This window comes from Nothoprocta perdicaria, unplaced genomic scaffold, assembly GCF_003342845.1.
Source record: "Nothoprocta perdicaria isolate Ctin4 unplaced genomic scaffold, notPer1 scaffold_9, whole genome shotgun sequence".
NCBI classification, from domain to species: Eukaryota; Metazoa; Chordata; class Aves; order Tinamiformes; family Tinamidae; genus Nothoprocta; species Nothoprocta perdicaria.
Genome location: NW_020456198.1, coordinates 8,997,642 through 9,049,777, shown reverse-complemented (window position 1 = coordinate 9,049,777; position 52,136 = coordinate 8,997,642). Strand labels below are relative to the sequence as shown.

Here is a 52,136-nt window from a genome sequence, read left to right as displayed (position 1 = left end):
CGGGCGCTCCCGGGGCTCCGTGCCTCGGCCCCGGGCGCTCCCGGGGCTCCGTGCCTCGGCCCCGGGCGCTCCCGGGGCTCCGTGCCTCGGCCCCGCGCGCTCCCGGGGCTCCGTGCCTCGGCCCCGGGCGCTCCCGGGGCTCCGTGCCTCGGCCCCGGGCGCTCCCGGGGCTCCGTGCCTCGGCCCCGTGCTCGCACTGCGGGCGGAGGACGAAGCACCCGTGCACTCGTGTGCGCTGCCGCTCGCTCCCCGCTCGCCGCGCTGCCTCTGCCTTCTACATGGCTCTGCCAGACATCTCCGCTGGAAAATCCTGAGTGATGTCGGTTGAAATGGCAATTMAGGGTGAGGAAGGACCTTCCTCCAAAAGGGAAGGAAGTTATTCTAGTTGTATAATTAACAGTGCTGACCTCCATTTTAAGGTGTCATGTGGTGAACTTTTCCATTCTCTTCCTGAAATCTTTGGCTGAGGACAGTAGGGAGGATGCTGAAGAGACGCTTTTTATGTTGGAGAYAAATTCATACAGATTTCAAGTGCTCCACGGCTGAAATTGGGTCTCTCAGAAATGGATCTGCAGTCGATCGTGAGCCCGAAGTTCTGCTCCCGGCCCCGGCTGCGGATCTGGCGCAGTCTGGGTGTGCTGAGGAGGCCTCCGAGCCGAGGACCCTTCTGCCTCCCTTAGTARCCTCCTTAAATGAGAGCCGAGGCTCACGAGTAGCCCCAGGAAACCGCAGACCTCATTTCCATGGATGGAAACGAAATGTCAGAACACATCCATGTTTTTGGTAATCCCAGCGTAAGCACTCGTGTTTACGAGTGGAAGAGCAGGGATCCCAGCTGGCCTCCCTTCCACGTGGGGCAGGCCTGGGTGGAAAAGCGCTGGTTTGGGGCCTTGACGTGTGGCTAGTGTTCAGGTGTTTCGGATAGTGATTGTTCAGGTGTTTTGGATAATGATTGATGAGGGGGTGAATCAATCCAGGTGTGTGAGGAGGGCTCTGCTCCTCTTGGGGSCTGGCTGGCAGGAGGATGCTGTGAGGTGCTTTGCTCCCGAGCACCACGGACACCGGTGGCACCCAGTGCCCTCCATCCAGGCCCTCGTCCCCAGGGCCTCCCCCGGGRGAGATGGATCCGGCTGCGCGGGCGCTCGCCCTCACCTCGGGCCTCCCTGCGCGGTGCGCTCGCTTCCCGTGGAAGCATTCCCTATCTCCGCAGAGCACAGATGTGTAAGTTATTGGAAGAGAGAATATTAAATGACTAAATCCTGCTTTGTTTTTCCCTTCTTAGCTAAGAAAGCTGAACATCTTGCCAAGTTCTTTAGAAAACAGTGCAGTCGTCAGCGGCCGGGATTCATCAGGCTCTGCGCTGGGGCGCTCCGCGTCCGGGAGCTGCTGACGCCCCGTGGAAGAATTTGCAGATTTGGCTTTTGTGACTAGCTGCATAGTTTTTCATCAATTCTTGAAATTGTTTTTCTTATTAAGAAAATGTATTTGGGCTCTGGACTTCAGAATTGTGGGGGACTGATTTTTTTTTTTTTTTCAATTATTTCCTTTTGTTACTTTTTAGTCCCTTACTCCCACCCCAGCCTCCTGCAACACGGCCAGATTTCCTGCCCTGTTCGGAGCAGTAATCCCCAGGCAGAAGTGAGATTCCTCTCCTAAAGCTGGTTTGTTCCCCTTGGTTTTGGGAAGGCGGAATGGCAGAAGGCCCCATGGTGACGTGCCGGATCCCTGCGGAGCCGGGGGGATGTGGGATGCGTCCTGCCGGGCCCTGTTCCCTCCAGATCCTCCACTGGTCTCCTCGGCGGCGGGTTTGGCCTTTCCATCTGGCACGAGTGTGTGCGTGGTTTGAAATGCTGTTTCTGCTGTTAAATTTAGCATCATTGCGGCACACCATTATGTTTGTTGTCAGACAGCCTCTATCCGTGGAAAGTTCGGTCTCGAGATGAGACCAAAGTTAAGAATAAACCCTGTTTTTTAYTGCCTTTGCTGGCTGAGGAGAGCGGGGCTGAGGCCAGGAGCACTGGCATGGATCAGGGAGCACTGGGTGCTCTGCTCCGTTGGATGAGTGTCCGTGTCCAGCGCGCGATGCTGCCGGCATCGGGGACAGGGGTTGCTGCAGGCGGGGAGATTGCAAAGAGYGCCTGGAGAACAGGATTGTCTCCCACCCGCCCGTGCTGCCGGAGGATGCAGCACGAGCTCYGCTGAAGTTAGTGGGACTTCTGCTGGGGCCAGGATCGCAACGTGGCTTTTGTGAATGTGGGAAACGCAGAGCTTCTCCTGCCCACGATCCCGCACGCGAGGGCACGCGTGGTCGCTGCTGTCCCTGGTGACACGTCCCTTTGCAGAAGCGGCCCTGATCTGGTGCCAAGAGGGTTTCCTTGCTGTGTTTCAGGATGAGGCCATATGGAAGGTGTCCTAAAGCGGCTGTGGGTGGGAGCACCGCCTTGCTGGCGATGGACTGCAGCCTGCGCTGCGCTCGCCTTGACCTYGCGTTGCAGCGCGTTGCTTCCAGTGCAGCGTCCCACGTGGCCATGGCTCGTCCGGAGCACTTTGCTCCTTCCAAAGCACGGYGTGCTCCAGAGCCAGAGCCTGCAACTGGAAGCAGGATGGTGCTCCCCAGGGCACAAGTGTGGGGCACAAGCGGCTGCTGAGTTRCACCAGCCCCGAGCTCGCAGACGCCGCGGTGTGAGCGGCTGCCCCAGCTTCGGTTCACTAGCGTGCCTGGGAATACGAGTGTCCAGCCAAACACAGACCTGCCTCCAGATCAGAGTGTGGCTGCTCGCGCTGCCAGTGCTGTGAATTGCAGCAATTCTGGAGCGTGGTTTTACAGGTCGCGTGCAGCGCTTCGCTCAGGTCGCTGCTGGGTAACRTCCAAACGGCCCTTGCAGCCTCTCCCGCGGCGCCGGGGCCACGGAACCACCCCCAGCTCCCCCAAAACCCTTCTGGGATGAGCAGGGGCAGGGCAGGGAGCTCTGCGGTGCCCGACCCGGGAGGCCTCGGTGCCGGTGGGAGGACCGAAGGAGCAGCGGGAAGGAGCCCAGCTCCTGCAGGGACTGGGCAGAGACAGGGAGCYGAAGGCACTCGGAAGATTATCAATGTTCCCTGTGTTTCGGAGCCTTGTGCCTCTTGCCAAGGACTGTTCTAGAAAGCTCCTTGCTGTAATCTGCTGTGAGGAGAGAGCTGGAGATCAAATTCGTGTTAAAAAATCTATTTCCAGCTTGCTCAGCAAAGCAGAGAGCTGTAGAACAGGTCCCGTGTTGGCACTAGCAGCAGCGGGAATGTGAAATCCATATGGGATGTAATGAAATTTCCACTGACCTTGTGTGGGAAGGAAGCGGCTGTCAGCGGGAAGGGGAAGGCTTGGAAATGGCCTGTCAGGAAGGCAGCCCTGCACCCACTGTGAGGGCAGGAGGCGCAGCCCGAGGGCTGCCCGTGCCGACCCCGCTGTGCCGCCAGAACCGGCCCTGCTGCGGGGCCGGCCCCGCTTCGGAACCGGCCCCACTGCAGTGCCAGCCCTGCTCTGGTGCCGGCCCTACGCTGGTACAGACCCTGCTGCAACGGGAGAGAAACACAGGGTGGCTGCGAGGAGGGCACCGGTGGGAGGCGAGCGCCAGYGCGGGTCGCTGCCGGGGCAGGAGAGCCCCGGGACGGCAGATGGATTTAGGGAACTCCTGCATGATCCCTGTTGTTATCACGGGTGCCGTCCTGGCGCTCGGGGCGATGCTGCTCCCTCTGYGCGTGCAGGCTGTCCCTCCCAGCCAGGCCCCGCTTGGTTCGGGGCTTGGGTGACGCTCTTGTGTTTGTCACAACCTTTGAAGATCCTATCAGAAAGCAAAATAACGTGAAACACATTGGGGACATCTTAGGAGCTCAAATTTAGGAGGTCTGAAAAGTCCTCCAGACACCCCAGTGAAAGGGAGGCTCGATCTGCCACTTGACCCAAGGGTGGTTGGGGACATCAGTGGGACAGAAGTGGCATTTGTCGTTGTCTGGGCTCCACTGCCAGCTTTTTTAGCAGGGCTTAAAGTGGTTGTTTATGAACRGCTGACATGGGCTTGTATGCGTAGAATGGGGATTCCAAGAAATACTAGATAAATGGACGTAGTATTTTTTAGCTTCAGCAAAGCAACTGAAGAGCCCTAAGGGTTAGTTTCTAAGCACTTATGCAACTGTTTGTTTTGACAAGGACCAAGTATTTAATGCACGAGCAGTGAATGGAATTCTTCAGCGCTCACTTGGAAAAACGCTTCCRTTGAGTGGAGGCCCTGGCACGGGCCGCTCACGCTCTGTCCCCTCTCTCCTGTGTGCACGCAGAGATCCGCAGCCAGCTTGTGGAGCAGTTCAAATGCCTGGAGCAGCAGTCGGAGTCGCGGCTGCAGCTGCTGCAGGACCTGCAGGAATTCTTCCGCCGCAAAGCCGAGATCGAGCTGGAGTACTCGCGGAGCCTGGAGAAGCTGGCCGAGCGCTTCTCCTCCAAGATCCGCAGCTCGAGGGAGCACCAGTTCAAGTAAGCGGCCGTTCCCAGAGAGGGACGGGACCTTTCCACCTCCTTGTTTGTTAAAAGCTGTTTTTTCCCTTTTTCTGTCGGGGATTGGGGTRGGGGAGTAGCTGCACAGTTGAAAACCTGATTAAACACAGAGCATCAYTGGTGGCCTTCCCGTGTTATCACTGTGCAGCAGGAGCTGGAAACCTGCTCTTCAGAGATAGGTTTTCTCCCCGGCACGATGCAGTTGTGCTGCCGCAGTTAGGCTGCCTCGAGCAGYGCAGTGAAAATGTGAGTTAGGGACCGGGGAGAAATCCAGCCTCTTGATTATTTTTTATTTATTTCATTTGTTTTAAGGGATTTGAATTCAGGCACTGCTTTGGTAATGTAAATAATGGTAAGCCTGTTCTTATAAACCTGGATTCCTGTGCCTGCYCCAATCTCTAGTACTTCACGTTGCACAGAGCTGTGTACTGGCTCGGTCCTGGAGGCAGCTTCYGGAAATCTAATTTATGAAAGTCTTTTTAATAAAACACATATGTTTGCTCTGCACACACCGGTACAGTTTTGGAGATGGGCACATTCACAGTGGCGATATATCCTTAAACCAGCCCGCAGGGCCCCTGGYGCTCTTGTGCCCGTGGGACGGGCGCTGTTCCCATCCGTTGTGGCAGCAGCCGTGCCCCRCTCCTCCCCGCCGCCTCCTCCAGCCCTCGGGCCTCTCTTTCCATTGCAGCGGCAGCGATTGCTGCTGCTCCATTACTAAATCCTATTTATTCCATATTACTAAATCCTGTTTAATCTGTTTATTTGGWCTCTCTCGCAAGTCAAGGTTTGCCGTTGCCTTACGCACAAGTGCCTGGAAGCGCCTCGCTGCTCAGAGGCTGTTTACCCTTCCTGCAGCGAGCACTGCTTTCCACTTGCTGGTGCTTGAGCTTGCTCCCTTGGCTCGGCACCCGTGGCGCCGCTGCTCGCTGAAGCTTCCCCCCAAGGGCCCTTTCCCGAGTGCTCGGGGTGCTGCATGCGACGTGGGTGCACGTGGCCGTGGKTGGCCCTCCTGCTCTGCTGACACGGTGACTGCGCGGACGTGCACTGCGCTCTGGGCTCGCTGCTGCCGGCAGCGCACGCTGTGGGAAGAGCAGAGTGAATATTCAGCGTACCTGAATACGTTTGTGTTGTGTGCACATCGCGTGTTGACATGGGAAAGAGCTGAAACGTTTCAGCAAGCAGATTTCCTCCTCCAGTGCAGTTCAGTGGGCAAAGTGCAGCACGGCAGCTTGCATGGCAAACGGGCTCTCTTCCAAAAGCCAAGCGCAGCCACAATAATAGCCCAGAGTGAGGAGAGAAGGGGRGAAAAAGCCAGTGCTGAGCTGCAGGAACCTGCAGCAACTGGAAAATGTTCCCTGGCCATAACCTAGGGGACCTTCCTGACCTTTTAGCCATTTCTGRTCACTTTTTTTACACATTTGCCATTTTTATGTGCAAAAACTCGTGGCCGAGCGCTGAGCCCCGGCACTCGCTGCTGCGTCGCCTCCCGTGGTGTTTCRTTCCCTTCAGTTGGGAACCTGCACAGGCTTCGTTCCTTGCAGTGTTTGGGCTCAGGCAGCCAGGTCAGCTCTGAGGCTTCCAAGCATGTTCATCAATTTTTAAATGGACGTAATATATTATTATGTTACATTAATTGCAATAATATATTATTAAATATGAGGAATCCACAGAGAGACTGGAAAATGAACATAACCAAATCAAGCTGCTTATTTTCTTTACGTGCTATTTGTCTAGTTTGCTGTTTCTTCTTCGTGTGGCTCCTGAGTCTCCGTCTTACCCCGGGGAAGGGCCCGTTCCCTGCTCGCCCTGCGCCGGGCTCGGTGCAGAGCGCGGCGTGCACGAGCTGCTGGGCTCTGCCTGCTCTTCTGACAGCCCTAGCTCTCCCAGCGGCCGCTGCAAATTGCTGCCTGTTCTGTCTCCCAAGCACGAGACAGATGCCAGCACCACGAGTAATTTACTGCTGAGCTCGTTCTGTTTTTCTGTGTTTGTCTTTCACGTTACATCCTAAAACTCTAACTTCTAGGGCTATAAATCTGCTTTAAGTGAGCAAGTCCAAAAAAGCATCTGAAGCCCTAGAGGCCAGAAGCTCCTAGGAACACGTGCTGTAAGGATTGGGCAAACATGCCCTCTTTTTCTCCAGCAGAACGTGCTCGTGTCTCTTTGCCCTACAGGGATGGAGATGAGATATTTTTGTTTCCTAAAAGCTGGTTCTCGGTGTGACACGTGTGAGGAGAGGGAGCTTAAGGAAAAGCAGCAGTTGTTCCCCCATAGCAGGGCTGGAGCGTGGGGCTCGAAGGCTGCTGACACAGCTGGGATGCGCTAGCGATGCTGCCGTGTTTGGGATGGATCAATTCGGATCTGGGTAAACACAGTGAGACTTTCTCCTTGCCCACTGCGTGTTTATGGCGCCGTGGCTGGTATGTTAAACCCCTGGACCCTGCTGAAGACCCCACGTGGGTACCAAGGAATTGATGGGCGGTGGGCTCAGCGCTCTGAAACCTCTGTGTCTGGTGCAAGCTGCTGTGCAAACCTTCCCCGCGAGTCCGGGCGGCTGCCTGAAGGGTTTGCATCGTGGCACGCCCGGAGACGCGCTGGAACGGGGAGACCGATGAAATACCCCGTTCCACCTTCTGAATGGTTCACGTGGCCTCTTGGACTTTTGTTCCCTGTTTCTGCAGGAAAGACCAGCACCTGCTTTCCCCCGTGAACTGTTGGTACCTGGTCCTGACGCAGACGCGGCGGGAGAGCAGGGATCACGCCACGCTCAACGACATCTTCATGAACAATGTCATCGTGCGGCTCTCACAGATCAGTGAGGATGTCATCAGGCTCTTTAAAAAGGTAATGAAGCCGCGAATGTTTCTGCACAGCCAGGACTCGTCCTTGTGTTTGCCTCAAAAAACAGGAATTTCCTGTGGCTTTCTGCACAAAGCAGAGGCTGTTTGAGGATGGAAGTGCCTCTTGGGCACTTAGAGCTTTGGGGTTCAACTTAGCCATCTTTCTGTTATGGGAGTGTTTAGAGTTATAGAACAATTTGAAGTGTCTTGGTGAAAATGCAGACTTCAGAACCAGTGGAGAGCAGCAGGGCTTTGTGATCCCGGCGCAGCTGGCAGGGAGCAGTTGGGCGATGGAAGCGGAGCCCGAGCTGTGCCCGAAGCCGCAGCGGGGAGTCTGGGCACCCCCAGTGCCCAGAGCCACGAGTGCGACGGGTAGAAGAGCAGCAGAGAGGTATCTGCATTCCGAGGAGTTGCTTGCTGCATCCGAGCGAGCAGCACAGAGAACAGCTCAAACTCGGAAAAGTGACAATGTCAAAAACACTAAATCTTTGACCCAGTGAGATTTTTCAGAGACAACTTGCTAAAAGCATGAAAGCTAACAAAAACTGCCCCAAAATGCCAAGAAAGAAAATGGACATTGAATGAGGGAGCTGAGAGGCAAAAAAGAATAAGATGTAATGGCAAATATCTGAATTCTTTATCCCAGCATTTGTTATGGAAAAGCTTATASTGGAGATTTGCTTTGGGGGATAGCCAGACTGGAGAATCTTTTTCAGCTGAGTTGTCAGTAGCTGTTTTAAAGCAAATCCGTACATAGATTGCCATTTATCCTGCCTTCCAGATAATCCTTACACAGCAGTGTGTAAGAAACTGAGATATAAAATGGTCAAATGACTGGCCATGATGCGTAACATAGTGCTTAAATTGCCGTGGGTGCCTGGGGAATGGAAGGTGGAAAGTGTGGTGACTTTTTTTAGAGACTCCTGAAGGGCTTTTCAGAGCACTGATCAGCACATCTGACTTTAAAAACAGGCTGTAGTAAGAGCAGAATTAGCAGACAATGAGGCAGATAAAGGGAGGAATCAGTGCAGCTTTCTGAAGAGAAAAACCCTGCCTGGGAAATCYAGTGGCCTTTTCAAAGGAGTCAGTGATCATGGGGGTAAAGCGGGTATGATATCTTCAGYGACTTAAAGACCTTGGAAAAGGGCCTTCCCTGAAGTTCTTAAGCAAAGAAACTATTGAGGAATAGTAGTAATATTGAGGAATAATTATGGGGATTAATGAGTGGCTGAAAGACAGGGAGCAAAGCAAAGGGAGTATCAGAGGAGGGCTTAATAGATCATTTGGAAAAGAGGTGAGTGGTGGTCTGACAAAGCCCTTAGATGGTGCAGAGTTATGAGTGATTCCTGAGGCCAGATGGAGCATGAGGGGCACACAGGGATCCTGGGATGCGGGTCTCGCAGCCTGTTCCTCTGCAGAGCGTCTCACACGGCACAGAATGCTCTAAAAAGTCGTAAGCAGTTTGTAGAAAGAGAATAGAAGCCAGGACTTCATTTTTGCKGATACAGTGTAAGTTGTGGATGGTCAGCAGGCACTGGACAGAAAGGTGAAAAGGAAAGTACTTTTTTTGCATCATTGGTATTATATGCACACTGTATTGTACCAGAGTATTGTGGCTGGTTGTTTTTTGTCCTAGGACCATTTTGAATGTCAAATGTGCAACTTGGGCTCTGGAGCAGTTGCACAAACGTCCTGTGTGGGAAGGAGCCGCCTTCCCACAGGCACTGGCGTGATGCGGCTGCAGGTTGAGGCTGGGAATCCCTGGCAGCCCGGCCGTGCTCGGGGACAGGTCCCTTGTCCTGGCCCCTCGCTGCTCTCCTGGGCGCCTGCTCGCGGCTGCCCTGGTGCTGCTGCCCGCGCTGGGCACACCTTTGCTCTGCCTCTGGCCTCCTTGTATTCATGGCCATTGCTATGGCTTGTTTTCCACAGGGGTGGCTGGGAAATTGTAGTTGAGGGAGCAGGACAAGTTAGGTGGCGTGTCAGAATTTCTGAATAGTGGAAATGTGCTAAAAACAGTTAATATCTTCAAGTTTTAGTTAATTAGAGAGCAAATTTAATGTGATAGTTTCATGGGCAGAGTCTCTACGGATTTGACCTAGAAATTAAACCACAAGAGAAGATTTGGTTTGCTGATCTGATGTAGGATAGTGTCCCTTTCCCCTTTCCTCTGGCCTCCAGAAATTGGGCAGATTTGGGAATTATTGGTTAAGTCCGTGCTAATTCAGTCTCAACATCTCCCTGCTATTTTACAGTGAAAYATGTGTTGAGTTGCACAGTTAGACTCTCTGCGTACCCCTCCAGAATCCGTGTGTGGAATATCTCATTTTAAACTCCAGTAGGATGCATCCAATTCAGGACATTCAGGCAAGGGCATAAACACAACATTTCGGGCCTCTTCCCCGTAAGTCAGTGCACCAGGACAAGAGGATGAAACATTTCATGCGTTTAGTGGGCTTATTTCTTTGTGCTTGCCTCCTCCCCCTTCCTGCCCCTTCCTTTCTGAATTTATATGTTAGCTTTAAGACAAAATGCTTTYATTTTATGGAAATTATCTTGCTTGTTCCTCCCTTCCCCCATGCGCAAAGGTGAAGCGGCGCGGACTCCATCTGCAGCCTGCCAAGGCCAGCACCTGCTTTTAATCGAAGGGAGGCTGCACAAATGAGCTGTGGAGATCTGCGATTTCACTTGCGTGCCTCCCCGGAGGGTTGTGTTGTAGAAGGACTCACTGTGTGCTCAGAAATAATGATCAGCTAAATCACTGAAAAGGCTTGTTTTGTGCCATCATTTGCCCTTAATGTGGCTGGGGAGGCTGAGCTTCTGGGGACAGGCAGGTTCTTCTTTAACCTCTTGTGTTCTGTGCCCAGAAGAGGATCTGCAGCTGCGTTTCCCATTTCCCTGCAGGATTTTGGCGAGAAGATCTGGCCACGTGTGCGGGGACAGGAGCACGATGGTGAAGGGCTCTTACCTTGCTCAGACATCCAGCCTGRTCCTGTGGCTGGCAGCTCCTTGCGCAGAGGACACGTCTTGCAGCATTAATCTGGTTTGCAGCAGAGCGAGTGGAGAGCTGCAGGGCGAGCAGAGCGGCCCCGCAAGGGTTAAGGGCTTCTGCAGTTGTGGTTCAGCTGTTTGGTTTTGTTGTAGATTGCTCTTTGATGGTAAATTAGAGTAGCATTTTTTTCCAGAGATGTCACTTTTAATTCCTCCCTTCCCRAATTTATTAATGGGCTGTGACATGCTGTGGGCACACAGAGGAACGGGGAGGTTTTGTGCTTTGCACTTTCATTATGTAAATGCAAACAATTGCAGCAAAGGAAAGGCCGTGCAGGATCCGGGGTACCGGGACGTGCATAATTGAGAATCGATTGATCCGAAGGGTGGTAATTTGCCAACAAAGATGCCGGGGCCGAGCCGCTTCTCCCCTCGCCTTCCCCGGCGGCGCCCGGCACCGCGATGGGTCATTCATCAGCAAATTGGGGCTCTGCATTTTGTTCATCTCCACTGAAGTGTTTTGCCCTGCCCGTGACCTGCGGCATATGGGCTGCTCCGCTGCCCGTGCCGAGCCGGCTGCGTCGGGGCCGGCTGCGAGGCCTCTGGCCGTGCCCCAAACCTGCGCAAGATGGAAAAAAAATCCCTCTCTGAATGGCTGGGATTAGATTTTTAGTGATCTGTGGTGCAGAGATTTAACGGAGCCAACTGCAGGCAAGATCCTGCTGCAGGGAGGCCAGCGTGACGGCTTACACTATGACCGAGGTATGGCCGAGGCACAGCCAAGGTACAGCACAGTGCAGCCGAGGCACAGCGGGCCATCGAGTGGGGCTGGGCAGGGGCTGTTACGTTTCCCAAATCCCTGGCAAACTTGCCGGCTGTAACGACGGYGCTCGAGCTGGGTGGCCGCTTGCACCGTGTCTGCCTCGAGACTGCTCCCTCCGCGCTCCTGCCTTGCTGCGGGGTGCACAGGAAGCCCCTTCCCCTTCCCTGGCGGGGCTGCGGGCTGGTGTTTGCTGCAGGCTCTCCCCAAACGGCCAGTGGGTCGACCCACCCTTCGGCTCTGCATGTTCCAAAACGGAGACTGTTTCTTAGAGAAACAGCAGGAGAGAATAAAAAATATCTTCAAATACATATGTTTTTAAGGGAGAAAAGAAGTGTTGTTAGTGAGGTGGTCCTGGTAAGTGGAAACAGCTGGGAGCCCCAGGAGGGGGAAGCCAGAAGATGCAGGAAAAAGGCTATTGAAAATAAAAGTGAAACTCTAGGCCTGAAATCTCCCTCGAAGAAAAGCAGCAAAGCCAAGAAAGGAAATGTGTGAAGCTTACAGTGAAAGCTGCAGAACTGATGAGATTGGACTGCTAAAACTGGCAGGTGGAAGAATTGGAGACAGAGACAACAAACTTTAAATAGGAGGGATGGATGTGTGCAGAACATGTGCACATGGGAGCCGCGCTTACTTCACACATCGCTGCGTGGCGGCGTGCTGGACGGGCTTCCTTGTGCCTGTGCTGTTAACTGGCTGCGGGTGGAGGAAAACACAGCGGAGGGCAAGTGCATGCCAAGTGCTGCACGTGAGGAAAAATACTCCCTGGCCTGGGAGCGCAGGGCTGGGCTCTGCGGGAGCTTTGCACCGGCCTCCAGGAGGGGAAACAGGAGCTGTGTGCGCAGGTCAGCTCCGTGCTCTCCAGCAGGACAACGAGAGAGCGAAAAYTGGGAATTGCTGAGAACAGAGCAGAAAGCAGTTAATCCCCTGCAGAGCTGGGGCTTGCCTGCCTTGCAAATCCCGTTTGATTTTCTTTCCTGATTRGGTTGCACAGAGTCAGGGAGACCTAGAAAAGGGGCATGTGCTCCTCAAGGACTGAAACTTTTTGCTTGAAAAGTCCCCTGACAGATAAAAGGTTCAAAAATGCAGAAAATAACCCGTTTGTGGCCGCTGCGAGACGCGGCATGGTGGGGTGGACGGCCCTTTGGACTCAGCCGGTGGCTGCCTCCTACACAGCACTAGAGCTGCTGCATCTCGTCTCTGCTGTGGTGACCCTGGCGTTGGCGATGAGTGTGGGAGGCCGCTCGGGGCCGGGGCCGCTCGGGGCTGGGCGCTGCTGCGCGGGCTCCGCAGCCACGCGATGGAGAGCGGCCGCGCGCCGCGAAATCCCAGTTATAACCGAAAGCTTTTTCCTTCTGGAATACCTGACAGCAGAGTTTAGTGAATGAAGCAATTCATCCAGGCGTGGTCCCAGGGCAGAGCTTGGAGGTGCCTGTAGCTGATGCTGGAAAATGCGAGTCTGCGCTTGGGCCCTGGTTGCCAGGGGGCGAACGGGGGATTCATGTCCCCACACCAAGGTGGACGGTACATCTTTTCCCAGAAATGCTTCCAAATTCAGTATTGAACGTGTTGCTGCAAGCAGGGGCACCAGCCATGGAGTGACAGGAGGCAGAAACAAGGATGTGTATAGGGTGTTCTCCTGACTCCGGGCCTGCTCCCGGGGCCCGTGATCTGCAGCCAGATTTCATAGGGGTTGTTGGGTTGCGGAGACCTGACAGTAACATCCCTTGTTGGTTACGGCAGGCCTGGACTGTGCTCTGCTGGTCACTGTTCTGGTGCAGGAAAGCCGTGCGGGATGTTCAGTKTGTGGCAGCACTTGGTGAGAAGCCCTGGTAACGACAGCCCGTGGTGCCGGTGCCCCGAGCCGCTGTCCGTGAGCGCCCGGCTCTCCTCTGCTSTGCCAAGCAGGACAGCAGCTTTCCTCGGAGAGGGACCTGCCCCAGCGCGATGGCACCTGCCCATCGTCTGGGCTCCAAGCGGAACGCRCTGCCGGCTTGCAGGGCTCCCAAGACACGGGAGGCCGGGCACGGCCGGGAGCCGCTTCCGCACAGGGAYGCGGCGGCTCCTCCCGGCAGCGCCCGCTGCTTCCTGCCTCCGGTGGAGGCCGGGACAGATCCTTGGTGCTTTTCCAAGTGCGGAACCGCCGCTTCGAGGCAGAGCATCGCCGCCTGCAGTAACTGTGCTGCGTTATTCCCTGCCTGGGATTTAATTACGTGTCATGGCCGTGAATTTAACTATGTCCCATACCGCAGTGCCCAGGGTAGAGGCGTAATGAAGAAGTGGCATCGGTCTAGGAGGAAGGGTTTTTCTTGAGCAAAAAAAGCCACCTTTGTCAGGAGCCCGTGCTGCTGCTTTCCCTGGCTGTCTGCAGCAGCAGGAACTGTGGTGAAAGCTGCCGAGCTGGGAATGAGGCTTTCCTGCCGGGGCAGCATTCCCGRAGCCACCCGGGACATCTGGGGCAGGTGGCTCTGTTAGAGCCTGGGGCTCACCCGCTGCATGTGGCCTTTGGGCCGAGTTCCCCAGGTGCTCCTAGGATTTCTGGTGTGAGAGGGGAGGGTGGAAAGGGCCGGAGCGAGGCGGGAGMCCCTGCAGCCGTGCTGGGAGGAGGCACCGTGCCGGGATTCGGGAGCTGTCGCTGTGGGTGCTGGCTCCCTGCTCCGACCCAGGGAGTCGCTGCGGTTGTTGGGTGCTGGTTGTCCCAGGGCCCACAGGGTGGCAGGGGCACAATGCCTATGGGGAGCCATGGGGAGGACACGGAAGAGCAGATCCCTGTTATATCCCTGTCGGGAGGCTCTTGGCACAGGAGCAGCCCTTGGTGCTCCAGGCAGTGTCCGGGCGCTTGGGTGCCAGGCTGCCCACGAGCCGGGCTCTGAGCGCGGCGCTCGCCCGCGGTCCCCACGAGCCGTGCGGCTCCTGAGCAGGAAACGCTGTTGACAGCGGGTCACCTTTTGTCGCTCCATTTARGAGCCTAATTTTAGGCTGGAAAATTATGACTTTGTTGTGCTCCCTTTGGTGGCAACAGGAAGGGGGGCAGATTCCGGCCCCCCTGTTCCCTTTGGGAAGGGCTGGGTGCTGGGGCCGGTGTGAAATGGAGGCCAGCCGGGAGCTTTGGGGACGCAGGGAGGGCTTGGGGTGGGACGGCATCATTTCTGGTGCAGATGCGGATCTCTAAGGTGGGATGTCCCCCTGCCTCGGAGCACGGTGCCGGCAGCCACACCGAGAGCTGCATCCGGAGAGCCATATCCCACTGGCACCGTGCACTTCCACGTGCCCTTCCAGATGCAGAGCTCGGAGCAGAGCCCACGTCCCGCAGGCTGCCCGGCCGAGCGGGACAYGTGCCCAGGTGGGCAGGTGTGGAAAGGGGAGCCACGCAGGGCGGCTGGGCACTGAAATGGGCTGTTGCCAGTGGGGAGCAGAACAGCATTGTCTGGGGACAAACAGAGCTCAGAACTGCAGGAATTCTGACACTGTGCTTGCATTTGCTTTGCCATATGTACTCATGCATAGGAATATACATTTTATTTGATAGGGGTTTATGGAAAATAGATGGAAAAGAAAATGGTTTACTTTTAAACTTCCAAGCGCTGCTGTCCTAGGCCGATGGGAAGAGGAGACCGTCTGTGTTTTGATTTCAATGTTTATAACAGAAGAAGCAGAGGGTGGATGTGGCCGGGCAGCGCCAGGGATGCCGCCTGCCCGCTCCGACGCCGGGAGRGCTCGGGCAGGATGCGGGCAGGGTAAATGAGGTCCCTGGCGCCCCTCGGGCTCAGGGCAGCCTCACCRTGCAGCCGTGTCCCTGCCCAGGGTGCGGAGCGAAGCCGGGAAGCGCCGTGCGCAGCAGGCGCCGGGGAGGGCAGGGGGGCAGCCCCGGGATGCTCGCCCTGCTGGTGCCAAGCGGAGCTTTCCCAGGGTCCGCACGCACGTGGGAGAGGTGACGTTCCCCTAGTTTAACTGCCCTCCTTCCCAACGTGTTCCCCTGCTATCACTGTATGTTGTGAGCGTGRGGGGTCTCACCCTGTTCTTTGCCTTGCAGAGCAAGGAGATCGGGCTGCAGATGCACGAGGAGCTCCTGAAGGTCACCAACGAGCTGTACACGGTGAGTAGCGACGCTGCTGGCCCGCGGTTATCGCAGCCYGTCCTTGCCTTGGTGCTCGGGGGCGTCTCCGCTGAGGCGGAGGATCCCCGGCTCTCCCGCCACGACGGACTGCACGTTCTCAGCGGGCAGCGGATCGGGGTGCGTGGTGGTTTTGCTCARGCAGGAAGGGGAACATTTGGGCGCGATGTCGCACGGATCTGGTGTCRCTGATGTCCAAACTGCCGCTCCCGCACTGCTGCTGCGGGCCCAGTTTCCCCCCGGGTGGCACTTCCACCCCGTGCCTCTTCTGCACCCGCGCTGCCGATCCGGGCCTGGCCCTGGGCCTCCTCCATGGGGCTGCCGGGGCCCCCGCACGGGACCCCTGGAGCGCGAGTTCCTGCCGCCGAGCCCCGTGCAGGGCTCRTGCAGCTGCAGGACTGGCACAGCCGCAGCTCCGCGCATCGGCTCGCAGGAAAGCGCCTCGCGTTCCTGCTGCCCCTGYCCCTCAGGGATTGTTCTGTTCTATTCATGGGGGTTTGGGATGCGTGAGGCAGCCTGAGGGCTGTCTTGGGTAGGAAGAGTCAGATGCTGCGTTTGCTGTCCTCAGTTGTGTCTGTTGCCTGTACATAAATTGTACTGCGGTAGGTTTATTCCCAAGCACTCCTTTTATTCCATCATCTTGGAAAAGCAGGCCTAAATAACAGGCCGTGAATGGCATCATTTATATCTGCCATAAATCTTCCCGTGCCAGGCTTGTTTCTGTGCCGGCTGCTGGACGGGCTCAGCCTGGCTGAGCYGCTTGGTCCGGCGGGGCTCAGAAGCCCACAGAGATCCAGGATTGCATTGAGGAGCATTGGGTTTCACCCGCGACTTTGGTGGTAGTGACTGGGTGAGGTTAGTTACAGCAACACAGTACACACCACAAACAGGGATTAACGAGAGCTGAACTGTTCCTGAATCCCTGCGGATCCATATGCTCAAACTCAAACCCAGGACAGAAAGGTTGGGTGAAGGCCCATTTCAGTCCTGAGGCTGAGAAGCACAACGAGGTCTGAAACTCTTGCAGCTCCTCGAGGAGATCATGGAGGGTGGTTCTGGTCCCAYGGAGTGTGCGGCAGAGCTGGGCTTTGCTGGATCCGACCATTTGTTCCTTGGCTGCCGTGTGCAGCGCAGGTTTGACCGGATAAACAGACGGGAGCTCTTGGAGCAGCTTTGATTCCCTTGGAGCTGCCCTAGCAGTTAACATAATGAACATAACAAACTGGTTATGCCAACTTGCTGGCAATGGATGTCTAAAAGGGACGGGCTTATTGCAGAAATTGCAGTAAAATGTGACAAAAAGGCAAGGCTTGCTGGGCAAGCAAGGGTATGTAAATGTGTGCAGTCCCAGGCAGCCCTGCTGCAGCAAGCAGCTTTCTGTTCTTGCGCTGTCAGGAGCGTGCTGGGCTGGTAGGCGACCGGCTGCTCCTGGCCCTTGGGGCCGCGGTGCTTGCACGCCCGCTGCAGCCCTTTGGGCACCTCGGGCTCGCAGCAGCCTTGGGTACTTGGGTGAACTTTCTGCCTGGTGGCAAAACCTCGTGCAGAGACCCAGCCTGTCCCTGCAGTGACATCCGTCTTCAGCAGCCCTGGGGCCTCATTTACCCAAACCACATGTCCCTGTTCCTTGGAGCCCCGCTCAGTTTGGAGAGGGGAATGAATCCCATATAGCATGCAGGGAAAAACAGATGTTTTTACAGACTTCTCAGGCATTTGCTGTCTCAAGCTTAAGCCAAAGTAACTGAGYGGGTTTTAATTCAGCCTTGTTGCTGTTTTGACGCATGTTCCTCTGTGGACTCAGTCGATGTGGTAAGAAACAAACCTACAGAAACCTGCCTGGGTTTTCATTAAAAGAAGCAATAGATGACTTGCTTTGTAAAGTAAGAGCTCTCATGGAACGTTTTGCACAGAAATAATTAAGTTGTGAATTAAAATCAGTTTCATTATTTTGATTCCCGCTTGCAGATTCCGGCAGACRCGGTAGCGATCCAGGTTCTCTCAGGCCGTTGCTCGCAGGCCGTTTCTGCRCTGCACGCACTCGTGTTTGCTGAAGGCAGGCTGAAGGGGACTGAGGAAAAGCAGYGCAGAGCTCTGTGACGGGAGCTGCGCGGTGTGTGGAGCTAGCGAGGCGCTGCGCGATGCAGCGCGGCGGTGCAGACCGTAGCATTAACCTGGGCGAGCTGCCGCCACRAGCCATCGTGGAAGAGCATTATGAAGCGTGAAGGGAATCAAATTAATTAGGATAATTTCTGATGATCTGTCACCCAGGTTAAAGAYGGTAACAGCAACGGGCCCTGGCTCGGCAGGAGAGCAGCCCAGCCGGGCCTCCCCGCTCCGGGGCTTCGTGCCGGTGCCAGGCTGCAGGAATGACCCCTCTTTCGGCACAGGGCRCTTCCCTCGCGCCCCCTGAGAAGGGACGAGTGCCGCTGTGGGGACGGGGCCGCGCTGGCCGGGCCGGACCTCGCAGACCACGCTGGGTCCCGGCCGCACGGTGCTGAGCGCCTCCCCTGCCAGGCCTCCGCTTCGCCCTCCTGCGCCTCGGTTGAGGCTGGCCCTGCTAAGGCCTGAGCCAGCCCTGAGTGACGGACCCTTCAGAGCTGTAGAGCTCTGTAGCTGAAGGCAGCAAACASTGTCGCTAATGGCTGGTTCTTTGGAGGCCGCCTTTATCCAAAACATGTTATTAATATTGGAAAACACAACTTGTGTTTTTAAATAGCGAGCATTGGAACACATTCCTTTCCCTGCTGCAGCTAATGAGCTTGTTTGCAGGCGAGCTGGGGCCACAGCCGTGGCGCTGCTCCCCACGGCGCCCGGCGGGCAGGGCTGCAGCTCAGGCTGCCTGTCGTGGTCCCGCGGGGCTGCACAGAGCCTCCCGCGCCGCTGGCACAGCCTCCCGCACCGGCGCTGGCCTCCGCGGCGCTGGGCTCGGTGCTGCCTCCTGAGCGGGTCCTCCCGGAGGCAGCTTGGAGGCTGCTTCCCCTGTTCTCCTTGGTGATGAAATACGGAGGCGGCGAAGGGCGTTAGTTCAGGCAAGCCCCTCTCATCGCTAGCGAGCAAGTGGGTAACATCTGTGCAGAGCTACCAGACTGCCAGGGCTCGGGCAGCTCCCGGGYGCTCCGCGCTGTGGGGTCCTGCGGTTTCTCCGGACTCTTCCCAGGGCGGCGCTCTCGGTGAGGGAACTGTCGCGGTTAGCAGCGAGGGCGCCCGCGCAGCTCGCTCTGCCACGGCCCCCGCGTGTCGGGGCGATGTGCAGCAAGGCATCCGCGTCCCCAGGGCACCTAATGAGAGGGGACAGCGTGACTAAAGGCATAGAGCGAGCAGAGCAGATGTGTGCTCCTCGCCAGCTCCGTTCCAGTGATCACAGCATGCCCTTGGGGCTCTATTTTTAAAAGTGGCTGCCGTGGTTGGATTCGTGCCGTGAGGAGCCGTCCTTGCAGCAGAGCAGCRTCCCCTGGGCTGCCGCCCTCCTCTGCAGCGGGGCTGTCCTCGCTGCCTCGCGCAGAGCCAGAGTCCGGTGCTCGCGGAACCAGCTCCCTTTGTGCRGGACGCCTGCAGCTCTTCCACCCTCGGGACGCCTCCAATGTCAGAAACTCATCCCGCTGATGGACCTGCTCAGCAAGCTCGAGTGCAGGCAGAGCACGGTTGGGTCAGAAGTGGCTTAGGACAGACATGGGGCTCTGGTCTGGCTGTGGAGCAGCCGGCGTGCGCCGGTCACTGCCTGTTTCCCCTGGCCAAGGAGCGCTGCGTGTCCCGAGCGGGAAGAGTTGCTCCATGCCCGCTCCGCGCAGTTGGGAGAAGGGGCTAGAATTACGCTTAGTTTTAAGGGCTTTTCCTTCCCGTCATGTTGGTCCTTATGGAGCCATGGTGTCCTCCAAGGCGGAGGTGTCCACGGCTCGAGCCACCCTGCGCCGAGGCCGCTGTCTGCAGGGCCTCATGAGCTGCTGCTCCCCAGGTGATGAAGACCTACCATATGTACCACGCGGAGAGCATCAGTGCCGAGAGCAAGCTCAAGGAGGCGGAGAAGCAGGAGGAGAAGCAGTTCAACAAGGCGGGGGACATGAGCGTGAACCTGCTGCGGCACGAGGACAGGCCTCAGCGGCGCAGCTCCATCAAGAAGATCGAGAAGATGAAGGAGAAGGTGGGTGAGCGGGGAGGGACGCGGCCTGGAGGCCGGGCCAAGGCTGCCCTGGGTGTCCACCGACTCGGGGGGTCGGCCCCGGGCCCCCTCGGCTGCCGTGGGCACCCTGAGCACCCCGCGCTCGCAGCCCAAACAGCTACTGCACCAGTCCTGCTTTCGCCACTTGTGCCACAGGTTGTTARGATGATGTCCTGCTCCCGCGTTCTCCAGGCCCTGCAGCAGGAGCGGCTGCGTGCGGGGCGTCCGTGTGTGCTCTGACACCCGTTCTGCTTTTCCAGAGACAGGCCAAGTACTCGGAAAACAAGCTGAAGTGTACCAAGGCCAGGAACGACTACCTGCTCAACCTGGCAGCCACCAACGCCGCTGTCAGCAAGTACTACATCCACGACGTCTCCGACCTCATCGATGTGAGTGCTGCGCCATGCTGCACCCAGGCGATGCTCACATGGGCTTTGGTCCCTTGAAGCTCACCTGTGCATGTGTAGGGRCATCGTGGGGTCGTGCAGGGGGGTTGCAGGGGCTTGAAAATACTGGCCCAGGCTTGAGAGTGAGAGTAGCTGCATGTGAGGAGCCAGCCCGCAGCAGCGGCCCCATAAGGACCCGTGCAGAAGGGTCTGCATCTGCCTTCAGCCTCCAGGACATCTCATATAAATTTACAAAAGAGAAATTACTTGAATGTCTTCTGCTTCTTTCATGTCATTTCATAAGCACATTTGTATTTTGTTGCCAGTGCATATTGGTTTTGGCTTCAGAGTCCCGTAGAAATGACATTTTCCTTCATCTTAAAGTGCTGGYTTCATCTTACCACAGCTGCAACATGATTTCCTGCAGCTGGAGCTTTTCAAAGTCCAAAGCACTTTGCACAGAGTTTGCAAGCAAAGTGATCCTAGCCTTGCCTCCYGTCCTATTGATTATTCTTTATTTGACAGAGATAAACTCTCTGGAGGATCAGGTGCATCCTCGTTCTTGTGCCTGAAAGCTGGAAATGTTGGAGTGTGCAGTTCCCATCCCTGCAGGCAGTGCTTCGCTGCCCTTCGCTTTGCTGGCTGCGCACTGTGCAAGTGCTTTCCTGGCTCTTGCTGCTTTCCACCCTAAGTGTTCGCTGCACTAAGTGGCCTGGGGCAGTCGCTGCTGGCAGCAGGTTTTGCAGCGATGGCAGGAATTGAGCCCGGCAGGTGTTAGTGACTGCAACGAGCCGCTTTTAAATGAGGCTGGAGGTGGGATTTACCTCCCTCTGTTACAAAGCATCTCCGCAGTGTTATGGATTGCACTGTGCAGAATTTCTTTCTGCTCAAGTTGCTTCAGTGATCACATAAATAACTAATCTATAAGTGACAAGGTTTTGTTCTGGCTTCATCATTACTTGAATGTCTAATTCTAAAATGTGCTTTGATGTTTATCTCTATTAACCTACTAACGTATATTTATTGATCCAAGTTCTAATGAAAGTAAGTCGGATGGAAAACCCTTAAGGATGTCAGGGTTTTAAGATCAGATAAAATAAATATTTAGCATGTCCTTTCTGTTCTCTTATGCTTGTCCATGTTTAATCTGAATACAAAATAGCTTCAAAATGGACCTGCTTGAGCAGAAAGGTACAGTAGCATCTTCCCGGTTTGCCCCTGGGGCTTCTGCTTTCATTTGTGTTTTCTGGAGGGTTTTTTGGTTGCTTTTTGTTTGTTTTAAGAGGAGTGACCTTTGTTTTCTCGGGATGCTTGAGAGAGATTTCCTGGAGAGCTCCGACCGCTCGTGCTGTTCCTCCCAGCTCTCTCCACGCTGACCCTCACGCTGGAGTCAGCAGATGGCTTTCCTTGCTCGCTCCTGAAATCCCTCCAGGGGACTTGAGCTAAAGCATCTTCAGCACTGTGCAGCTGCATTTCCCTAATTATATGTCCCGTGTGCCTAGGAACACGAGGTGTTGCTGTGAGGTGCTCTGTGCGAGCTGTGCTGGGCGTCCCAGCTGCCCCCGGACAGGGGAGCCCAGTGGAACGGCCCTTTCCTTCGGGAACACAGGGCTCCCCAGTGCCTTCTGCTGCTTTCCCGGGAGCCGGGAAGAGCGGCCTCCAGGGCCTCTAGAAGATGCATTTCCCACTTGATCATCTTAAAAAGAGAAAACAAGGGAAAAAAAAACCCCAAACACATCTGCCCTCCAAGTACCCCAACGCACACGGCAGCCCTGCGAAAACACGCATAGTTAGGGAGAGACTCTAGAGCAAAATAAAATGTAGGCTAAAAATCCTCCAGGAAAAGCCTACTCCAGGGACCAGAGAGTTAATTAACTGGAGCTGGATTTTGAAAAGGATGAGGCAATTTTAGGCTTGGCAATATTTGTAGTTAAGCGGCCTTTGATGAGACGTAATCAAATCCCCTCCTGCAGGGCGAGCTGACTGCTGCAAGGTCAGGCAAGATCCTTCCCCTCCCTGCTGTTCACGCACGCCGCTCTGTGTTGGGCTAAAAATAAGTCATTTTGGGTTTTCCCCCCTAGCTTTGTTCTCCTCCACGGTTTGTGTCCCGGTGTGCCCCATGCAGCAGCAGGGATGGCGCCGGTGCCACCACGCTTGGGTGCTCGTTGCGCTCATCGGTGCGGGCGTCCCGGGGCGGTGCCGGTCGCGGTGCCCACCGGCTGCTCCCGCGCGCCGTCCCCGGCCGCTCGCGGTGCCCGCCGGCTGCCCGTGCGCTGGTGCCCGCGGCAGCGCCTTGCCGGGCGCCAGGGGCTCCGTGCACACGCTCACACCCAGGCGCCGAGCGGCTGGGGTTGGGAGGTGCCTCTGGAGACYCCCGTGTCCAGCCGGACGCGCGCCCTGTGTAACCGCGGCCGCGCCAGGCTCTGCCTCRACAGAGGGGCTGTATCCCTGCGCTTCCAACATGCTGCTGCTTTGGTTTTCTGCGTTTCTAATACGTGGTGAATAAATGCTCGCCATAAAAAACAACCAGCGTGAACAGCAGCAGTTCCTCTTCTGTCTCAACATCCCTCCAGTGATCTGAAAACAGTGTCAGGTCTGAGCTGAGGCACGTAGGTTGTGCCCAGCATTGCAGGGGCCAAGCACAGATACTGTCTTGATTAAGCATTACTTTATGGTCTGCAAGGGGCAAGTTAAATATTTGTAATTATTTAGCAGATGAAAGAATTGTGACGGATGAATTTGTAATTTAGAAAGCGTTTCATTTTCTCCCAAGGGTTTAATGCACGCAGGAGCGTGCGGGTGACGAGGGGCGCTAATGTTGCGCGATCCACACAGCTAACGCTGGCCCTTCTCTGGTGTTGCAGTGCTGCGATCTGGGCTTCCACGCCAGCCTCGCKCGGACCTTCAGGACGTACCTGTCTGCTGAGTACAACCTGGAGACGTCGCGCCACGAGGGCCTGGACATCATCGAGAACGCTGTGGACAACCTGGACGCGCGCAGCGACAAGCACACCGTCATGGACATGTGCAACCAGGTCTTCTGCCCCCCTCTGAAGTTTGAGTTCCAGCCGCACATGGGGGACGAGGTACTGCGCCCGCGTCCCCGCTGCGCGCCTAGCTCAGGGCCAGGCCTCGCCCAGCTGCCCCTGCTCCGCACCACTGTCCCTGTGCTGTTCTGGCTCCTCATGCCTGTGCTCTCTCTTCACATGCTGCTGCTCATTTCCTTTCTTAACGAGAGGCTTGGCTCATTGAGGCTCCTCCTTTGAGTCTGCCTCTTACTCAGTAGCTCTCTCAATTAAAAAAGCCCTGATTTGATCCTAGCTGGACTGCCTTACAGATTTGTAGAGGTGAAACTTTGATTTGATGGAGGAGCTCCAGCTTTAAAATGCCGTGTGGGMGGTGCTTTGTGTCCCGAGGCAGCGAAAGGCTGGCCAGAAGGGGCCACCCAGCCTCCCCAGAGCCCGCGGGATCCTGGGGTGCTGGAAGGAGTCATCAGGGCTTGGTCAGTGACTGATGGGCTGCATCCCCTCCCGGCTCTCCCCGCTGCCCAGGTGTGCCAAGTGAGTGCCCAGCAGCCCGTGCAGACCGAACTGCTGATGCGGTACCACCAGCTGCAGTCGCGACTCGCCACGCTCAAGATAGAGAACGAGGAGGTAGGAGAGCRGTGGGCGCAGGCTGGGCCGGGCGCCCGCGTCCCCGGCGCACCGGCTCGCTCGGCCCTGCCGCTGGCCCCGCTGCCCCTTGGGCTGCTCCCCACCCTTCTGAGCTGCCCTCTGCTTCTGATAGGTACGGAAAACCCTGGACGCGACCATGCAGACGCTGCAGGACATGCTGACAGTGGAAGATTTTGATGTTTCAGATGCCTTCCAGCACAGTCGCTCCACTGAGTCGGTCAAATCTGCTGCTTCGGAGACCTACATGAGTAAAATCAACATTGCCAAGAGGAGAGCCAACCAACAGGAAACTGAAATGTTCTACTTCACAGTGAGTCTCATCTTGCGTGGTATGGGACACAGGGCATTAATTGCTGCGGCTGTGTCCCAATTTCCCCGCTCATTAGTGAAGAGCAAAAGTCAACTCAGTTTCTTATGTGTTTGTCTCCTGTTTGCTTTGGATTTGGAGTGTGTTTCTCAGTGGCATGGCACTGCACGGGGAACGGCAAGCTTTTTTGCTCTTATTTTAGAAGGAATAGCTGTAGAACCCAGTTGTGACCCCAAACTTGCAGAAATTAGTTATGAGTAGGTCACAAATGGGCTTGGAGGGGGTCGCCATTTGGTGGCAGTTCCTGGACTGCAGCGAGTCCCTGCAGTTGGTGTTTGACCTCTGTGGTAGAGCACTTGTACCGAACTGGTAGAGTACCTGTAGTACGAGCCACCTCTCTGGTGAAGTACTTGTAGTACAAGCCAGAAGACATGAGGTCAGCAGCAGAACCCCTTGTTTTGTCATGGTTGATTGGGTAAACAGGCTGAAGTTAGTAGTATGTTGTGGTATTTATATTGGCATAGAAATGTTTCTAATTTCTTTATAAGAGTATTGTTATTYCAATTCAGGAAGAAGAAAAAARGGGGTGAAAAAACAGCAGTTTTGGATTTGTATTGTGTTGGATTTTTTAGATGMTTTTTGCAAGTACTTGTGATCTTTCTCAATGTTTGGCTTTCATTTTCCATCTCCGTGTTCATTGCTCCTGCTGCCTGAGCAGTTCTTTGCTCCTGGGTGTTAGGGGTCGGTGCCAGGACGAAGGGGCGCGTTCGGCCGCGCGGTGCCCGTGGCTCGGCGCGTGCCGCAGCCCGTGCCCTGCACTGGGAGGGGTCGGGCTCTGGCGCTGCTGCCCCTCGCTTTGCACGAGGGCCGCGTGCAGGGAGCTGCCCCGGCCCCTGCTGCAGCCCCCGCCGCGTGGGCAGCAGTTACCACTTGCTTTGCCGAGGGTCCTCACTTTGGTTCTGTTTTTAATTGCAGAAATTTAAGGAGTATCTGAACGGCAGCAACCTTATCACCAAGCTGCAGGCCAAGCATGACTTACTGAAGCAGACCCTGGGAGAAGGTGAGTTGCAGGGCTGGCTCCGGAGAGGAACTGGAGAGACTTAGAATCCTGATTCTGTGACAGGAGAGAGTATATTTAAGTTTAAGTACMTTTGTCTGCATTTTAAAGACAAACAGCCTGTGGTCTTGTTGTGCGAGAGCAGCCAYGAACATCTTCATGTGGAAACTTGCAGCGTTTTCCTGCAGGTCACGGATCAACCTGCTGCGCAGACATTCAGCGGTGTTTAGCCCAGAAATGGCTGTTTCAGCAGGAGCTGATTCTCATTAGAGTGAAGTCTGGGTTTGCAAAACCCTTGCTGAGGAATTCTTTGCTTTTTTAGTGAGGAGTTGGCTGCAAACTTGATTTCTGTAGGTGCCAAGGGAGAACAGGAAGGAGGAATGTGTGGCCAAGTGGTTCTTTTTTATGTGCCTTGGAAAAAGGAAGAATAAATCAGCTTTCCTGGCCTTGGGAGAAAGGCACAAACAGCATGCACAATTAGTTCACTTCTTTTTTTTTTCCAGTGGATTGACAAGTACTTTAAAAAATGAAGAGATCTTATCATTGGTGACTTCCTGCCTTTTATATAGATCCAGCAGTAAAAATACACCAAGGGAGTGAGATCGCTGACAGGCAGAGGAGAGCCCGCGCGGTGCGACGGGCTGGGCTGCGTCTCGTGGAGGCGCCGAGGGAGCCCCGCTGCGTTCGGGGCTGCTGGGTGCTCTGCAGGCTGGGGGTGATGTCGGGTCCCCGGGGTTGTCTCCTTACTGTCCGCCCTGTCCCCGTCGGTGCTTGGCCCGGGCGCAGGGCTGTGGTGAGCGCTGCCGCGGTGCTGCCGCGGTCCCTGCTCCGGTGGCCGCGCCGCGCACACAGCCCTGGGGGCACCGCCGGGCAGAGGCATCTGCCTCTGCACCGCAGCCCAGGGCCCCTCCTGGGGACGGGCTCGCTCCCAGCCGCCGGTGGCCGCAGAGGCCTGCGGGAGCCTCGCGCTCTTTCGCTTTGTCTTTCGCCTCAAACAACTTGCCGGTTAAAGAATCCAAAGTGCGAGTGCAGGGCAGGGCGGGGGGATGTTCTATAAGCCATTTTCTGGTAGGGAGAAGTGATGGAATCCTGGGTGTTTTTCCTTTCTAGGTGAAAGAGCTGAATGCGGAACAACCAGGTGAGAGTTCTTCAGTTCGTTCTGCTTGGCGGGGGTGTCTTTGTGTCTTTGGTGCCTTTGGCAAGGCGGGCGGCTGTGGGAAGGGCCCTTGCTCTGGCATCGGGGGAGGATTTCTGGTGCTGGGAGGCGAAGCCGAGCTCTGCTCCTTGCCCCGCTGATGTACGTGGGTTAATGGGCATTAGCGACACCGCTGTGCTCAGCACCCCCTCCTGCTCCCTGCCGCCCGGCTCGCTTGGGGACCGCGATGCGCAGCCTAAAAACATCTCGCGGGGCTCTGCCTGAGCACGGAGGCTGCTGGCAGCCCGATGCAGTGGGAGAGTTTGATCCGCTGCAAGGAGCATCTGCACGAGCACTGGAGACTTGCTGCGGTTGTGGTGGTTTCAGAAAATGGGACACGGGCCGGCAAGGCCTCTGAACGCCCCCAGAACTCGCAGCAGCTCTGCATTAGCTTTTCCCAGCCCTGTTTTAGCTCTTGGCAGGTTTGTAGTCTCAGCAAGCGGCCTCCATCTTGTGCTGGAGGCGCTGAGCAGATGGCGATGCCCGGGCTGCCTTTCTGGGCAGGAAGGGAGGCCGCGGGGAGCCCGGGGTGCCGGGGCTGCCGCCTTCTGCCTCCCCCGGCCCGAGGGGGTGGGAGGCGACGCGGGGCCGTAGGGTCCGGTCCCTGCACGGGGCGSCTCCTGTGCCCGGATCAGCCCCTTTCCCAGCCCCCTGGAGCTTCCAGGGCAGCCCTGGTGCTTCTGCCCTCTGCCAGGCCCAGGAACCATTGCGGGCTGTAAGAGCATGGAGTTGAATCGAAATTGTTGTCTCTAATTAAAGACACTTGATTGAGGTACSCCCGCATCACAGTTGCCACCTTTGCATTGTTGCCTTTTGGAARGTGTCTAACCATTCAGCTCCCGGGGGAGGACTTGTGCGTGAAGTGGCCTTCATGGCCTCTGGTTGCCCCAGGGAAGGTTCAGGTTAGACACGAGGAAGAATTTCTACAGGGAGAGAGGAGTCAAGTGTTAGAACAGGCTGCCCAGGGAAGCGGTGGAGTCCCCRTCCCCGGCAGTGTTCAAGAAAGGTGCAGATGAGGCACTTARGGACCTGGGTTAGCAGGGGATGGTGTGGAAGAGTTTACGGTTGGACTTAACGATCTTAAAGATCTTCTCCAACCATAATGATTCTGTGATTCTCTGAGGGCTCCCGATGGTGGTTTCACCTGTGCTGTGATCCCTCCTCTGCCATTGGCACCGCTGGAGGCCGAGGGCAGAGCAGAGCTTGCCTATGGAGCCCGCTCTTTCTGCTAGTTTTGTCTCTTGTAGACCAGGGTACTTTATCWTGCATCTCTAACTGTCAGCAGCAGAAGCCAAGGCGTGAGCAAAGTTAGTGATAAGTGGCCTGGCAGACTCCCAGYCGCTGCACTAGGAGCAGCCGCCCGTTTCCATGGCCTGGCTGGCAGGAGCAAGGGGCGCCTGCAGCCCTTGCTGAGCCCCGGGGGGGCTTCAGGATCCGCTGGCCCCTGGCGAGGCGCTGGGTCCCTGGCCAGCCGGCGGATGCAGCTCGGGGGAACCGCTTGAAGGTTCTGGCTGGTGGTAGCAGCAGTGCAGGGGGACAGGGCGCTCAGGTGGTGCCAGCGAACGGCCGCCCCCCGCCAGGCTCCAGTGTCGCCGTCCCGCTTCCGAGAGGCCATCGCCGCCGTGTCGCGGCGCGGCCGGGGGACCTGCCGGCCATGGGCACTGCCGGGCCCGGCGGCTCTGCCGCTGCGGCGGGCTCGGAGGAGGCGAGTCCCGCGCAGGACGCGGCGCTGGCGCCCGCCCTGGTGACGCGGGGCAGGGGCTGGCGGGCRGCGTGGGGCAGGGGCCGCACGGGGCGCAGCGGCTCCGCTCGGCCACGCGCTGCCCGTCTGCTCGCTTGGATTTGGATTTCCAGCCGTCACCGCTAAGCTCTCGCCCTGTCGGTGCATTTACGTTGGTGTCCTGTTGATTTCTTTTGTTCCATTTTCTCCCAGGCCCCCATGTCTTCCCCCTAAGCCACAGAAAATGCGGAGACCTAGGCCTCTCTCAGTCTATAATCATAAACTCTTTAACGGCAATATGGAAACGTTCATTAAGGTACTTGCTGACTAACAGTAGGAGCTGATGGACGCTACAAACGTGGTGGCAGCTGGTGTGCCCGCGCGCCACCTCCTTGCTCGTGCCCGCGGCTGCGCGGGGCCGCCGGCCCCGGGCCTCAGTGAAGCCGCTGCCCGCGGCGCCGGGCTCCGYGCGGAGCCGCCCCGCGGCCGGGCCCACGGTGCCAGTGCCCGCGCTTCGTCCCGGCTCGCTGCTGCAGACCCAGCTGTCCCCGTTCAAGTGTCCTCGTGGTCACCAGCATCCGCCGGCCCTCGAGGAGCTCCAGAGAGGCCTCTCCCAGTGTTTGAGGAGTGGAGCCGCTGGGGGAAGCGTCAGAAACGCTTGATTGCTGCTGCTCCGGTCTGCAGGGATGAAGCTGGCAGTGATCCCAGGCGGATGCCCTCGGATCCGCAGTGGTGCTCCCCAGAAGTTTGGCCTCCCAGCAGTTCCTCGCAGGACGAGGTGCATTCTGTCCCCTCCATGGCCACAGGGCGATGCAGTGACTGTGGCTGCCAGGAGTTGCAGCCACAGGTCAGACCCCCTTGCAGCGCCCTTGGCAGGGGAACCTCCTCGTCTGCGCCCTAAAACTTAGCAAAATAAAATCCACCCAGTCAGTTCACCTTGGGGCCCACCACAACAGTGGTCTGATGYCCTCTAACACAACGGAGTGTTTACTGGCAGTGGGGACAGCCGCCTTCCCGCGCCACCCCGGGCAGCTGCCGTGCAGGGCACGCGAGGACAGCGCGGCGTGGCCGTCGGGGAGCCCCGCTCCCAAGGTCCTCCTGGTGCTCTGGAAACGAGGTGCTGGCAGGAGGCAGCTTGCACCCTGGCCGAGGCAGCAGTGTGTCCTCCCTCCATAAACACGTCATCTCCTGCTGAGCTCCGCTCCTGTGCTTAAGTATTTGCCTGCACTGAAGAAACCTACAGTGAAAATGCTGCAAGAAAAAGCCGTGAGAAGGCGCTGGATTTTCTAGGGCATTAGGCAGTGCCCAGCCTGGATTTATTCCCTTTTGTTCTTTTAGTGCAGCTGTGAGTCTGGAAGTGGTGTTTGCCACCGGGCRCCATCACAAGTATCAAACAAGTTGATGGACGATGCTGCTAATCTCTTGAATGCTTGTAACTACTCCTTAGTTAAAGTGGTTTTACAAAAGAGAATGTTCATTGAAGTCCAGCCTGATGCCAGCGCCGAGGAGGAGGGAGCCGCGCTGGAAGCCCCGGCAGCCGAGCGGCCTCCGCGGGGCCCGGGGCCGGGAGGGAGGGATGTGGGGACAGGGATGCAGGACGGAGGGCGGCCGCCTYGCCAAGCTGCCACCGCGTTTGGGCGTCCATGGCCTCCCAAAGACAGACGCGTCTCTAACTGAACTCACCCCTGCTTTACTCTTCTTTCTCTCCTGCTCTGCCGCTTTCCTTGCTCTCAGAGGAAGGAGGAATGCGCGAATGAGAAACCAGGTATTTACTGGAGCCCGTCCTGGGACGGAGAAAGGAGCTGGGAGACGTTCTGGCCCCGTGCGAGGCCCTCGGGAGCAGGGGGCCGCGCAGGGAGCCCAGGCGGCCCGCGGGTCTTTCCCAGCTCCCTCCGTGGGGCCTGCAGCGATGGGCACGAGCCCCGGCAGCGCCGGCTCCGGGCAGCCGCGCTCGGGCCCAGCTCCTCGTGCACAGGGCGCAGGCAACCCTGCAGCGGTGCCTAGTGCCTCCTGTCCGTGCCTTCCTCTCGCTCCACTCAAAGCTCTGCCTTTCCCATCCGAGATTTTGTAGCCCTTTGTATATTGCCAGTGTGTTGCTAGCAGCAACCGGGAAGATCTGACTGTCTTTTCCCTTTCCTGAAGGACTCGGGACAGGCCATCCCGCTTGTGGTGGAGAGCTGCATTCGCTACATCAATCTGTACGGTGAGTTTGGGCCGCCAGCAGCGGAAGACGTGGAGCGCCGGGTGCACGGGAGCCGCACGTATGGGAGCTGTGCGTGCGGGAGCTGGGTGCGCAGGAGCTGCTCGGCCCAGCTGGTAGTTACCATAACGTGGCCTCCCGGGTAGCGTGGGACGAGGGACAAACGCTCAGGCCCTGTTGGTGCTTTCTGGGGTTCATTGTTTTGCCGCAGCTGCAGGCCAAGGGAAGCTCTTCCAGCGCTCTGATCTGGGGGCCCTGGCTGCAGATCACGGGTAGAAGTGATTTGTGTCCTTCCTTTTCCCTCACGTGCATGGGGAAGGATGCGCCCCATCTGCAGAGGACCTTCCAGAGCCTGCAGGCAGCCGCTGCCCCGAGCCCCGCAGCTTGTGGCACCCCATCTAGTGCCCTCTAGATGCCTGGGGTGCGTTGCTCYGCTCCTGCACTGGGCAGTATGGAAAGTCGGGATAGGACTTTGATCCATAACTGACTGCTGTTTGAGGACCCAAGTGCTCGTGAAACACTAGCACTGGGCAGCACGAGCAGCTGCTTCCTGAGCCTTTTTGCTGAGGTGCAGCTACTGATCCTTCCCGCTGCACTCTGCCAAAAAGTAGAATATTGGATGTCGAGCACAGAATCTCTTCAGATTTCAGTAGGACTCAACTGTTGACTTATTAAGGTTTGAAGTTATTTTCATCACTGTTTCAAATCTTTTTAAAAAACTAAATAAATGAAACATGTGCTCTTTTCCAGGCCTTCAGCAGCAGGGTATCTTTAGAGTTCCGGGCTCCCAGGTGGAAGTCAATGACATCAAGAACTCGTTTGAGAGAGGTAGGTGGCCGTGTGCGTGGGGAGCGGCGGCGGTTCCTGACCCCGGAGCAGAGGTTCTTGATGGGACTTCTAGTGTGTACAGGCAGCTGGTCTGGTTCGCTAGGTTTTGTGTCCCCCATGCTAGGCATGTCTGTTAGGAGGAACTGGGAAGTTTTCTCCACTCCTGGGATCCTAGTATTGTGCCCTCAGCAATAATGAAGAACAGTCACTTAAGGAAAGAATATCCTAACATTTATAGATACAGAGATCTTTTCTGCAATCATTGATTAAGAACATGAAAACCTCAGCTATAAGAGCCATCAATTAGTCTGAGGACCCATTCTCAAGGAGCTTTTATCAATTCCCAAGACAGTAAGTGAGTAGTAGGAAAGGTTGGAAGGATATTTCTGTTAAGAGCAGATTAATGACATCTTTGTCTTCAGGACAGGTTTAAAATCTCCATAATAAGCTATGTGCCCATGGTGTCAGCATGATGCTGTGTAGCAGAGCACCTTACTGAATTGCTGTCCTGCTCAGAAAATGCCTTGCTGCATGTGGGAAGCTTTCTGAGTTGTGGGAGATGCTGATTTTACACCATGAGGTTGGGGARGGACTCACTGTGTTCATCTGTCTTGGCAGTGATGCTTGAAACAAACTTCTTTCTGGACAGGTGAAGATCCCCTTGCTGATGATCAAAACGAACGTGACATTAACTCAGTGGCTGGAGTCTTGAAGCTGTATTTCCGAGGACTGGAAAACCCGCTCTTTCCCAAGGAAAGGTTTCAAGATTTGATATCTACTATAAGTAAGTACAAGTGATGGGTCTTGTTGGAGGAAAGGGTGGGACAAGCAAAGCATTAAATAGGGTGCAAATAAACCCAGGCTTTGCAGACAGTGGCYTGGGCTGTAGGGGATGTTGGGCTGCGATGGAAGCTGTTGCACGAGCATGTGAAGAGTCAGGGTAAGAGGCTGGAGCTGGAGGCAGAGCCGGGGGCTCTTTATCCATGCGAAGTCTGGGGCTGCCCCCAGGGAAGGCTCTGGCTGCTGCCTGCCCTCTCCTGAATTCTCCTTCCAGCTCTGCTCAGCCCTCTGCCAGGGAAGAGCAGCTCTCCTGGCTGGGGCTTATTCCTCCCGCCGCCTTGTGATGCCCTGCTGCGAGGGAGGGTTTATTGGWGGAGAGAGGCGCCCAGCGTGTGTTGCCTTGGGGTCCCGGGGCTGTCTGTGTGTGAGAGCAGTTTCTGCGCTTTGGGGATCTTCCCATTGCAAACATCATCTGCCAGTTTGCCGGGAGCCGCCTGTGCCCTGTGCTGACGCTGGGTAAACGTTTATTGTGTCCTGGTGTTGCAGAAATCGAGAGCCCCACGGAGAGAGTGCACCAGATCCAGCAAATCATCGTCACGCTGCCCCGCGCCGTCATCGTGGTCATGAGATATCTCTTTGCGTTCCTGAATCAGTGAGTCCCTTCCCCTCACCGCGTTCCTCGCGCTGCCTCTCGGGGCTCGCCGTGGCCGGGGCGCTGCGGTGCTGCCGCGGCGAGGGGCACCCGCTGTCCCACAGCAACGGTGCCGTCGCAGCGCGCGGGGTCTGCGCGCGCCGGGGGCTGCCCGGGCCGCGCTCACTGACACCTCTGCTCGCAGCTTGTCGCAGTACAGCGATGAGAACATGATGGATCCYTACAACCTGGCCATCTGCTTCGGCCCCACGCTGATGCACATCCCCGACGGGCAGGACCCCGTGTCCTGCCAAGCCCACGTCAATGAGGTCATCAAGACCATCATCGTCCATCACGAGGGCATCTTCCCCAGCCACAGGGAGCTGGAAGGACCCGTCTATGAGAAGTGCATGACGGGCGGCGAGGAGTACTGGTAAGGGCCGGCCGCAGCCCCATGTTCCCCTGCTTGCTTCTGGCCTGTCCTTCCCCCTTGTAGCCACAGGGTATCAAAACTCTCTGGAAAGAAAAAGTTGAAACAAAACAAAAAACAGCCTCAAATTAGCACTAAATGCCGGTACATATTTATCTTGAGAATGCTGGAATCTACCTGGCATTCACATCTGGGCTTTAGCAAGCCAGGATTTATAACAGGCTTGACCTGATTTATGTGGAAGCTTTGCACATCTCTGGGACCTGAGATTTCCTGATATGGGTCACACGTCACCACTGTTACTGGGGCAAACAGAAGAGAAAATGTCAAAATTCATTGTGAATGAGTGGAAAATTTTTATTTGGTATCTTTTTATAGTGGTTTTGCCAAATCTGAGTAAGACACGCGAGCACCGGAACGTACAGTTCTGGGCCTGAAGATCCAGGGTGTTTCAGAGTGTTTCCAGCTCTCAAAGCAAGGGCTGTGATTGAGAAAGGAGCAAAGGGTCCCATCCCATTCCTGTGGAGATGGAACACGTAGCTCCTTCCAGCACCATGGAGCCAGATTTCCCCCCGCAAATTGTTTTTCCCTGGTAGCCAGGGATCAGAACCTGGTTTCTGGGTTTCCCTAAGGCAGTTGTGCTCCCTTGCAGCGACAGCCCGCACAGTGAGCCGGGCACCATTGACGAGGTGGACCATGACAATGGCACGGAGCCGCACACCAGCGATGACGGTGAGCAGAGGCACAATGGGAACGGGGACGCGTGTGACACTTGTGTGTGCAGGGAGGCCAAGTGCACGTTGCTCCCAGCAGAATGGGGCTGGGCTGCTGCACTGGGGCTTCATGGGGCGGGATGTCACTGTGTTGGATGTGTGTGTGCATATAACCATTCCCTAGAGGTTTCCATCATGGGATGTGTATAGGTCTCACTGCAGTCTCCTCCCATGCAAGATCCATAGGGATTTTGTGTTAGGAATTGCTCTCCCAGGTTCCGTTTTCCTTCCCTTTGTTCTCCCTGTCACCTGTGCCTAAGTGCAGCCCGGCCTGGGAGCTGCCGTGCAGAGCATCTTCCTCCTGCGCCTCTATTTCCATTTCCCCCGCAGCCGGCTCTGCAGGAACGCCAGGGCTGCCCGGCTCCCGCAGGGCCGTCGTGGAGGGCCAGGCGCCGCGTTCCGCGTGAGACGTGGTCGCCATTCGCCAGTGCCAGCAGCCAGCGAGGCCGGGCAGCCGAGGAGAGCGGGTGCCATTTAGCCACTTGTATGCCCATCACACTGATAGCTCTAATCACAGAATTCTGTGATTCTGTGAGTTCCCGGGTGATGAGCAGCAGTGGGCAGTGGGGCAGAGCAGCGGCTCTCCACGACCGTGCGCGTCCCCATCCCCTCGCCCTGCGCCCTCCCTGCTGGGAGGCTCCGTGTGGGGAGTCCTCCTCGCCTCTCCTGCCAGGTTTGCTCCCAAGCAGTGTGCTGAGCCTGCGGCAGCAGCCCTACGCTGTACCCAAAGAGTCACATTAAAATAAAGGTGTAGCTGCCCGCGGGTGCCGGTAGCTCATGCGGGTGCCCAGCTCCGGGAGGATGGGCGCATGCAGCCCCCGCTCCATGCTGCAGGCAGCCGGGGCGGCTCGACGAGAGCTGTGCCGGGCTGAGCCCCCGCTGCCTGTGCCCTCTCCTTGCAGAAGTGGAGCAGATCGAGGCCATAGCCAAGTTTGACTATGCGGGACGCTCCCCACGAGAGCTCTCCTTCAAGAAAGGGGCCTCGCTGCTCCTCTACCACCGCGCCTCGGAGGACTGGTGGGAGGGCAGACACAACGGCGTGGACGGCCTCATACCGCACCAGTACATTGTGGTGCAGGACATGTGAGTATCGGCAGGGCCCGTGCCAGGGTTGTCACCTGTCCCTGCGGCTGGAGGACTCATTGCCTGGCTTTAATGACTGCCAGTAAATCCTGTCCCAGTCCCGTGTGCCTCCCTGCTTCTTGGAGCAGGTTGTTTCCTGCTCGGGCTTTCAAAGCCAAAGACTAAAGACTAAGGATTCATTGGGATGGCAGTGTTAGCCCAGGGGATGCGTGGCCCACCTGAGTGTTCCCCCCGCTCCAGGTGGTGTCCAGAGCTTGTTCTGGCCCTGGAGTGGAGCACTTGGGGTGGGCTCTGGTTGGATCTTAGGCTCCCTCTGTCCCCACTTCCTCCCAGCCTCACGCGGGGTCTCATTTTCCGCAGGGACGACGCATTCTCCGACAGCTTGAGTCAGAAGGCGGACAGCGAGGCGAGCAGCGGGCCGCTGCTGGACGACAAAGCCTCCTCCAAGAACGACATCCAGTCCCCGACGGATCACATCCCAGACTACGGATTTGGGGGTGTGATGGGCCGGTAGGGAAAGCCCCTCGTTTTCCTGTGAACACAGAGGCGGTTGCTGCTGGGCTCTGGGAAGGTCTGCATGTCGCGTCGGGCGAGGTGGACACAGACTGCTAGGAAGTGCTGCAGAGGGGTGTGAAACATGGACCGCTTAACGCAGATCCTAACACCTACGGAATGCAATTTGCTTTCTCGGTCCTCCCTAAAATGTGCATCTCCTCTCTAGCTTAGCCTTGGGGAGCCCYGCGGCTTGCGTGGGGTTCGGTGAGCGCTTTCAGGGCTGACGGATTGTCTTGCAGCATGCAGCCCGGTGCTTGCGATGTGTTGGACCGTGACCCAGTCTTGTGATGGATTCTTTGCAGAGTGAGATTGAGGTCTGACGGTGCAGCTATCCCCCGGCGCCGGAGCGGGGGGGACACGCACAGCCCGCCCCGGGGGCTGGCCCCGGCCATGGACACTCCTCCGCGAGCGGCYGCCTGTCCTAGCAGCCCCCACAAAATGCCACTTAACAGAGGCAGGATTGAGAGCCCCGAAAAGCGCAGGATGGCGACATTCGGCAGTGCAGGCAGCATCAATTACCCAGACAGGAAGGCCTTGTCTGATGGCCACCCGCTGAGATCGACCTGTGGATCGACTAGACACAGTAGTCTTGGAGATCAGAAATCCCTAGAAGCAGAAGCGCTTGCTGAGGTAAGAGGGTTGTGAAGTGAGTCCTGGTGCCAGGGATGGAGAGGCTAAAATAAAACGCGCTCGGATAACAGTACAGAGCCTCCTTCATCTCCGAGCATGTCAGAATCGTAGTACTGCTGTTGTAGCTGCGATGGTCTAAGGAGAAAGATGAAAAGTCAAAGGCTTGCCTGSTTCTCCAGCTATAGTGTTGGTCTAAGGAAAGGAGCTGCCTCTTTCTGCAAGCCTTTTTTCCTCAAAATAATAGGCAGAAATGTTTGATCCACCACTGAAACGCAGCTGGCAGTTCTTAGCTCTCGCAGGAAAAGAAGTACATTATTTTTGTTTCAAACTCTGCATGAAACTTAGGAGAAAACAGCTTTTGCCAAATTCAGATTTGCTTGACTAGTGTTTGGAGAAAAGGGCTCAGGTTTGTTACTGCCTGTTTGTATCTAGGACCTCAAAATGTAAGTGCAAGCAGCATATCGTGTCAGCAGTTGTGCCACGCCAGCAGCATCACCTTGGCTGCCACTTCCACGGTTCTCTCTGCATTCCCGTTAGCTGCAGCACAGCCCTGCTCCTCGCTGGAGACAGCGACTGTGCTGGGCACAATGTGCGGAAATCCGGCTCCGGGATCCTGTTGTGGCACAGGCTGCAAAACTGCCCCGTGCCCCGGGGGCCCTTGGGTTCCGTGAGAGCTGGGGGCGACCTGGGGACGATGAGGGCGGCGCAGAGCCCCTGTGAGCACCTCGGCCTGGCCCTGCCTGCCCCGGGCTCCTTTAGGTGACGCTGGAGGAGTGGCGCTGCCTGGGGCGGTTTAGCTGCCCTCAAGGTGACGTTTTGGCTGAACTGGACTCGCTTTGCGGGGGACCCAYGGGGGGTCCCGCAGCAGCGCAGCCCTGGGGCGCGAGGAGGCAGCTCTGCGGCAGCAGAGCCCGTGCTGGTGGAGACCGAGGCTTGTTCGGCGCGTTCCTCTCTGTGCTGGCCCTCTGCGTGCCTCTGCGTGCATGCTCTCTGCGTGCACGAGAGGAGCCTCACACGTGGTGCAGGGCGAACAACGCGGCCGCTCCAGGGACACGTGCTGCGGAGCGAGGGCTGGGGACGGGCGCGGGGCCGCGGCGCCGGGCGGGTGCCCTGCAGCGAGGGCAGCTGGGCTGGCGGCTCTGGCGGCCGAGCCGGGAAGTCAGGGACAGCCTGGCGCTGCGCTGGGGCGCGGAGCAGCCCCGGCCTCCCGCGCTCTTTGAGGCCGCTGTTTGCCTGGAGACCCAGGCCTGGAGAGCATCGTGTGGGGAGAGACATGTGTGCGCACACACACGTATGTGCACATGCACACACGTGCACACCTATGCGTGCACATGTATGCATGCACACATGTACACCTATGCGTGCACACGTATGCATGCGCACACACACGTTGCGGCTCAGAGCAGGGGCCAGGAGCAGGTTCTTGGTGTCATGGCACCGGGGCATTGCTGCGGGGATGCTGCAGCGGGCGTTGCTGTCGGCACGGCAGGGACATTGCAGCAGGGCAGTGCTGCTGGCATAGCCAGGCATTGCAGCGAGGACACTGCTGCCAGCAAGGTGTGGATATCGCAGCGCAGGCATCGCAGCTTGTGTGGCAGGTGCCTTTAACAGGTTTAACATGGGGCGTTGTGGCGGGCAATGCTGCTGGTGAAACAGGACGTTGCTGCGGGGCTGATGGGGGTGCTGCTGCGGGTACTGCTGCAGGTGTAACGGGGACGCTGCTGCAGACATTGCTGCAGGTGTAGCAGGGCACTGCTGCAGGTTTAACGGGGTGCTGCTGCGGGCACTGCTGCAGGTGTAACAGGGCACTGCTGCAGGTATAATGGGGTGCTGCTGCGGGCACTGCTGCAGGTGTAACGGGGCACTGCTGCAGGTGTAATGGGGCACTGCTGCAGGTGTAATGGGGTGCTGCTGCGGGCACTGCTGCAGGTGTAACGGGGCGTTGCAGCGGGCATTGCTGCCAGCACAGGGTGGGAGCAGGCTGGGGCAGCGCGGGGGCCTTTGCTGATCCTCTTGTCGGTGGCGTTGGCAGGACATCGAGAAAACCATGAGCACGGCGCTGAACGAGCTGCGCGAGCTGGAGCGGCAGAACACGGCCAAGCAGGCGCCCGACGTGGTGCTGGACACGCTGGAGCCCATGAAGAACCCGCCGGCGGGCTCGGTGAGCTCGGAGCCGGCCAGCCCGCTGCACACCATCCTCATCCGCGACCCYGACGCCGCCATGCGCCGCAGCAGCAGCTCCACCGCCGAGATGCTGACGACGTTCAAGCCGGCGCTGTCGGCGCGGCTGGCCGGGGCGCAGCTGCGCCCGCCACCCATGCGCGCGGCGCGCCCGGCCATGCAGCACCGCTCCAGCAGCAGCTCCAGCTCCGGAGTGGGCAGCCCCGCTGTCACCCCCACCGAGAAGCTCTTCCCTGGCGGTGCCGACAAGTCGGGCACCATGTAGGCGCCGCGGCGCCCTCCTGTACATATCTCTAGGTAGCCACGTGCCCCGGGAACGCGCCGGGGCGGCCGCGGGCGCAGGGAGGCGGCCGCTCTGCGTCTTGTCACTGGAGAACACGCGTTACATGTAGGAGTCTATAAAACATAGTGTACAGAGTTCAGTAACTTTTTTTTTTCCAAGTAGATTTACCTCAGAAACTGGCTCTGAAACATCCTCTCTAGCGAAGTCTGGGTCTGGTGCTTGTGTTTCCCAGGGTCCCGTGTGTGTGTGGAGGTGCAAGGAGCAGCTGTGCGGGACAGGCCTGGGCCTGGCGCTCTGGTCCGCACCGCGACCGTGGAGGTGCCGAGGGCAGGGAGGGCGCGCGGGCCCCGCTCCAGGTGCCGCTGCCGCCTGCTTCCAGAGCGAGCCCTGCGTGTGTGTGGCCCGGGCGGGCGGACGGGTAAATACCCCCTCCCATCCCTCCCTTCCCACGCGGGGCAGTCCGGTGCCCGCCGCCACTCGTGGCTCCTGTGCCAGGGCTGCCGAAGCCCTGGGTCCCTTTGAGCTGMAGTGTCCCCTGCCCCGCTCCTCAGCTCGCCCGGCACCACAGGACCTGGGAGGGGCTTCCGCACGCAGCAGGGCGGGAGGGTCTCGGGTCGGGTCGTGTCTTCTTGCATGAAAAGCATGAGCCATATTTGACCATATCAGATGCATACCCGTTCTGATGGGGCGATACTTTGCACTTTCTGTACTGTACTATATACTGCAGCAGTTTGAGTTTATGCAAACGAAAAAAMCTTTTGTTTTTCCTCTGAAAATTTCACCCCAAGATGGAAACGCGCAGGCGGAGCAGGGCGCCRCGCAGAGCATGGGGGAGTGGGCCCCGCCGCGGCCGCTCCTGCCTCTCCCTCTGCCCCTCGCGTGGCCGGGGCCAGGCCCGCAGTCGGAGCCGTGGTGGGACGGCCCCGAGCAGCCCCATGCGTCCCGGCCCCGCGCGGCCTCCCCGCGCTCCCCTTCCCGCCCTGCTGTCGGGCGCCCTGCTGGCCCTGGCGCTGGACCCGCTCACTGCGTAGGCCTGGGCAGAGGAAGGCCCAGAGCATGCACCAACCCTTGCACTTAGTAGATAGCTCAGTGTTAAAGAAAGAAAAGACAAAAAAAGACAAAAAAAAAAAGACAAAAATCCCAGCGCGCTGCCCGCGCGGGGCCCTGCCCTGCCCGTCGGCAGCCGGCCCGTGCGCGCGCTGCTGGCTGCCCGTGTCCCCCCTTGCCGGGGCAGCCCCGTCGCGGGCCGGGGCAGCCCTGCCCTGCGCACCCGCGGGGGCTCCCGACGCCCGTGCTCACTAGCTGCTTTTTATTTTTCTCCCTACRTTCAAAGATACGGTACAAAATCCAGTGTCTTTCTGTTAAATTATTGCCTTTCGTTTTTCTTTGTTTTGTTCCGTTGGGGTTTTAATGCAGTTGTTTTCTTATCTTTAAGTGCCTTTTTGAGCACCAGAACAAAYGCTTGGAGGAACGTGCTAGGAGTGGCGCGTGCTACGGTGCCGTGCAAAGCTCTGCTCTGCCACGGGCCTTTGCTCTTAAAGTACCTTTTAGTTTTTTTTWAAATGAAATAAAACCTGGACGTTTTGTTGAAGAATAAACTAGCCCTTTCTAATATGGAACTCCAATTGTAGTTTTAACTACTGTAAATTTAAGGGGAAAAATGTATTTTTCTGTAATTTAACTTGACACAGAATTTAACCACTTACGTTGTAGGAGTACTAGAACTGGAAGCTGCTCATGCTCTGTGAGTAACGTTACCCTGATCGCTGACGCCTCTCGAGCCCTGGACTGTAGCTCCAGGGGCTTCACAGGGGCTGTCACTTAGACTGTGAAAATCTAGCAGTTGTTTTAGGAAAGCGCTGGGAGCACCTGTCCTGCCGGGCCATTCTCCTGCGTCCCACCCGACCCCTGGGAGCAGCTCTGTCCTCATGGACGTGTCCTGGTGGTGGAGGAGGTGGCCATGTGGCTCTCCCGTCACGGACGTGTCCATGGAGGAGGTGGCCGTGTGGCTCTCCCCTCGTGTCCATGTCCATGGAGGAGGCGGCCATGTGGCTCTCCTGTAACGAGCATCCCCATAGAGGAGGTGGCTGCCTGGCTCTCCCCTCGTGTCCGTGGAGGCGCTGGGCGGTGCGGCCCGCAGGGTCGGTTCTCTGCTGTGCAGAGTGAGCGCAGACCTCCCGGGGGGGCTCCCGCAGGAGCCCCCGGCCCGCGACCCGGCTGGGGCTGCTCCCGGCGCTGCCGCTGCCCAGGGACCCTCGTGCTCCGCCTGCTCTCACGGTGACCCGAGGAGCCGCTCGCACCCAGCCAGCAGTGTTGGATGGTGCTGACTTCAAAGCGGTGGCGCCCGCTGCCCTGTGCCGTGCAGGCTGGTGCACCCGCACACGTCCCCCGCGGGCCCCGAGAGCTGCTTTCTGTACCTGCCGGCCTGTGCTGTTTAACTGGCAGTGTCGGGGCGTGCGGGGTGGCAGCGTGCGCAGGCACCCGCGTGCGGAGCCGCCTCCGCCYGCCCTCCCTGTGATTGTCGTCCTCCCTGGGTGTCGTCTCTGTCCCCTCCGTTAACTGCCGCTCGGCCGGCGCGTCCGAGCGCGCTTTCATGTTTGCTGGTGAGGCCGTGTACATGAACCACCGGTCGGATGTGGACTCATCCCCTTGAATAAAACAGCTTAACTTTTCTCAAAAATGCCTGTCTGGTTGGTCTTGTTTCAGTGCGGGGCTGGGGGAGCGCCCGGCTCCCTCCCTGTGCRTTTGCACCGTTCCGTGCCAGTGGTGACGCAGGGGGGATCGGGACAAGGGGGGACACCGGGAGTATGGGGAGGAAGGGGCCCGGCACAAGGGCGCCCTGGGGACGGCTGCGGAGGGGTCTGGGTCATGTCGGGGAGCGGGGCAGCCGAGAGGCTGGTCCCTGCACGCTGCAGGGCCACGCAGAGCCCTGCCCAGCTCGTGGCACCTCCTCGCGCTGGCCTGGGTTGCAYGGATGCTCCGCGTGGTCCTGTTCCTCCTGAATGCGGCCTGTGCCGCCGTGGTGCCCCCGCGAGTGTCCCGGCTTCCTGGGCAGCCCCTGCGCGGGGATCCCAGGAGCTGCGCTCCCCATGCCGGGCCGGCCCGCGCAGGCTGCGGGAGCCGCCGGAGCCGCCGTGGCCACGCAAGGCGCTGCCCCCGGCGCCCTGCGCGCTCGGGCGGCGCTCGCGGCGCTGGGGCCCGACCTGCAGCGCGAGGCGCCGTGCAGCCCAGCGCTGCCCGCGGTGCCCTGCGCGACCGGCTGCGCGCTGGGCTCGGGGGCAGCCGCCAGGGTGCCGTGGCCKCCTGGGCCCTTCGCACTACGGCCCCGAGGGGGCAACAGACCCGCACGGCACCCGCGTCCTGCKGGGAAGGGGAGCCTGGGCAGCCCCTCGGAGCAATCCCTGCGGATCGCAGCAGGATGGCGCGGCCCGGCACAGTGATCCCTGCGGATTGCAGCGGGATGGCGCGGCCCGGCGCAGTGATCCCTGCACGCAGCGCCCCGCACAGCTGCGCCGCCCCGTGGGCGCCCGCTCACGGGACGTGATTCAGGGAACAAGGGAAYTGGGACAAGGGCTACGCAGACACCGGCCCTGCTGCACTGCCACTCACGCATTTGCACTGATTTCATTTGCATTTGCTTTCTTTAAATTAAAAGCACTGAGCAGGTGTTTTACAGCAGTGCAGGCGCATCGTCACTGTGCACTGCTATTTATTACATGCTCTTTATTACAGGCTGTCTCCACGAAAACGTGCACTGGCTACATGGAACACAAGCTGGCGGGTGAGCGCTTTGCTGCAAGCCAAAGGCTGCGGCCACGTACGTGTCGTGAGAGCCCTCGGACCCTGGCGGGCCTCCCTGCGGAGCCGCATCCCGCCAGGATATTCCCACTGGTGCATCCTGCCTCTGCAGCGATGTCCTCGGAGCAGCAGCGAGAAACCTGCCCAGCACTGCTGCTCCCTGCAAGGCGCGGGAGGGGAAACAGGTTGGCGAGTGTTCACTGGCTGCGCCTGTGATTTGCAATGAACCATTTCAGGTTGCCACTCAAAGTAAAAGGCAGCAAAGCAGAAAGGATGTTTCACTTTCCTGCTGCTGCTAACTCTTTCTGCTCAGGAAAAAAAAAAGAGAAATTTGGCACAAGTTGTAGACACTTCTTCAGAATTAGACAGTGAGGCTAGAAATAGGCCAGCCTTCCTGTGCAGCAGTGGGAAAAGCTGCCTGCGGAGCAGTGCTGCGAGAGGCCGCCGCGCAGAGGGGCGCTTGCCGAGGGGCTGACGTGCGGCTCCGTCTCCAGGGCCGCTGCTCTGCGGCGGGACTTGCTTTTTTCCCATAATGGTCAACATCAGGCCAAACTCTGTCATTCGGAAATCAATAAATCACTGCCAACTTTAGCATGAGGGCAGAGCTAGGTCAATGCTAAATGTTTCTGAGAATCTAACTCCTGGTATTCGGACTCTTATCCTCTCTAGTTGGGACTGACATGAGGAGAAACTTTCCACGGCTTTAAATGTTAAGGAATCTCTGAGAGTACTTAGGAACAGACAATGCAAAATGTTCTATGCTTTGGGGGATTTCTTTTTTAAGTACAGTCTGTTCTTCTACAGATTTCCATCCAATCTCTGTGCTCTTGCCCCCAAAATTTATTTCCATGGCGCATTTGTATTTCTAATACGAAGTATGTCAAGTGACACATCTGTACAGCAGGCAAGGCCTATTGGAATATTGCATTTTAAGAACTATCTATTAAAGGCAGCTGAGCACAAGCTCTTGGCTCATCCGAGTACCAAGAGAAACTAGTTCAGCAAGAAGCACTGAAGCTGGAATGTGATGGAAACAAGTGCTTCGTAAATAACTGTTGTGCCTGTGCAGCCTGGAGCTCTACAGAACTACACTTACATATTGCCTTTGTCTCAAAGGGTTCATAACAGTAAGTAGTTTTTGAAGATTTGCTTTGTGTCAACCTCCCCGGTTCGTTACAAACCGCCTCCGAAAATCCCTCTCTGCTAACGGCACAGGGCGGCGAGCTTACAGAAGCGCCCAGCTGGGAACCTGCTGGTGTTTTAATTTAAGTCACAGTTTTGGAGGGCTGGAAAGCGGGCTTCTCTCACAGGGTATGTGGAACCGCAATGAGAGCGCCTGAGGGCAGGCGAGGAACAGAAAATGGGAGCAGGATATAGGAAACTGATCTATGGCACTCGCACAGCTCAGGGAAGGCAGAAATGGATTCCCAAAGATGTTAGGAATGGGCACCTAAACTATAATGAAATTATCCTGTAAACCCAATGTATTTTTAGCAGTTCTCAGGGAGTACTTAGTTCTATTCAGAGATATAAATTCAGAGATTCAAAATGCCTAAGGCCAGCAGAGACGATTATGATAATTTGTTCTGACCACCCCCGTCATGCACACAATAATAAATAGAATTATTGAGTGCCAGTTGATGGAGCGTGACTTCATGCTACCAGATCAGACTAGAGTCAATCAGGAGCGAGTCCACTGAAACTGCAGGCACAATGAGAAGCTGCATTTCATCTTCTGCACTCTGCCCAGCTTTGCAAATGTTTGTTAGAAACAGCAAGGAGAGGGCAGCCCTTCCATGGCCCTTTCTAAAAGACTGTAAATACTCGAGTGTGACTGTTTCCAAGATAAAGTCATTCCTTTCATCAAGCCATATTTAGTGTAACCTGCTACTGAAATGCCAGTGTGTTTCCATGCTAACTTAAAGGAGATGATAAACACTAATGATTAGGCACGGCAGGAAGACAGCAGGACGGTGGCACAGGCCCAAGGAAGTGTGTTGAGGCAGAAGTTTTCTGTGCAGAAAAACATGTTGACATAATTGCTATGTACAGGAGAAATGCAGACTCTGGCAACAAATGCACACATTTTCCAACACAGCTATTAATCACACCAGCAACAGCATCACATTGAGATACGTAGCAAAATTCCAGTAAAATCACATTTTAAGTTCAAAAGGAAGTAGAGTTGAGAAAGTGCAGATACCGCTGTGCTGTGTTGTTAAATTTATCACATTTTTAATTTGCTACTCTATGGAGAGCATTTTCCAGAGCTCAAAACGCCCGAGGAATTTGAGACCTAGACACACTCAGGTGTTTTRTCCCATGTTGCTTAGGGCAATGCCTGAAGTTCCCCAAACTTGCGGACCGGTCTGACTGTGCGCAAGCGCATCAGCAGGCGCAGCCACGGCCGCCGCTCCGGCCCCTTGCTGTTGTTCTCGCCCACGCGCTGCTTTCCGTACTTACAGGCAGGGTTTTGCGATGCCGCTGTGTGGCCGCCGCTCCTGGCCTCGTGGTGACAGGCGTGACGGGGATGGTGCACGTTGTCATGGCAACCCGTCACTGCGGGCTGTTGCCAGGGCAGACGCTGCCGTTCACGGGGACACGGAGCACGCAGCGAGGTGACACCCTGCACCAGGGGACACGGCGCCTTGGCGGCTCTCTAAATGACCCTGTTCTGGCGGTCGAGCTGCAGAACCGCTGCGCGACTCCAAYGACTGGCACAGGCACTTGCTTCTCAGCAGTGCGGGACGGGGACGCTGCGATGGGGGGACGCAGGGACAGTTTCCCTGCTGAAGGGTGTTTCTGAACGCGCTATGTTTTCTAACACGCCCGTCGGGCTCCGCAGCCTGCTGTCCGCACACCCGCTGCACAGGGCGCCGCGCGCAGGGCACTCATCTCRTGACCATTGTGCCCAGCCTTCATTTCCAGCCAGAACACCTCGCCTCTGGCCACAGTGCGGCTGCAAACGTTATTCTTGGTCCCTTCCCGATGACAGCCAGCACAGTGGCGGTGGCCAAGCAGACCCCACGGAGCCTCTGCCCCAGCGGCTCTGTGGAGCAAAGGCAATGGTGATGGGTTTGGCCGTGCCAGGGCGGGAAGGACACTGAAACCATCAGGAAATGGGAAAGGAACRAGAGCTGCGGCACTGAACACGGCTCCCATGCACGGGGCGCTGAGCGCGGCGCTCTCCGCAGGCCGGCGGCCGTTAACGGTCCGCAACGGCCGCGCCCGCGCGCTACTGCGCCTGCGCGGAGCGGCGGCGGACTACAGCTCCCAGCGTCCCGCGCGCGGCCGGCCGTGCCGCGGGCCGCCCCGCCCCCGCGGACTACAGCTCCCAGCGTCCCGCGCGGCGGCGGAAGCGCGCGGACGCCCCGGGGCGCGGAGCGGCGCGCGGGGGATTCGGAGTGACCGGCGGCCGCGCCGCCCTCGACACCGGGTTGGGCCGGGCCGCGTCCTGCCGCCATGGCCGCCGCGGCGCTGCTGCCGTCCGAGCCGCCGTGGCCGCCCGCCCTGGCTCCTCTGAAGGTGCGTGCGGGCGGGCGGGCGGCGGCGGCGGCGGCGGGAGGGTGACATGGCGGCGGCGGCGGGGCCCGCCAAAATGCCGTGGGGCGCGCAGGGGAGCCCGGGGCGCGCGGTCCCGCGCAGCGCCGCTCAGCCGCTCTGTGCCCCCCAGCAGGCCGTGGAGGACCTGCTGCGCTGCGGCATCTGCTTCGACTACTTCCACATCGCCATGATGATCCCGCAGTGCTCGCACAACTGTGAGTAGCGGCTCGCGGCGGCGCCGGGTGCGGCCGGGCCGCGCTCGCCGCTCCGCGGGGCCCTGCCCTGCCCTGCCCTGCCCTGCCCTGCCCGGCCCGGCCCGGCCCGGCCCGGCCGCGCTCGCGGCGCCCGGCCGCTGCTGCCCTCCCTTCGTGAAGCGCTGCCTGCTGTCCCGCGCTTAATGCTAGGCTTGATCCGTGAGCCCATAAAACATCTGCGCTGGCTCAGCTGCTTGCAAGCAAGTCTTAAGGAAAATAAGACTTTTGAATGTCTTAATAAAGATAATAAGACTTCTGAATTGCCCTAGACTAGGAGTCCGGGCAGTCATTTGTGACAAGTCGCTAAAGGATAATGAATTCATTTTTCACGCTATGCTGTGGCTTTGTGGAGTTTGTAATTAAGGTTGTACTTCATTAAGTTTCTCCCATCCCATTTACTCCAAGGAGAATGSGGATGCCTGGGCTAGTAGAGAATCCTGCCCTTATGGCTCATTCAGTTAACAGATGAGGGCAGGGGGAAGGCTGCAGGCGTGTGCGGTGTTGTGAACACTCAGATCTGCCTCGTGTGCCTTTTCCAGAAGACACAGGGCTGGAGAACGGCCCCTTGCACCTCATCTGTGTGACAGAGAGCCCCTGGAGGATGACTTTGTAAACCTGCACCTTTGGTTTTACAGACAAGAGATAACTTGGCCATTTATTATTGACTGGAGTGTAATGCAGAGGCTACTGATCCTTAACGTCCCTCGCCAACCGCTCCGCAGCTTGGTCAGCAAATGTCCTGACTCTCTGCGAGACGTCACCAACGGCCTCTGGGATGAGGGGCTGGTGCAACCTCCGTTCTGGTGATGATACGAGCACGTATCATSTGGATTAACTTTAATACGTTGTCACTACACAATGTGTGTCTATCATGTAATGATTTCCATATATTACCATTTCCATATATTCCATTATAGCAGAAAGAAAAAATACACTAACGTGTTGTGTTAAGGTGCATTTGGAAGAAAGCCTTTGGAAAATGCTATCTTTCGTTCTTCCAGATTGTTCCCTTTGTATACGAAAGTTTTTGTCCTACAAAACTCAGTGCCCAACCTGTTGTGTGGTAAGTGACCTGTTTGTTCCATGATGGTTTGTTGCTTTTTTCTAGTAAATCTCRGGTCATTTTCCCTTTGCACTCTGCTAAATAATTAATTTTCATCACATCTGAACACTTGTCCTTTCAGTGGGGGAAACGATGTCTGTTTGCACCAATGTTGATGCTTTTACAATTAAAAAGCTACAGTTCTATTTCCATAAGCGGAAGATGATGGAGGATCAAATATTATTTTTTTTCTTAGCTGCTTCTAATAGCTCCTAGTAACTTAAATGCATTCAAGCCTGTTAGCAGTAGGTTTGTTACCCTCCATCTTTCGAGGGATCTTCAGCAGTGTCTGGAGATTCCTGGATATGTAGTAGTTACAGTTACACAGCTCTCTAGCTGTAAAGAAGTAGGTCGCACAGCAGGGGAAAAAAGTGTTTGCTATAAAAATTAGGTTAAACATATTCCATTTGGACCGTTCTAGTGGCAGGTTTGACCTGCTCTGCAGGTCRCTGGTTACTGTGATCTGACTCAAAGGCCTTTTCTGACCAAGGAGTGCAGAAAGCAGCTTATCCTAGGTTCTGATCTCGCTTTTCATGGTAAGCCAGTTGGATTTGATTGAAATTCTGAAAATGGTAGGCTCTAAAAAACAGTGGATGGTAGTTACGAGTAATGGCAAAATAGAACTCATTTTCTTCCCTTTTTCTAAAGCATGAATCAGAGTAGATTTTAAAGACCAGAAAACAGATCTGTTTGACAATGKTTAAAACTAGGGACTTCTCAGAGTACATCTCTGGAGAGTACACTTTCTCAAAGCCCAGGGATTGATGAAGTAAGAATGGAGCAAGAGTAATAAAAGCTTTGGGGTGGCAAAGGATGCGCGAAGATAATCACTGAGAAAGAAAACCATCAGGAATGCTGCCAACAGAATCACTGAGGCTATGTGAGGCTGTGTTCATGTCCTTATTCCATGAGTATTCARAAGACAACATTCCCTTTGTGGGCTTTCATTTCTTGTAGCTTAAACTTCTTGCCATGTTCATAGTATTCTTGCTTTGACTTTCAAAATAGTTTGTAGTTGGCTATAAAAAACAAGATGTTAGAGAACAAGAATACTGGATTTTGTAGCTTTAGCTTTATGCTTTATCTATTACCTAAGAGTCAGCAAGCAGATGTTTTAGTGTGACACTTTTTGAGGAAAAAATGCTTAAACTTTATGCATCTTCATTCAGCTGAGGGTGCTGGAGGTTGAAATATACATGCAAGAAACAAACATCTTCTATTTAGTGGTTTGCTGAGTTTGACTTTTTTTTTTTTTTTAAATATAGGCTGTCTCGGAGTCTGACCTGAAAAATAACCGGACATTAGATGAACTAGTCGAAAGCTTTAATTCTGCAAGGTATTGTATGCTTTTATGAACACTGTATCTGGTTTGACAGTTAGAAAGGAGGGTGTGATGTAACTTGTATTAATTTGTATTTTGTATTAATTTGTATTTTGTGTGTAATTATTTTTGTTTTTTTTTTGCTAAAAATTCAGGCTCAATCTTAGTGAAGACAAAAGATATTGACTCTGCCATCTGTATTTTAATTAAAAAAGAAAAAGATTTTATGAAGACAGTTTACTTGCTGAAGCCTGAATGTCACAATTCTTTGTTAACTGTAGGGTGCATGGAATATCATATTATATATAATATATGAAAAAAGAGTCAGTCGTTGACTTTGTAGGAAGCACAAATTGCCAAATCTGCTGCAGTAACAGTTTCTTCTAGAAAAGCTTTTGATAATCTAGTTGGTTTTAGCAGGTGCTAAACAAGTGAAAGGATGAATGTTTGCACTCCTGTTTAACATATTACAGTTTTCAGCAAAAGGTTGCTGTCCTTTTTAGGGTGACACGTAGAGTTTGTGCAGCCTGATTTTACTTTGCAGGACAGCGAGTTGCTTCTGGTTAGTTACCACTTCAGTTACAGTCCCTGTCAGCAGACAGGAARTCAAGGAGATGTCTTGGGTATCATCTTCTACAGGGAAATTGATGTTAATAAAGGTGCTCTTCTAAGATCCTTCCTGCATATGCAGAGGGAACTGTCTGAACAAAAGTATTTGATGTAGTGATAATGGTCAACTTGCAAGGGAGGTCTCTTGGTAAACTCATTGCATGGCAAAAAATGTTGTTATTGAGGGACCTGTAATAGAGTATTGTGTTTCCACCTGGCTTCCTTCTACTTTTTGTGTTTGGTTTTGATTCATTTTTTAATCTTTCCATCCTTTTAAAGGTAGGCGTAATAAAATAAGCATAACTTGATAAATGCTTGTGGCAGTAGTTATAAGAGATTTCTTGTACTAATGGTTTGCTTACTTTTGATTAGAAGTGGCTCTGTGATTTGCTAGTTTTTTATGGTTGTGGGAGACAAATACACTATTATCATTTTTTTCTAAAATGAGCTTGGTGCCTGAAATCAATGAAATTCTTGGCTTCCTAACAGRTAGAAAGACTAGTTCATTTTATGGCTTTGTCTTTTGACAGCATATCTCTGTGATGAAGATCTAATCTTTTGTAAGCCTACTGCTAGATTTAATTGATTTTATTTGAAGAATTGAAATCRTGCAATTCCAATATTTTAGCTTGCACTGTCTTTGCTATTTAATGTTTTAGGGGACAAGTACTGCTGACTTGGATTCATTAGGATATGGAATCCTGAAATGTAATATTTTTGACTACTTTAATGGACCAGTATAAATCTTACCAATGGTTTAATCTTTCCTCTTGTGACTTGGAGTTCAATCAATTTCTCAAGATAGATCTAGATCGATAAACCCAAAGCTGTAACGTCCTGTGTGAACTTGGTAAATGTTTGAGCAGCTTTGGAAATGTCTTTGTGACTTAGGTATCCGCTAAGGACAAAAAGAGGAAAAAGAGAGAAAGAGGAAGGCTCCTCAGTTTGGAGGAGGTCATGCCCAGGGCAGCAGTCCTGGAATACCCGTCTCGGTGCTGTTGGTGACCGCCCGCTGCCCGGCCGGTGCCGCTAGGTGTCATCGCGAAGCCGAGCGGAGCCGCCAGCGCCCGGGGCACCCGCCCGGCTGCCCTCCCTTCCCAATCCCTCCCAGCATTTTCTGCATTTTCCCACCAAAGCGGCAGGAACAGGTTTAAYGTGTGTTTGTGCTGTGGCCAACAGACTAACGTGGGCATGTCCTAGAGTTCTTTCCATGGCGCCTGTTCCAAAATCAAATCTCTGCAGAAAATCTCTTCACAAGTCTCAGTCCTCTAATGTGAGAAATAACTTGCATCTTCCTGAGATAATTGTTACAGGAAGATAAACTTTCTCAATGCAAAATTCAGTACTTCATCTGCATTTGTACAAACATTATCTGGTTGCATTTGAAGGGGGATGATGGCCTGGAGGTCTGGCCTCCAGAAGAGCCCTTCCCCGGGTCGGAGGTTTACCCGTCATTACAGGACATTTGCCTAAGCATTTGGGGAATAAAAGGCATCTACCTGCTTTGCTTTAGAAACTACTGCAAAGCACAAGTGCCCGGGCTGCCGCAGAGCGTCGGGACCGGCCCGGCCGGGTGCAGCTGGAGAACACGCAGCGTTTTCCTGCGGTGGAGCTGGGTGCTGTTGTGCGCGTCGTGGGTGCCGCGGCCGCGCGCGGGGAGATGGTCAGTGCTCGCCGGGACGGGAGCCTCGTGTAAACAGCAAGCGGGGCGCACGGTGCGACCTGTGTGCACGAGGGCACTGCTGCTGCTCCCAGTCCCTCAGCTCTTCAGTCTCCCACGAAGTGGATCCTACGACAACAGTAGCTAGACTCTGTTTGTGTCCGTCGTGGAATTAACCTCCTTGAAAACTTCCAGTCCTTATCTAGGCATGAGTAGGGAAGAAAACATAGTTTTCCTGCCACACTTAATTGCGGTTGTTTGTACTGTAGAAATTCAGGGTGTCTTGGGACTAATATAACTTGCTACTGACAACTATCAGTTTCTTCCTGTAATCCAGTGAAATCAAACTCTAGCTCAAGCCCCTGGATCTGCTTGAGTATAGCCCAGCAAAATGTGTGCTGAGCCAATTGCTGTGTTTATTCACCAAGAAACCCTTATGAACTAGTGCAATTGGCAGGGCTCACAGAGACATGCCGAACTCTTTAAGAACTTTCTGCATATATTTATAAGTTTTTATTAGAGCTATTTTTTCCAGATGTGTGCTGCACTTTAATGTGCTGGTTAAATACCAGCTTCTCAGCTTGCTGCATTTGTTAGACCTTAAAACAAGTCTCYCATGTTCTCATGGGGTGTCTCGTGTGTGCTGGGTGCATAGTTGAGTGCCGAGGTCAGATCGTGTTGTCATGTAYTAGAAAACTGTATGGTTTGGGGGCTCGAAGGAGGGAAGGGCAGCACTGGAGCAAATGCCGGGGCTGCTCCAGTGCTGTGTGCTTTCCCAGCACGGATGGAGGGAATGGCAGTGCCATCAAAGCAGGAAAGCCTCAGGGCATCAATAACCAGGGAGCAGTAAAATGGTATTGAAAGTATTGAAGATACCCGGTGCTTGAAGAAGCTGGTGTCTTAGGACTTGGAAGAAGAGGGATTTTGCAGTGTTAGCAGATCGGTGGCTGTTCTTGAGAGACATCCCGTGCCGTTGTAGGGAGCGGTGCGAGGAGGGCCCTGCCTCCTRCGCTTGGCACTGCCTTTCCCACTGTCTGCTTGGAGCGTCAGCCCCGTCCTGCTGGTCCCGCTGCCACGGGATGCCCGGGGCGGAGGCCCAGAGGGACACGTGGGACACAGCGTGGCCCTGGCGAGGAGCCCCTCGGGTCTCCAGCGGCCCCCAAAGCTGGCCTTGTTCTCACTCCTCCTCCCACTGCTACCTGCTCCAAAAAGCAGTGGAGGGCAGATCTCCCCKCCCCGTTAGCACGTGGACACACATTTTATCCATTCATAATTGTTAGTGCTTTAATTTTTATTCAAGTCTCCATTTTTTTGTAAGCTGTTTGGGTTTGTCTGAGCTTGTACAAGGTAGGACTTTTTCACAGCTGCTTCTCCTTTCTTGCTAGACTTTCTGGCCGTGCAGCAGGCAYGGGCTTGGCAGCAGCGGTTCTGGGAACTGTAGCAAGCCAAGCACTAAGCTAATAGACCAGCTGGGCAGGCGCTGCGTGTTTGGAGAGCTTGACAGGTGATGAGAGGGTAAGAGAAGTGCATGCAGGTTGCCAAGGGACGGCAGAGCTGAAGGGGGCAGCTAGTACTTGTGCTCGTCCTGCCGTGGCTGCGGAGGAGGGAGCCTGGGTGCAGCCTGGGGGCGCCCAGGGCTGCCGGCAGCTCATGTGGCTCGTTGTGCCTGAGGGCAGGCCGAAACCCTGCCCTCCTG

The 52,136-nt window shown here is 56.1% G+C and overlaps 2 protein-coding genes across 4 annotated transcripts in view; both read left to right on the top strand.

Moving 5' to 3' along the window:
* Positions 1 to 4,313: 4,313 nt before the first annotated feature.
* SRGAP3 (SLIT-ROBO Rho GTPase activating protein 3) lies at positions 4,314 to 38,998 on the top strand. 3 transcript variants are annotated; one of them, XM_026052556.1, is made up of 21 exons: positions 4,314 to 4,504; positions 7,207 to 7,369; positions 15,207 to 15,269; positions 19,237 to 19,422; positions 19,701 to 19,829; positions 22,691 to 22,912; positions 23,378 to 23,479; positions 23,613 to 23,810; positions 24,783 to 24,867; positions 25,975 to 26,002; positions 29,514 to 29,544; positions 29,922 to 29,982; positions 30,730 to 30,807; positions 31,457 to 31,591; positions 32,134 to 32,239; positions 32,424 to 32,651; positions 33,301 to 33,380; positions 34,324 to 34,504; positions 34,865 to 35,014; positions 35,362 to 35,689; positions 37,722 to 38,998. In XM_026052556.1, the coding sequence occupies exons 2-21, from the start codon at positions 7,307 to 7,309 to the stop codon at positions 38,133 to 38,135; spliced, it is 2,868 nt and encodes a 955-aa protein (XP_025908341.1). In that variant the 5' UTR covers positions 4,314 to 4,504; positions 7,207 to 7,306; the 3' UTR covers positions 38,136 to 38,998. The 3 variants fall into 3 exon arrangements, with proteins under 3 accessions (XP_025908341.1, XP_025908339.1, XP_025908342.1); XM_026052554.1 differs by lacking the exon at positions 29,514 to 29,544 and adding an exon at positions 27,993 to 28,095; XM_026052557.1 differs by lacking the exons at positions 29,514 to 29,544; positions 35,362 to 35,689 and adding an exon at positions 27,993 to 28,095 and having other exon boundaries at positions 37,722 to 37,808.
* A 6,415-nt stretch (positions 38,999 to 45,413) lies between these two features.
* The window catches only part of RAD18 (RAD18, E3 ubiquitin protein ligase), a 37,472-nt gene continuing 30,749 nt past the window's right edge, over positions 45,414 to 52,136 (top strand). The window contains exons 1-4 of the mRNA XM_026052636.1: positions 45,414 to 45,476; positions 45,628 to 45,709; positions 46,750 to 46,811; positions 48,116 to 48,186. Of these exons, the coding sequence (XP_025908421.1) occupies positions 45,414 to 45,476; positions 45,628 to 45,709; positions 46,750 to 46,811; positions 48,116 to 48,186 (278 nt within the window). The remainder of the gene's footprint in view (positions 45,477 to 45,627; positions 45,710 to 46,749; positions 46,812 to 48,115; positions 48,187 to 52,136) is intronic.